The sequence below is a fragment of the Mytilus trossulus genome, chromosome 14 (assembly GCF_036588685.1).
Source record: "Mytilus trossulus isolate FHL-02 chromosome 14, PNRI_Mtr1.1.1.hap1, whole genome shotgun sequence".
NCBI classification, from domain to species: domain Eukaryota; kingdom Metazoa; phylum Mollusca; class Bivalvia; order Mytilida; family Mytilidae; genus Mytilus; species Mytilus trossulus.
The window spans coordinates 1,940,613-2,012,701 of record NC_086386.1 but is presented as its reverse complement, the minus strand read 5'-3'; the positions used below and the strand labels follow the sequence as shown (position 1 = coordinate 2,012,701).

Here is a 72,089-nt window from a genome sequence, read left to right as displayed (position 1 = left end):
GTAGGCATTATCTACAAATGAGCTTCACAGGTGTAGGCATTATCTACAAGTGAGGTTTACAGTTGTAGGCATTATCTACAGGTGAGCTTCACAGTTGTAGGCATTATCTACAGGTGAGCTTCACAGTTTTAGGCATTATCTACAGATGAGCTTTACAGTTGTAGGCATTATCTACAGGTGAGGTTTACAGTTGTAGGCATTATCTACAGATTAGCTTTACAGTTGTAGGCATTATCTACAGATGAGCTTTACAGTTGTAGGCATTATCTATAGGTTAAGTTTACAGTTGTAGGCATTATCTACAGATGAGCTTCACAGTTGTAGGCATTATCTACAGATGAGCTTCACAGTTGTAGGCATTATCTACAGTTGAGGTTTACAGTTGTTGGCATTATCTACAAATGAGCTTCACAGTTGTAGGCATTATCTACAGGTGAGCTTTACAGTTGTAGGCATTATCTACAGATGAGCTTCACAGTTGTAGGCATTATCTACAGATGAGCTTCACAGTTGTAGGCATTATCTACAGATGAGCTTCACAGTTGTAGGCATTATCTAAAGATGAGCTTCACAGTTGTAGGCATTATCTACAGATGAGCTTTACAGTTGTAGGCATTATCTACAGGTGAGGTTTACAGTTGTAGGCATTATCTACAGATGACCTTCACAGTTGTAGGCATTATCTACAGGTGAGCTTTACAGTTGTAGGCATTATCTACAGGTGAGCTTTACAGTTGTAGGCATTATCTACAGATGAGCTTTACAGTTGTAGGCATTATCTACAGGTGAGCTTTACAGTTGTAGGCATTATCTACAAGTGAGGTTTACAGTTGTATTCATTATCTACAAGTGAGGTTTACAGTTGTAGGCATTATCTACAGGTTAGCTTTACAGTTGTAGGCATTATCTACAGGTGAGCTTCACAGTTGTAGGCATTCTCTACAGATGATCTTCACAGTTGTAGGCATTATCTACAGGTGAGCTTCACAGTTTTAGGCATTATCTACAGATGAGCTTTACAGTTGTAGGCATTATCTACAGGTGAGGTTTACAGTTGTAGGCATTATCTACAGATTAGCTTTACAGTTGTAGGCATTATCTACAGATGAGCTTTACAGTTGTAGGCATTATCTATAGGTGAAGTTTACAGTTGTAGGCATTATCTACAGAAGAGCTTCACAGTTGTAGGCATTATCTACAGATGAGGTTTACAGTTGTAGGCATTATCTACAGATTAGGTTTACAGTTGTAAGCATTATCTACAGATGAGCTATACAGTTGTAGGCATTATCTACAGATGAGCTTGACAGTTGTAGACATTATCTACAGGTGAGGTTTACAGTTGTAGGCATTATCTACAGATGAGCTATACAGTTGTAGGCATTATCTACAGATGAGGTTTACAGTTGTAGGCATTATCTACAGATGAGCTTCACAGTTGTAGGCATTATCTACAGATGAGCTTCACAGTTGTAGGCATTATCAACAGATTAGCGTCACAGTTGTAGGCATTATCTACAGATATGCTTTACAGTTGTAGGCATTATCTACAGATGAGCTTCACAGTTGTAGGCATTATCTACAGATGGGCTTCACAGTTGTAGGCATTATCTACAGTTGAGGTTTACAGTTGTTGGCATTATCTACAAATGAGCTTTACAGTTGTAGGCATTATCTACAGGTGAGCTTTACAGTTGTAGGCATTATCTACAGATGAGGTTCAAAGTTGTAGGCATTATCTACAGGTGAGGTTCACAGTTGTAGGCATTATCTACAGGTTAGGTTTACAGTTGTAGGCATTATCTACAGATGAGCTATACAGTTGTAGGCATTATCTACAGATGAGCTTTACAGTTGTAGGCATTATCTACAGGTGAAGTTTACAGTTGTAGGCATTATCTACAGATGAGCTTCACAGTTGTAGGCATTATCTACAGATGAGCTTTACAAATTTAGGCATTATCTACAGGTGAGGTACTCAGTTGTAGGCATTATCTACAGGTGAGGTTCACAGTTGTAGGCATTATCTACAGGTTAGGTTTACAGTTTTAGGCATTATCTACAGATGAGCTATACAGTTGTAGGCATTATCTACAGATGAGCTTTACAGTTGTAGGCATTATCTACAGATGAGCTTCACAGTTGTAGGCATTATCTACAGGTGAGCTTTACAGTTGTAGGCATTATCTACAAATGAGCTTCACAGTTGTAGGCATTATCTACAGATGAGGTTTACAGTTGTAGGCATTATCTACAGGTGAGGTTTACAGTTGTAGGCATTATCTAGAGATGAGCTTCACAGTTTAGGCATTATCTACAGGTGAGGTTTACAGTTGTAGGCATTATCTACAGATTAGCTTTACAGTTGTAGGCATTATCTACAGATGAGCTTTACAGTTGTACGCATTATCTACAGGTGAGATTTACAGTTGTAGGCATTATCTACAGGTGAGCTTCACAGTTGTAGGCATTATCTACAGGTAAGCTTTACAGTTGTAGGCATTATCTACAGATGAGCTTTACAGTTGTAGGCATTATCTACAGGTGAGCTTCACAGTTGTAGGCATTATCTACAGGTGAGTTTTCACAGTTGTAGGCATTATCTACAGGTGAGCTTTACAGATGTAGGCATTATCTACAGGTGAGCTTTGCAGCTGTAGGCATTATCTACAAGTGAGGTTTACAGTTGTAGGCATTATCTACAGGTGAGCTTCACAGTTGTAGGCATTATCTACAAGTGAGGTTTACAGTTATAGGCATTATCTACAGATGAGCTTTAGAGTTGTAGGCATTATCTACAAGTGAGGTTTACAGTTGTAGGCATTATCTACAGGTGAGCTTCACAGTTGTAGGCATTATCTACAGATGAGCTTCACAGTTGTTGGCATTATCTACAGATGAGCTTCACAGTTGTAGGCATTATCTACAGATGAGCTTCACAGTTGTAGGCATTATCTACAGATGAGCTTCACAGTTGTAGGCATTATCTACAGTTGAGGTTTACAGTTGTTGGCATTATCTACAAATGAGCTTCACAGTTGTAGGCATTATCTACAGGTGAGCTTTACAGTTGTAGGCATTATCTATAGATGAGCTTCACAGTTGTAGGCATTATCTACAGATGAGCTTCACAGTTGTAGGCATTATCTACAGATGAGCTTCACAGTTGTAGGCATTATCTAAAGATGAGCTTCACAGTTGTAGGCATTATCTACAGATGAGCTTTACAGCTGTAGGCATTATCTACAGGTGAGGTTTACAGTTGTAGGCATTATCTACAGATGACCTTCACAGTTGTAGGCATTATCTACAGGTGAGCTTTACAGTTGTAGGCATTATCTACAGGTGAGCTTTACAGTTGTAGGCATTATCTACAGATGAGCTTTACAGTTGTAGGCATTATCTACAGGTGAGCTTTACAGTTGTAGGCATTATCTACAAGTGAGGTTTACAGTTGTATTCATTATCTACAAGTGAGGTTTACAGTTGTAGGCATTATCTACAGGTTAGCTTTACAGTTGTAGGCATTATCTACAGGTGAGCTTCACAGTTGTAGGCGTTCTCTACAGATGATCTTCACAGTTGTAGGCATTATCTACAGGTGAGCTTCACAGTTTTAGGCATTATCTACAGATGAGCTTTACAGTTGTAGGCATTATCTACAGGTGATGTTTACAGTTGTAGGCATTATCTACAGATTAGCTTTACAGTTGTAGGCATTATCTACAGATGAGCTATACAGTTGTAGGCATTATCTACAGATGAGCTTGACAGTTGTAGACATTATCTACAGGTGAGGTTTACAGTTGTAGTCATTATCTACAAGTGAGGTTTACAGTTGTAGGCATTATCTACAGATGAGGTTTACAGTTGTAGGCATTATCTACAGATTAGGTTTACAGTTGTAGGCATTATCTACAGATGAGCTATACAGTTGTAGGCATTATCTACAGATGAGCTTGACAGTTGTAGACATTATCTACAGGTGAGGTTTACAGTTGTAGGCATTATCTACAAGTGAGGTTTACAGTTGTAGGCATTATCTACAGGTTAGCTTTACAGTTGTAGGCATTATCTAAAGATGAGCTTCACAGTTGTAGGCATTATCTACAGATGAGCTTTACAGTTGTAGGCATTATCTACAGGTGAGGTTTACAGTTGTAGGCATTATCTACAGATGACCTTCACAGTTGTAGGCATTATCTACAGGTGAGCTTTACAGTTGTAGGCATTATCTACAGGTGAGCTTTACAGTTGTAGGCATTATCTACAGATGAGCTTTACAGTTGTAGGCATTATCTACAGGTGAGCTTTACAGTTGTAGGCATTATCTACAAGTGAGGTTTACAGTTGTATTCATTATCTACAAGTGAGGTTTACAGTTGTAGGCATTATCTACAGGTTAGCTTTACAGTTGTAGGCATTATCTACAGGTGAGCTTCACAGTTGTAGGCATTCTCTACAGATGATCTTCACAGTTGTAGGCATTATCTACAGGTGAGCTTCACAGTTTTAGGCATTATCTACAGATGAGCTTTACAGTTGTAGGCATTATCTACAGGTGAGGTTTACAGTTGTAGGCATTATCTACAGACTAGCTTTACAGTTGTAGGCATTATCTACAGATGAGCTTTACAGTTGTAGGCATTATCTATAGGTGAAGTTTACAGTTGTAGGCATTATCTACAGATGAGCTTCACAGTTGTAGGCATTATCTACATATGAGGTTTACAGTTGTAGGCATTATCTACAGATGAGGTTTACAGTTGTAGGCATTATCTACAGGTGAGGTTTACAGTTGTAGGCATTATCTACAGATGAGCTTCACAGTTTAGGCATTATCTACAGGTGAGGTTTACAGTTGTAGGCATTATCTACAGATCAGCTTTACAGTTGTAGGCATTATCTACAGATGAGCTTTACAGTTGTAGGCATTATCTACAGGTGAGCTTTACAGTTGTAGGCATTATCTACAAGTGAGGTTTACAGTTGTAGGCATTATCTACAGATGAGGTTTACAGTTGTAGGCATTATCTACAGGTGAGCTTCACAGTTGTAGGCATTATCTACAAGTGAGGTTTACAGTTGTAGGCAGTATCTACAGATGAGCTTTACAGTTGTAGGCATTATCTACAGGTGAGGTTTACAGTTGTAGGCATTATCTACAGATGGGATTTACAGTTGTAGGCATTATCTACAGGTGAGCTTCACAGTTGTAGGCATTATCTACAAGTGAGGTTTACAGTTGTAGGCAGTATCTACAGATGAGCTTTACAGTTGTAGGCATTATCTACAGATTAGCTATACAGTTGTAGGCATTATCTACAGATGAGCTTCACAGTTGTAGGCATTATCTACAGGTGAGGTTTACAGTTGTAGGCATTATCTACAGATGAGCTTTACAGTTGTAGGCATTATCTACAGATGAGCTTCACAGTTGTAGGCATTATCTACAGGTGAGCTTTACAGTTGTAGGCATTATCTTCAGGTGAGGTTTACAGTTGTAGGCATTATCTACAGATTAGCTATACAGTTGTAGGCATTATCTACAGATGAGCTTCACAGTTGTAGGCATTATCTACAGGTGAGGTTTACAGTTGTAGGCATTATCTACAGATGAGCTTCAGTTGTAGGCATTATCTACAGGTGAGGTTTACAGTTGTAGGCATTATCTACAGGTGAGCTTTACAGTTGTAGGCATTATCTACAAGTGAGGTTTACAGTTGTAGGCATTACCTACAGATTAGCCTTACAGTTGTAGGCATTATCTACAGATGAGCTTCACAGTTGTAGGCATTATCTACAGGTGAGGTTTACAGTTGTAGGCATTATCTACAGGTGAGCTTTACAGTTGTAGGCATTATCTACAGGTGAGCTTTACAGTTGTAGGCATTATCTACAGACTAGCTTTACAGTTGTAGGCATTATCTACAGATGAGCTTTACAGTTGTAGGCATTATCTATAGGTGAAGTTTACAGTTGTAGGCATCATCTACAGATGAGCTTCACAGTTGTAGGCATTATCTACAGATGAGGTTTACAGTTGTAGGCATTATCTACAGATTAGATTTACAGTTGTAGGCAATATCTACAGATGAGCTATACAGTTGTAGGCATTATCTACAAATGAGCTTTACAGTTGTAGGCATTATCTACAGGTGAGGTTTACAGTTGTAGGCATTATCTACAGATGAGCTATACAGTTGTAGGCATTATCTACAGATGAGGTTTACAGTTGTAGGCATTATCTACAGATTAGCTTTACAGTTGTAGGCATTATCTACAGATGAGCTTTACAGTTGTAGGCATTATCTACAGATGAGCTTTACAGTTGTAGGCATTATCTACAGGTGAGCTTTACAGTTGTAGGCATTATCTACAAGTGAGGTTTACAGTTGTAGGCATTATCTACAGGTGAGCTTTACAGTTGTAGGCATTATCTACAAGTGAGGTTTACAGTTGTAGGCATTATCTACAGGTGAGCTTCACAGTTGTAGGCATTATCTACAGGTGAGCTTTACAGTTGTAGGCATTATCTACAGGTTAGCTTTACAGTTGTAGGCATTATCTACAGATGAGCTTTATAGTTGTAGGCATTATCTACAGATGAGCTTTACAGTTGTAGGCATTATCTACAGGTGAGCTTCACAGTTGTAGGCATTATCTACAGGTGAGCTTTACAATTGTAGGCATTATCTACAGGTTAGCTTTACAGTTGTAGGCATTATCTACAGATGAGCTTTATAGTTGTAGGCATTATCTACAGATGAGCTTTACAGTTGTAGGCATTATCTACAGGTGAGCTTCACAGTTGTAGGCATTATCTACAGGTGAGCTTTACAGTTTAGGCATTATCTACAAGTGAGGTTTACAGTTGTAGGCATTATCTACAGGTGAGCTTCACAGTTGTAGGCATTATCTACAGATGAGCTTCACAGTTTAGGCATTATCTACAAGTGAGGTTTACAGTTGTAGGCAGTATCTACAGGTTAGCTTTACAGTTGTAGGCATTATCTACAGGTGAACTTCACGGTTGTAGGCATTATCTACAGATGAGCTTCACAGTTGTAGGCATTATCTACAGGTGAGCTTTACAGTTGTAGGCATTATCTTCAGGTGAGGTTTACAGTTGTTAGCATTATCTACAGATTAGCTATACAGTTGTAGGCATTATCTGTAGATGAGCTTCACAGTTTAGGCATTATCTACAGGTGAGGTTTACAGTTGTAGGCATTATCTACAGATTAGCTTTACAGTTGTAGGCATTATCTACAGGTGAGCTTTACAGTTGTAGGCATTATCTACAGATGAGCTTTACAGTTGTAGGCATTATCTACAGGTGAGCTTTACAGTTGTAGGCATTATCTACAGGTGAGGTTTACAGTTGTAGGCATTATCTACAGATGAGCTTTACAGTTGTAGGCATTATCTACAGGTTAGCTTTACAGTTGTAGGCATTATCTACATGTGAGCTTCACAGTTGTAGGCATTATCTACAGGTGAGCTTTACAGTTGTAGGCAGTATCTACAAGTGAGGTTTACAGTTGTAGGCATTATCTACAGGTGAGCTTTACAGTTGTAGGCATTATCTACAGGTGAGCTTCACAGTTGTTGGCATTATCTACAGATGAGCTTCACAGTTGTAGGCATTATCTACAAGTGAGGTTTACAGTTGTAGGCATTATCTACAGGTGAGCTTTACAGTTGTAGGCATTATCTACAGGTGAACTTCACGGTTGTAGGCATTATCTACAGATGAGCTTCACAGTTGTAGGCATTATCTACAGGTGAGGTTTACAGTTGTAGGCAGTATCTACAGGTGAGCTTTACAGTTGTAGGCATTATCTACAGGTGAGCTTCACAGTTGTTGGCATTATCTACAGATGAGCTTCACAGTTGTAGGCATTATCTACAAGTGAGGTTTACAGTTGTAGGCATTATCTACAGGTGAGCTTTACAGTTGTAGGCATTATCTACAGGTGAACTTCACGGTTGTAGGCATTATCTACAGATGAGCTTCACAGTTGTAGGCATTATCTACAGGTGAGCTTTACAGTTGTAGGCATTATCTTCAGGTGAGGTTTACAGTTGTAGGCATTATCTACAGATTAGCTTTACAGTTGTAGGCATTATCTACAGGTGAGCTTCACAGTTGTAGGCATTCTCTACAGATGATCTTCACAGTTGTAGGCATTATCTACAGGTGAGCTTCACAGTTTTAGGCATTATCTACAGATGAGCTTTACAGTTGTAGGCATTATCTACAGGTGAGGTTTACAGTTGTAGGCATTATCTACAGATTAGCTTTACAGTTGTAGGCATTATCTACAGATGAGCTATACAGTTGTAGGCATTATCTACAGATGAGCTTGACAGTTGAAGACATTATCTACAGGTGAGGTTTACAGTTGTAGGCATTATCTACAAGTGAGGTTTACAATTGTAGGCATTATCTACAGATGAGGTTTACAGTTGTAGGCATTATCTACAGATTAGGTTTACAGTTGTAGGCATTATCTACAGATGAGCTATACAGTTGTAGGCATTATCTACAGATGAGCTTGACAGTTGTAGACATTATCTACAGGTGAGGTTTACAGTTGTAGGCATTATCTACAAGTGAGGTTTACAGTTGTAGGCATTATCTACAGGTTAGCTTTACAGTTGTAGGCATTATCTAAAGATGAGCTTCACAGTTGTAGGCATTATCTACAGATGAGCTTTACAGTTGTAGGCATTATCTACAGGTGAGGTTTACAGTTGTAGGCATTATCTACAGATGACCTTCACAGTTGTAGGCATTATCTACAGGTGAGCTTTACAGTTGTAGGCATTATCTACAGGTGAGCTTTACAGTTGTAGGCATTATCTACAGATGAGCTTTACAATTGTAGGCATTATCTACAGGTTAGCTTTACAGTTGTAGGCATTATCTACAGATGAGCTTTATAGTTGTAGGCATTATCTACAGATGAGCTTTACAGTTGTAGGCATTATCTACAGGTGAGCTTCACAGTTGTAGGCATTATCTACAAGTGAGGTTTACAGTTGTAGGCAGTATCTACAGGTTAGCTTTACAGTTGTAGGCATTATCTACAGGTGAACTTCACGGTTGTAGGCATTATCTACAGATGAGCTTCACAGTTGTAGGCATTATCTACAGGTGAGCTTTACAGTTGTAGGCATTATCTTCAGGTGAGGTTTACAGTTGTAGGCATTATCTACAGATTAGCTATACAGTTGTAGGCATTATCTATAGATGAGCTTCACAGTTTAGGCATTATCTACAGGTGAGGTTTACAGTTGTAGGCATTATCTACAGATAAGCTTTACAGTTGTAGGCATTATCTACAGGTGAGCTTTACAGTTGTAGGCATTATCTACAGATGAGCTTTACAGTTGTAGGCATTATCTACAGGTGAGCTTTACAGTTGTAGGCATTATCTACAGGTGAGCTTTACAGTTGTAGGCATTATCTACTGATGAGCTTCACAGTTGTAGGCATTATCTACAGATGAGCTTCACAGTTGTAGGCATTCTCTACAGAGGATCTTCACAGTTGTAGGCATTATCTACAGGTGAGCTTCACAGTTTTAGGCATTATCTACAGATGAGCTTTACAGTTGTAGGCATTATCTACAGGTGAGGTTTACAGTTGTAGGCATTATCTACAGATTAGCTTTACAGTTGTAGGCATTATCTACAGATGAGCTATACAGTTGTAGGCATTATCTACAGATGAGCTTGACAGTTGAAGACATTATCTACAGGTGAGGTTTACAGTTGTAGGCATTATCTACAAGTGAGGTTTACAGTTGTAGGCATTATCTACAGATGAGGTTTACAGTTGTAGGCATTATCTACAGATTAGGTTTACAGTTGTAGGCATTATCTACAGATGAGCTATACAGTTGTAGGCATTATCTACAGATGAGCTTGACAGTTGTAGACATTATCTACAGGTGAGGTTTACAGTTGTAGGCATTATCTACAAGTGAGGTTTACAGTTGTAGGCATTATCTACAGGTTAGCTTTACAGTTGTAGGCATTATCTAAAGATGAGCTTCACAGTTGTAGGCATTATCTACAGATGAGCTTTACAGTTGTAGGCATTATCTACAGGTGAGGTTTACAGTTGTAGGCATTATCTACAGATGACCTTCACAGTTGTAGGCATTATCTACAGGTGAGCTTTACAGTTGTAGGCATTATCTACAGGTGAGCTTTACAGTTGTAGGCATTATCTACAGATGAGCTTTACAGTTGTAGGCATTATCTACAGGTGAGCTTTACAGTTGTAGGCATTATCTACAAGTGAGGTTTACAGTTGTATTCATTATCTACAAGTGAGGTTTACAGTTGTAGGCATTATCTACAGGTTAGCTTTACAGTTGTAGGCATTATCTACAGGTGAGCTTCACAGTTGTAGGCATTCTCTACAGATGATCTTCACAGTTGTAGGCATTATCTACAGGTGAGCTTCACAGTTTTAGGCATTATCTACAGATGAGCTTTACAGTTGTAGGCATTATCTACAGGTGAGGTTTACAGTTGTAGGCATTATCTACAGACTAGCTTTACAGTTGTAGGCATTATCTACAGATGAGCTTTACAGTTGTAGGCATTATCTATAGGTGAAGTTTACAGTTGTAGGCATTATCTACAGATGAGCTTCACAGTTGTAGGCATTATCTACAAGATGAGGTTTACAGTTGTAGGCATTATCTACAGATTAGGTTTACAGTTGTAGGCAATATCTACAGATGAGCTATACAGTTGTAGGCATTATCTACAGATGAGCTTTACAGTTGTAGGCATTATCTACAGGTGAGGTTTACAGTTGTAGGCATTATCTACAGATGAGCTATACAGTTGTAGGCATTATCTACAGATGAGGTTTACAGTTGTAGGCATTATCTACAGGTGAGGTTTACAGTTGTAGGCATTATCTACAGATGAGCTTCACAGTTTAGGCATTATCTACAGGTGAGGTTTACAGTTGTAGGCATTATCTACAGATTAGCTTTACAGTTGTAGGCATTATCTACAGATGAGCTTTACAATTGTAGGCATTATCTACAGGTTAGCTTTACAGTTGTAGGCATTATCTACAGATGAGCTTTATAGTTGTAGGCATTATCTACAGATGAGCTTTACAGTTGTAGGCATTATCTACAGGTGAGCTTCACAGTTGTAGGCATTATCTACAGGTGAGCTTTACAGTTTAGGCATTATCTACAAGTGAGGTTTACAGTTGTAGGCATTATCTACAGGTGAGCTTCACAGTTGTAGGCATTATCTACAGATGAGCTTCACAGTTTAGGCATTATCTACAAGTGAGGTTTACAGTTGTAGGCAGTATCTACAGGTTAGCTTTACAGTTGTAGGCATTATCTACAGGTGAACTTCACGGTTGTAGGCATTATCTACAGATGAGCTTCACAGTTGTAGGCATTATCTACAGGTGAGCTTTACAGTTGTAGGCATTATCTTCAGGTGAGGTTTACAGTTGTTAGCATTATCTACAGATTAGCTATACAGTTGTAGGCATTATCTGTAGATGAGCTTCACAGTTTAGGCATTATCTACAGGTGAGGTTTACAGTTGTAGGCATTATCTACAGATTAGCTTTACAGTTGTAGGCATTATCTACAGGTGAGCTTTACAGTTGTAGGCATTATCTACAGATGAGCTTTACAGTTGTAGGCATTATCTACAGGTGAGCTTTACAGTTGTAGGCATTATCTACAGGTGAGGTTTACAGTTGTAGGCATTATCTACAGATGAGCTTTACAGTTGTAGGCATTATCTACAGGTTAGCTTTACAGTTGTAGGCATTATCTACATGTGAGCTTCACAGTTGTAGGCATTATCTACAGGTGAGCTTTACAGTTGTAGGCAGTATCTACAAGTGAGGTTTACAGTTGTAGGCATTATCTACAGGTGAGCTTTACAGTTGTAGGCATTATCTACAGGTGAGGTTTACAGTTGTAGGCAGTATCTACAGGTGAGCTTTACAGTTGTAGGCATTATCTACAGGTGAGCTTCACAGTTGTTGGCATTATCTACAGATGAGCTTCACAGTTGTAGGCATTATCTACAAGTGAGGTTTACAGTTGTAGGCATTATCTACAGGTGAGCTTTACAGTTGTAGGCATTATCTACAGGTGAACTTCACGGTTGTAGGCATTATCTACAGATGAGCTTCACAGTTGTAGGCATTATCTACAGGTGAGCTTTACAGTTGTAGGCATTATCTTCAGGTGAGGTTTACAGTTGTAGGCATTATCTACAGATTAGCTTTACAGTTGTAGGCATTATCTACAGGTGAGCTTCACAGTTGTAGGCATTCTCTACAGATGATCTTCACAGTTGTAGGCATTATCTACAGGTGAGCTTCACAGTTTTAGGCATTATCTACAGATGAGCTTTACAGTTGTAGGCATTATCTACAGGTGAGGTTTACAGTTGTAGGCATTATCTACAGATTAGCTTTACAGTTGTAGGCATTATCTACAGATGAGCTATACAGTTGTAGGCATTATCTACAGATGAGCTTGACAGTTGAAGACATTATCTACAGGTGAGGTTTACAGTTGTAGGCATTATCTACAAGTGAGGTTTACAATTGTAGGCATTATCTACAGATGAGGTTTACAGTTGTAGGCATTATCTACAGATTAGGTTTACAGTTGTAGGCATTATCTACAGATGAGCTATACAGTTGTAGGCATTATCTACAGATGAGCTTGACAGTTGTAGACATTATCTACAGGTGAGGTTTACAGTTGTAGGCATTATCTACAAGTGAGGTTTACAGTTGTAGGCATTATCTACAGGTTAGCTTTACAGTTGTAGGCATTATCTAAAGATGAGCTTCACAGTTGTAGGCATTATCTACAGATGAGCTTTACAGTTGTAGGCATTATCTACAGGTGAGGTTTACAGTTGTAGGCATTATCTACAGATGACCTTCACAGTTGTAGGCATTATCTACAGGTGAGCTTTACAGTTGTAGGCATTATCTACAGGTGAGCTTTACAGTTGTAGGCATTATCTACAGATGAGCTTTACAATTGTAGGCATTATCTACAGGTTAGCTTTACAGTTGTAGGCATTATCTACAGATGAGCTTTATAGTTGTAGGCATTATCTACAGATGAGCTTTACAGTTGTAGGCATTATCTACAGGTGAGCTTCACAGTTGTAGGCATTATCTACAAGTGAGGTTTACAGTTGTAGGCAGTATCTACAGGTTAGCTTTACAGTTGTAGGCATTATCTACAGGTGAACTTCACGGTTGTAGGCATTATCTACAGATGAGCTTCACAGTTGTAGGCATTATCTACAGGTGAGCTTTACAGTTGTAGGCATTATCTTCAGGTGAGGTTTACAGTTGTAGGCATTATCTACAGATTAGCTATACAGTTGTAGGCATTATCTATAGATGAGCTTCACAGTTTAGGCATTATCTACAGGTGAGGTTTACAGTTGTAGGCATTATCTACAGATAAGCTTTACAGTTGTAGGCATTATCTACAGGTGAGCTTTACAGTTGTAGGCATTATCTACAGATGAGCTTTACAGTTGTAGGCATTATCTACAGGTGAGCTTTACAGTTGTAGGCATTATCTACAGGTGAGCTTTACAGTTGTAGGCATTATCTACTGATGAGCTTCACAGTTGTAGGCATTATCTACAGATGAGCTTCACAGTTGTAGGCATTCTCTACAGATGATCTTCACAGTTGTAGGCATTATCTACAGGTGAGCTTCACAGTTTTAGGCATTATCTACAGATGAGCTTTACAGTTGTAGGCATTATCTACAGGTGAGGTTTACAGTTGTAGGCATTATCTACAGATTAGCTTTACAGTTGTAGGCATTATCTACAGATGAGCTATACAGTTGTAGGCATTATCTACAGATGAGCTTGACAGTTGAAGACATTATCTACAGGTGAGGTTTACAGTTGTAGGCATTATCTACAAGTGAGGTTTACAGTTGTAGGCATTATCTACAGATGAGGTTTACAGTTGTAGGCATTATCTACAGATTAGGTTTACAGTTGTAGGCATTATCTACAGATGAGCTATACAGTTGTAGGCATTATCTACAGATGAGCTTGACAGTTGTAGACATTATCTACAGGTGAGGTTTACAGTTGTAGGCATTATCTACAAGTGAGGTTTACAGTTGTAGGCATTATCTACAGGTTAGCTTTACAGTTGTAGGCATTATCTAAAGATGAGCTTCACAGTTGTAGGCATTATCTACAGATGAGCTTTACAGTTGTAGGCATTATCTACAGGTGAGGTTTACAGTTGTAGGCATTATCTACAGATGACCTTCACAGTTGTAGGCATTATCTACAGGTGAGCTTTACAGTTGTAGGCATTATCTACAGGTGAGCTTTACAGTTGTAGGCATTATCTACAGATGAGCTTTACAGTTGTAGGCATTATCTACAGGTGAGCTTTACAGTTGTAGGCATTATCTACAAGTGAGGTTTACAGTTGTATTCATTATCTACAAGTGAGGTTTACAGTTGGAGGCATTATCTACAGGTTAGCTTTACAGTTGTAGGCATTATCTACAGGTGAGCTTCACAGTTGTAGGCATTCTCTACAGATGATCTTCACAGTTGTAGGCATTATCTACAGGTGAGCTTCACAGTTTTAGGCATTATCTACAGATGAGCTTTACAGTTGTAGGCATTATCTACAGGTGAGGTTTACAGTTGTAGGCATTATCTACAGACTAGCTTTACAGTTGTAGGCATTATCTACAGATGAGCTTTACAGTTGTAGGCATTATCTATAGGTGAAGTTTACAGTTGTAGGCATTATCTACAGATGAGCTTCACAGTTGTAGGCATTATCTACAAGATGAGGTTTACAGTTGTAGGCATTATCTACAGATTAGGTTTACAGTTGTAGGCAATATCTACAGATGAGCTATACAGTTGTAGGCATTATCTACAGATGAGCTTTACAGTTGTAGGCATTATCTACAGGTGAGGTTTACAGTTGTAGGCATTATCTACAGATGAGCTATACAGTTGTAGGCATTATCTACAGATGAGGTTTACAGTTGTAGGCATTATCTACAGGTGAGGTTTACAGTTGTAGGCATTATCTACAGATGAGCTTCACAGTTTAGGCATTATCTACAGGTGAGGTTTACAGTTGTAGGCATTATCTACAGATTAGCTTTACAGTTGTAGGCATTATCTACAGATGAGCTTTACAGTTGTAGGCATTATCTACAGGTGAGCTTTACAGTTGTAGGCATTATCTACAGGTGAACTTCACGGTTGTAGGCATTATCTACAGATGAGCTTCACAGTTTAGGCATTATCTACAGGTGAGGTTTACAGTTGTAGGCATTATCTACAGATTAGCTTTACAGTTGTAGGCATTATCTACAGATGAGCTTTACAGTTGTAGGCATTATCTACAGGTGAGCTTTACAGTTGTAGGCATTATCTACAGGTGAGCTTTACAGTTGTAGGCATTATCTACAGATGAGCTTCACAGTTTAGGCATTATCTACAGGTGAGGTTTACAGTTGTAGGCATTATCTACAGATTAGCTTTACAGTTGTAGGCATTATCTACAAGTGAGGTTTACAGTTGTAGGCAGTATCTACAGGTGAGGTTTACAGTTGTAGGCATTATCTACAGGTGAACTTCACGGTTGTAGGCATTATCTACAGATGAGCTTCACAGTTGTAGGCATTATCTACAGGTGAGCTTTACAGTTGTAGGCATTATCTTCAGGTGAGGTTTACAGTTGTAGGCATTATCTACAGATTAGCTATACAGTTGTAGGCATTATCTACAGATGAGCTTCACAGTTGTAGGCATTATCTACAGGTGAGGTTTACAGTTGTAGGCATTATCTACAGATGAGCTTCAGTTGTAGGCATTATCTACAGGTGAGGTTTACAGTTGTAGGCATTATCTACAGGTGAGCTTTACAGTTGTAGGCATTATCTACAAGTGAGGTTTACAGTTGTAGGCATTACCTACAGATTAGCCTTACAGTTGTAGGCATTATCTACAGATGAGCTTCACAGTTGTAGGCATTATCTACAGGTGAGGTTTACAGTTGTAGGCATTATCTACAGGTGAGCTTTACAGTTGTAGGCATTATCTACAGGTGAGCTTTACAGTTGTAGGCATTATCTACAGGTGAGGTTTACAGATGTAGGCATTATCAGTGTGAAGCTCTCAGTTAAGATTTACTTTTTAGAAACACCCATATCTTACATAAGTTATAATATACTGTATCAGTCCAATGTCTGAGCCATTTTTGCCAGGTACTGGTTATTCATGTTATGACATCTTAATTTATATCCATGGTACATTTGTTGGCTATCTTTTTTAAAACACCCGAAGTTGATAGAGATATTGGGTCCTTATACAGAGAATGATGATACACTAAATCGAATAAACTGTTCTGAGATTAAAGTGTTGACCTTATTAGTGATTTGTTTTTATTTTACCAATTAAAACAGTTATTTAAGAGTTCCAAAGAAGTTGTGGAAAACAAATAACATATTTTAAAAATTAGAAATGATACTAAACTGTTTTAACCCAGACATTGTATAATACAGTTAAAAGGTTACAAGCTGTAGATGCTATTGAAGTTTCACTTTTTAGAATTGTTTTATAGTGATTATGATTTACACAAAGATGACATTTCACAATATCAAATATTTAAGAAGAAAAAAAACTTAAGTTAAGAGAACAGAAACTAAAATAAATCGTCTATTTTTCCACTTGTAAAGGGGCATAACCCTAGAATGGTAATCAATGTGTTTGTAATCACTGAATGGTAAAGATTGCTTTAATTTATCAGTTGGTAGTAAAGTGAATATTGCATTGTATATGGCATTGATTTAAGTTGATTCAACTTCCATTCTGGACAAAGAAAGATAACTCTAATTTTCAAAGAAGATTATATATAGCATTGGTTTTAGGTGATTCAACAACCATTCTGAACAAAGAAAGATAACTCCAAATTATTGACTTGAAACCACAAAAAGTTTATTTTGGCCTCTTCATTCCTAAACTATTTCCCCAATAACCCTTAAAATATATCTCAACCTTCTACTTAAGGTATTAAACATTTTGGTACAATTTCAGAACAATTGAAATACTTATACACAACTTATTGTTCTGACACTAGATACATGCTACTTTTGGTCCAATTCCTAAACCTTAGGGACCTTTACCCCCAAAAACTATCCAAAGCTACTTTATGTGGTTATAAAGACTGTGTTAAAATTTTATTGATTTCTGTTTACTTATACTAAAAATACTTAAGTTATTATCCAGAAACCATCCGTCTTCGGACGACGCTGACGACGTAATACCAATATATGAGCGCAAATTTTTGGTAGTATAAAAAGTATATGACGTGGGAGTACGATCAGAACAGCCCAACCAATATATTCATATTTTACCACGGTCGGTTACAATGGCGTTTAAAGGACGTCATGTTTGAATGTGAATCAAATTGTGTCCTCAGTGGGGGATATATACAAAGGAAACCTGATTATCTATTTATCGTTCTGTTACTGGCTTTCTCACCTCCCTAACTTGCATTGGCCTATGACATTTTTTACAGACCAAAGCAAGCTTGAAAACTGCTCCTCACACACATGTATAGATTATCAGCTTTTTCTACACATGAATATCACAAAATATTTGCCAGTGAACCGTAATGAACATTTTTAGCGAGTGAGCCCAGCTTATGAGCTAAAATGAATCAAATTGGGTACTCATTCAGAGTTGATGATATTTTAAGGTACATTGTATCTTTACAACGAAAACCTGCAAATCTTAGTGGCGGATCCAGAACTTTTCATAAAGGGATAAGGGGCTCTGACTGACCAGAGGGTTGCCCACTCCCGTCATACTTCGATGATTTCATATCTTATCAACTAATTTTTTTCCACACTCTGGATCTGTCTTTGCATCTGTTTGTCGTTCTGCGTAATAGTACTAATACTGGCTTTTTCCCCTATCTTACTTTGCCCTAGACAATTGCTTATCTGTTCATTGTTCTATCACTGGCTTTTTCAGACTAGAGATTTCATGTGTACAAACCTGACCTTAAACACCTGTTCTAGTGAGGAGTTAGCTTTTGTACATATAAGCCAGTGAGCCGCGATGAACTTTAAGGCGAGTGGGTCAGCTAATGAGCTAATGTGAATCAAATTGTGTCCTCATTGGGGGATATTTTAAGGGAACTATACAAAGACAACCTGATTATCTGTTTATCGTTCTGTTACTGGCCTTTTCACCTCCCTAACTTGGCATATGACCAAAGCAAGCTTGATAACTGCTCCTCACACACATGTATAGATTATCAGCTTTTCTACACATGAATATCATAAAATATTTGCCAGTGAACTGTAATGAAAATTTTTCGCGAGTGAGCCTAGCTTAAGAGCTAAAATGAATCAAATTGTGTACTCAGTCAGAGTTGGTGATATTTAAAGGTACATTGTATCTTTACAAAGAAAAAACCTGCAAATTTCAGTTGCGGATCCAGAACTTTTCTTAAAGGGGTAGGGGACTCTGACTGACCAGAGGGTTGCCAACTCCCGTCATGCTTTGATGATTTCATATATAATCAACTAATTTTTCCCACCCCCTGGGTCTTTCTATGCATCTGTTTATCGTTCTGCGTAATAGTACTAATACTGGCTTTTTAATTCCCACTCCCTTACTTGATCCTAGACTGTTGCTTATCTGTTTATCGTTCTATCACTGGCTTTTTTTAGACTAGAGACTCCGATTCCCCTCTTAAATAATGACTTATTTAGACTTGCCTTCTAATTCTATATGGTGGGTGTTATTGGGGGGTTCTGATCCCGGATCCCGCTTACTGTTTTGAAAGATTCCCGTATCCCGCTTACACTTTATAATTCAGCAATTCTCATTTTTTTGTAATTTCCCGTGTCCCGCTAGGATTCATTTCACGTTTTCACGGCACAATCATTTTACTTCCACGTGGCAAGCTTATACAAACATCGGCATATATAAGATTCGCGCCAGTCTCGGTTAATATCAACAATCTCCCTGACAAGTTCTAAAATGGTGGACAATCAACTTTTTTAAAGAGTTATTCCCCTTGGAAATAGCCTCTAGCCTTTGTTAGTCTTGTATGATATTTTAATTTTAGTTTCTTGTGTACACTTTGGAGAGTAATATGTCGTTAAGGGGCCAGCTGAAAGATGTCTTTTTAGCAGACTTAAGAGTAAAACAAACAATTCTTAAGGTGTTTTCATATCTTTTATCAAGCAATAAACTTAATTTCATAATACACCTAATCGCTATTTATTCCATTCCGGATAAGTTCTAAAATTACACAACTTTTTCATCCAGTCGGGCTATCTGGGACCCTGTTTAAACAATTCACCATGCATGATACTTTTTAATGAGACCTGTTTAAACTACCGTAAATACTTCAAACAGAATATTTTTTTACTTCAATTTTAATTTCGAAAAAAGTGGATCATACTATATCAAAATTTCTTGATGATCACTTTCTAAAGTTTTTACTCCCTGAGCTCACTGCTGATGACCTCCATTTTTGGCCCGCGTGACCTAAACAGGAAGTTGTATAAATGACTGTTTTTCCAGAAATGGACTAAATAGCGATAAGGTGTATTCATTGGTTGACCCTTTTTTGAATATTTCAACATGTCAAAGTAAAGAATCTCAAATTTAATCAAAATAATAAAGCATGTTTTCTTCTTTTTTGTGGTTTAAAGTTTCTTTAGATTAGTAAGTTGCTGATAAAATATAATATACAGATGTAAACAATACCAAATTGTCACATTACTTTTTCTAAATTGTCACAAAGCTTCAAATTAGCAATTTTTTAAATGAAATATGCACGAAAAAAATAAAACTACCCATAACACTTTTTTTGTACATTTCATGAGCAGAAGATTATATAATTTAGTCGAATACAAACCTATAACCCCATTTAAGTTTCATACTTTACATAAATTTCAAGAAAAACAACCAAAATCTGACCCCAAAAAAAGACTTTTTTTTTGCAAGAGTTATCTCCCCTTATAATGTGCTGATTTTGAGTTTCTCTCAAGCTGGGAACAGTATATCTAATATAACATATTATATAACATGTTCCTGCCTCAAGTTAGATTTTATGGGACTTTTTTCTGTGTACATATATATAGGGCATAATGCTATAGAATTATAACTAAAACATTTTCTGTTGCAATTAGATTTCTTAGATTGACTGGACTATTCGAAATATACAAATATTAACAAATATTGTCAACAATTTCAATAACGGCCGGGAAACAGACTAACATCTCAGTCTGGTAAGGCTAGTATTTTATTTTTTTCTGGAACGCCTCGCCTCCCATAGACACATTTTCTTATTTTATTAGAGGAGTGCGGACTGTCTACGAGTGCAGCTAAAACAAAAAATGATTATCATTTACACCCATTACTCTTTGGCCTTCTTCCATCTTCATCGTCATTACCAGTCTGTCCGATTTTGTTGTTCATCTACTCTTGACTCTTGCTGATCCAAGTCATCCGACATGCTGTAATGGTTGTAGAAATTATTTTTGTAGAAATATTCGAAGCAGCTCAGGAAAGGGATGCTAGCCTAGTTCCGGAACAAATCACCTGTTTACTTAGTCTGTTGGAATAAGCTAATAGCATACTGTACCATACTCTACCGTACATACAGTATACGTTGTTACAATCTCTAAAAGACAAATAAAACTAATAACTTTCTTATTGATAAAGCAAATAGTTTTTGGATGGGGTGGTTGGTCACATGACTATGTCAACCTGTCCAAATAACTAGATGGAAAAAATATTTTCACGGCTTCTACTAGACCAAATCCTTATGTACTTGGTCTGCAGCTTGGTAATAACGTAGCCAGTAAAAGGTACACCCGCCGTGAATATTTGTTAACACTGTATCCGTATCACAAGGTTTCAAAGATATTTTGTTTATTAACTATGTTGCCCGCTGTCTCGATAATATATATATTTCATAAGAAAAAGCACTGTGTTAGCCTGTACCCAATCGTTTATATATATATAGTAGACCACACGAGTGAAGTTTAGGTGGTCGTGTGGTCTAGTGGGACGGCTGCAGTGCAGGCGATTTGGTGTCACGATATCTCAGTAGGATGGCTTCGAATCCCCGGTGAGGGAAGAACAAAAAATTTGCGAAAGCAAATTTACAAATTTACAGATTTAACATTGTTGGGTTGATGTTTAGACGAGATGTATAAACATAATGTACACAGCCATGTATCACCATCATTGCTGGTGATCCGATGGATACATCTGTTGTAGAAGTTGTCACTGACTCAGACGTACTTATATTACATATCTTATAATAGGAAATAGCCTCCTGTATCCCTCCACTACAATAATTTCGATTAAAAAAATGGAATAATACATTCTAGGAGGAAATAAACAATCTTTATACCCTTAAAGGTTTATTTAGAGCACCGTGTCTGTCTGTATTTCCGTTTGAACGGTATTTTTTCAATACAAAAGAATCATGTTTCAATGATTTGGAAAAATATATACATGTATATAGCTATGCGACACCTGCATCACGTTTGTTTCAATCATTTTAAACATGTAATTGCAGTTACTTGTATGACTCGAGGGTAATCTATTTACTTATCGGTCCTTTAATAGACTTTAAGTACTTTCGTCTGTACTATTATTTTTGTCTGTTTGTCTTTTAATTTTAGCCATGGCGATGTCAGTTTATTTTTAATCTATGAGTTTGACGAGGTTCTTTGACTCTCCCTCTGGTATCTTTCGTACCTCTTTCATACCTCTTTCATACTATACATGTAAAACAAGTATACAAACAGATATCATAAAAGAACCAGACGCAATACATACAGACTGTATATGATAACAATACTTACAGACTCTATATATATCAGAACCATACACAATACTTATCGACTGTATCTAAGAAACACAGGCAATACTTACAGACTGTTACTAAAAACACAGACAATACTTACAGACTATAACTAAGAACCAAATAAAATACTTACAGACTATAACTAAGAACCAAATACAATACTTACAGACTATAACTAAGAACCAAATAAAATACTTACAGACTATAACTAAGAACCAAATACAATACTTACAGACTATAACTAAGAACCAAATACAATACTTACAGACTATAACTAAGAACCAAATACATTACTTACAGACTATAACTAAGAACCACAGACAATACTAACAGACTATAACTAAGAACCAAATACAATACTTACAGACTATAACTAAGAACCAAATACAATACTTACAGACTATAACTAAGAACCAAATACAATACTTACAGACTATAACTAAGAACCACAGGCAATACTTACAGACTATAACTAAGAACCACAGACAATACTTACAGACTATAACTAAGAACCAAATACAATGCTTACAGACTATAACTAAGAACCAAATACAATACTTACAGACTTACTAAGAACCGCAGACAATACGTACAGACTATAACTAAGAACCAAATACAATACTTACAGACTATAACTAAGAACCAAATACAATACTTACAGACTATAACTAAGAACCAAATACAATACTTACAGACTATAACTAAGAACCAAATACAATACTTACAGACTATAACTAAGAACCAAATACAATACTTACAGACTAACTAAGAACCGCAGACAATACGTACAGACTGTAACACAGAACCAAATACAATACTTACAGACTGTTACTAAGAACCAAATACAATACTTACAGACTGTTACTAAGAACCACAGACAATACTTACAGACTGTATCTAAGAACCCCAGACAATAATCATAGACTGTATCTAAGAACCATAGGCAATACTTACAGACTGTATCTAAGAACCACAGACAACACTTACGGACTGTATCTATAAACCACAGTAAATACTTACGGCATGTATCTAAGAATCACAGACAATACTTACGGACTGTATCTAAGAACCACAGACACTTCTTACAGACTTTAACTAAGAACCACGGGCAATAATTACAGACTGTATCTACGAACCACAGACAATACTTACGGACTGTATCTAAGAACTACAGACAATACTTAAGGCATGTATCTAAGAACCAAAGACAATACTTACAGACTGTATATAAGAACCTCAGGCAATACTTACGACATGTATCTAAGAACCACAGACAATACGTACAGACTGTTTCTAAGAACCTCAGGCAATACTTATGGCATGTTTCAAGAATAATAGACAATACTTACAGACTGTATCTAAGAACCATAGACAATACTTACATACTGTATCTAAGAACCACAGACACTACTTACGGCATGTATCTAAGGACCACAGTCAATACTTAAGTCATGTATTAAGAACCAAAAACAATACTTACAGACTGTATCTAAAATCCACTGACACAACTTACAGACTTCATCCAAAAACCTCAGGCAATACTTACAAACTGTATCTAAGAACCACTTGCAATACTTACGGCATGTATCTAAGAACCACAGACAATACTTACGGACTGTATCTAAGAACTACAGACAATACTTAAGGCATGTATCTAAGAACCAAAGACAATACTTACAGACTGTATCTAAGAACCACAGGCAATACTTACGGCATGTATCTAAGAATCACAGACAATAATTACGGACTGTATCTAAGAACCATAGACAATACTTACATACTGTATCTAAGAACCACAGACACTACTTACAGACTTTATCTAAGAACCACAGGCAATACTTACAGACTATCTAAGAACCACAGACAATACTTACAGACTGTATCTAAGAACTTAATGCAATACTTACGTCATGTATCTAAGAACCACAGACAATACTTACAGACTGTATCTTAGAACCACAGACAATTACGGCATGTATCTAAGAACCACAGGCAATACTTACGGCATGTATCTAAGAACCACAGACAATACTTACGGACTGTATCTCAAAACCACAGGCAATACTTACGGCATATATATAAGAACCACATACAATACTTACGGCATGTATCTAAGAACCACAGGCAATACTTACGGCATGTATCTAAGAACCACAGACAATCTTACGGACTGTATCTAAGAACCATAGACAATACATACGGCATGTATCTAAGGACCACAGACAATACTTACGGACTGTATCTCAGAACCACAGGCAATACTTACGGCATATATATAAGAACCACATACAATACTTACGGCATGTATCTAAGAACCACATATAATACTTACGGCATGCATCTGAGAACCTCAGGTAATACTTACTGCATGTATCTAAGAACCACAGATAATACTCACATACTGTATCTAAGAACCACAGGCAATACTTATGGCATGTATCTAAGAATAATAGACAATACTTACAGACTGTATCTAAGAATAACATACCATTCTTACGGACTGTATCTTAGAACCACATACAATACTTACGGCATGTATCTAAGAACCACAGACACTGAATACTTACGGACTGTATCTAAGAACCTCAGGCAATACTTATGGCATGTATCTAAGAACCACAGACAATACGTACAGAATGTATCTAAGATGAACCACAGGCTAAACTTATGACATGTATCTAAGAATAATAGACAATACTTACATACTGTATCTTAGAACCACAGACACTACTTACAGACTTTATCTAAGAACCACCGACAATAATTACGGACTGTATAGATTTAAGAACCCCAGGCAATAATTACGGACTGTATCTAAGAACCACAGGCAATACTTAAGGCATGTATCTAAGAACCAAAGACAATACTTACAGACTGTATCTAAGAACCTCAGGCAATACTTAAGGCATGTTTCTAAGAACCACAGACAATACTTACAGACTGTATCTAAGAACCAAAGACACTACTTACAGACTTTATCTAAGAACCGCAGGCAATACTTACAGACTGTATCTAAGAACCACATGCAATATATACGGCATGTATCTAAGAACCATAGACAATACTTATGGACTGTATCTAAGAACCACAGACAATACATAGCACAATATTTTAGCCTTGGCAATGTCAGTTTCTTTTCAATCAATAAGTCTGACTCTTCCTCTGGTATCTTTTGTCTCTCTTTCATATTATACATGTAAAACAAGTGTACATGCAGACTGCATAAAAGAATCAGAGTCAATGCATACAGACTGTTACTTTATAATAACCATATACAATACTTACAGACTGTTACTTAGAACCACATTCACTACTTACAGACTGTATCTGAGAACCAGACAAAACTTAGACTGTATCTAAGAACCAAATACAATAATTACAGACTGTTACTAAGAACCACAGACAATACTTACAGACTGTATCTAAGAACCACAGACAATACTTACAGACTGTATCTAAGAACCACAGACAATACTTACAGACTGTAGCTAAGAACCATATGCAATACTTACAGACTGTATCTAAGAACCACAGACAATATACTACTTACAAATTTTATATCATAACAAACAAAACAAACAGGCAAACAAACCATATTTGACTTCTAAAAACACACAACAGTACACAAACTGAAAGGTCTCACCTGCTTTACAGACCAATGATCTTAGGAGTCTTGAAGATTTAAGTTTCACTACAAGTATCACAGACAATTCACATTTCAGATAAATCCTGCCAGACACACACACACCTTACAAAAATTATATACACACCATATAGTTGACCTACTGCTTCAAGTATTTGAGGAATGAAACTTAACATACAACTTTAAACATAAAATGAGGTCAAGCACAGATGAACCCTGTCTGATGGTCATATAGACATTGCAAGGAACCCATATACCAAATATAGTTATCCTATTACTTATATTATGTATGTAATTCAAATGACAATAATTTTTTACTTAGTGAAAAATATTGTAGTCTTCTTTTAATCAAATATAATTTCACACATGCTTAGCTGCAATACAGTCCATTATTGGCTTTATATTAGACTTACTTCCTGCTTTGTACAGGAAATAGGACTTTGAATATGACCCTGTGTAAGAAATTTTCTCTCTTCTTCTCTTTTTTTTTTTTTATATATGATGACAGTTATATTTTCAGACACCAACTTTCCTTTAAATATACATATTGGATTAAAAAATATCAATCAAAACATATCTAATCAATTTTGTTCTTTTATTATAAATCTTCTAATTTTCTAAATTTGCATATAGGTAATTGAATAAATTATCAGTAATACCTAAATAAAGTTTATAAAATATAAAAGAAAACAAGCATTCTGAGTGTGAGTATTGCATGGCAATAGTCCCTATATAGTCACCTAGTGTTAAATATTCACTGTATTGGAACAAAATTCTAACTTGATCTATAACATGTCATGGTGTAAACAAACATCAAGTCATTATCTTCAAACATGATTAAAAAAATTTTGATAACTGATTATCTATGTGAATTTTCTAAGTTCAAGGAATATAACTCTGCAGAAAAATCATCAGACCAAAACAAAATTCAATCTTGATCTGTAACCTGTGATGATAAAAATAAAAACCAATTATCATATCAATATTTTCTAGCACGACAAAAGAGTGCGGAAAACTAATTATTTTATTGATATTTCTAAGTTCAAGAGCCATAACTCTGTACAAATCAGAACAAAATTAAAACTTGAACTGTAACTTGTCATGATAAAACTATAAACTAATCATCAAATAAATATCTTCAAAAATGACAAAAAAAAAGTGTGGAAAATTGATTATTTGAAAAAGTCTAAATCGAAAGATAACTCAAAAAAAAAAAAAACCAGATCAGAACAAAATATGATCCTGATATGTAGCTTGTCATGATAAGACAATCTACCAAATATCAAATCAATATCTTCAATCATGAAGAAAAATAGTGTGGAAAACTGATTTGCAGGACTGACAGATAGACAGAGTACAAACCTAAAGTATACATCGACTTTATCAGTAGGGGACTAATTATCCATACATATGTGATATGCATCATGTAAAATTCATACTTATCATGCATAATATTATGGTATAAAAGAAGTAGACAAAAAAGTCACTAATTACAAAAAAAGAGTAAGAGGTCACAATGTATTTTTGAGAGAATTCTTTTTGAATAGGAAGACTAATACAGACATTTTTTTTAATATATTCTAATCTATTATAAACCAAACAAATTCATTAACCAATTTACCATTTTCAAAAATTAATAAAGCATAAGCAATTTATCTTAGAAAAAGACAATATTTGAAGCATTTTCATTTATACATTTAAATAATTGTAAATGAATTATTTGTGACTCTTTGACTTTCTGTCTGGTTACTCTAGGTCCTTTGAATACTTTTAGTTTTTTTCAACATAAAAGGCAACAATCAAGGGTCATAACATATAAATAGTCAATTCAGTTTAAATATTCATCATAATTAAAAGTAAAATTATGTGTTATAATGAAGTATTAGCATATCATAATCATTATGTATGTTTTTCTGTATTTACAACAAATATATATACAAATCACATTGCGGGGAATAGTAAACTAGATGATAAATGCACTCTCTATACAATGAAGAAAATCCCCAATAAAAAAATAGATTTAAAAAAAGAATCACTGGTGTGACACTTTCCAAAGTTTCTTCGTACGTATGATGTCATGTTAAGTCTTCATAATCTAATGTCTTTTAGAAATTATGTATTTATTTATGCCAAGGTTCTCTAAGTTTTATTTAGATAGGCATTTATATTGGTATGGTATAAATGATGAAATTATATGTTTTTTCAAAATTAAATGCAATTGGGGGTAAAAGATTAATACTACACATATCAAGTAAAAAACAACACAGTTCATACCTACAAGGTACTAGTATTCAAGAATAACATCTTAATCTTATAAAATAAAAATCCAAAACAAAGTAACGGTACTTAAAACTTTAAATAGTTGTCAATGATACTCAAGAAGGAAAATGATTATAAACATCTATACAACATTTTCAAAATGAGTAATTACCAAAACAGATATATTAGAACAATACATTACATGAATTTTACACAACTCTGTCATAGTCATAAAATATAAAGCAAAACTAAATATTAAGTGCATAAAACAAGTCTTCTTTGTTTTTTAAAGTCATTCTTGTCCTGCAATCTTTGACACTTGTATTGCAAGCACTAAGGATCACTAAGATATATTGGTGAACCTAAAATAACATTGATTCATGTAAGTGCACAAAATATAGTTCAATTAATAGAATAAGCATTGATGTTAAAATGAAAAAGAAATAAGTTTGAACTGATCTGATAGCATCTGCACTAGATGACTGACTTTTACAATGATGTGTTCAAAACTTAAGTTGAAGCTGTGTCTTTCTCTGATCTTCCTGCTTGGGCATGTTGCCAAAAATACCTTTTTTGGTTTAAAAATATTTTACCAAGTTTAATTTGATATATGACTTAAACATCTTTTATAGCTTGACAGTAAAATAATAAAATCTTAAGTGTGATTAAGGTGGTACCCAACACTTTCACTAAAATTAATTTGGATCGTTTAATTTTCATAAAATTTTGTCAAAATATTTACTTTGACCCTTTAACAAAAATATAAAAATTTTAAAAATTTTGAACCAACTGTTTTGTAAAAAAAAATACACTGGTTATATAGTAGTTTGACAAACTCCATTTTTGATCATTGAGAAGCTTAATATTCGCTTTACAACACAACGTAATTAAAACGTTATGCTGATTTTACAGAGTTATCTCCCTGTAGTGCTAGGTACCACCTTAAGCGTCTCTTAATGTTTAAATCCTTTTTTAAATCAAGGGCTGTGCAGATAATTACATTGATTATGTAGGACACTTTGTGTTTTGTTTTTATCTTTAAGGCTAGCCCACTGGATTTTAATTTGATATTTATACATATGTTCCAGACCAAAGGAGTATTTGGGCTGTACGTGTACAGTTTGGACCATTTGATAGATATACATAGTGGTGCATATATAGAGTTGAGATTAATAAACAAAGTGGTGATAGATATAGAGTTAAGGTTAATGTATAAGTGGTGATTAATATATAAAGTGATGATAGATATAGACTTGAGATAAATTAATAAAGTGGGTATAGATTTAGAGAGTTGAGATAAATATATATAGTGGTGATAGATATAGACTTGAGATAAATGTACAAAGTGGTGAACAATATACATATTGGTGCTAGATATAGAGTTGAGATAAATATACTAGATGGGGATAGATATAGAGTTGAGATAAATATACAAAATAGGGTTATATATACATAGTGGTGATAGAGAGAGTTGAGATAAATATACATAGTGGTGATAGATATAGAGTTCAGATAAACTTACAATTGGCGAACAATATACATAGTGTGTTAGATATAGAGAGTTGAGATAAACATACAAAGTGGAGATAGAAATAGAGTTGAGATAAATATACAAGTCTACAAAAGACTCATTAGTGTTGCTCGAATCCAAAAAAGTTATAAAAACAAAATGCCAAATAAAGTACGAAGTTGAAGAGCATTGAGATCCAAAATTCCTAAAAGTTTTGCCAAATACAAAGATATTCAAGGTGGTGAAATATAATTTAAATGTGAAACATATACAAAGTGGTGACAGATATAAAAGGAGGGAAACCTATATAGTGATGGGACAGATATATATACATAGTGGTGATAGATTTACAAAGAAGTGACAAATATAGATAGGGGTTGTAGATATATAGAGTAGTGATAGAAACACATAATTTTAGTAAAAAAAAGAAGAGGTTATAGATAAACAGAAGAGTGATTGATATACCTATAAATATTCTATACCATTTATTCCTGAAGGAACATGTACTGTAATATTTATTCCTGTGGAAATAATATTCCAGAATAATTTTTCCATTTGGAACTTGTATTATGAAGGAACTTAAATTCCATGACAGTGATAGATATAGAGGTGAGATAAATAAACAATAAACAAAGTAGTGACACATATACATAGTGGTGTTAGATATAAAGTTGAGATACATATACAAGTCTAAATAGATATACATAGTAGTGATAGATATAGAGTTGAGATAAATAAACAAAGTGGTGATAGATATACATATTGGTGATAGTTAAAGAGAGTTGAGATAAAAATACAAAATGTGGATATATAAACATAGTGGTGATAGATATAGAGTTGAGATAACTCTAAAAGTTGTGATAGATACATATAGTGGTGATAAATATACACTGTGGTGATAGATATAGAGTTGAGATAAATAAGCAAGTGGTGATAGATATACATAGTGGTGTAAGATAAAGAGTTAAGATAAATAAATAAAATGGGGATAGCAATAAGAGTTGAGATAAATAAACAAAACAGGGATAGATATAGACTTGAGATAAATACACAAAATGGGGATATATACACATAGTGATGTTAGATAAAGAGTTGAGATAAATAAACAAAATGAGGACAGATATATATACAAAGTGGTTATAGATATAGGGTTGAGATAAAAAAAAAAAACAAAGTGGTGAAAGTGGTCCTGGACCCGATTGATTTTAACACCGAGTTTACTAGCTCTGAATTACTCTAACATTATGCACATAGGAAATTGATTTAAAAACAAAGGATTATGATAAGATATACTGGATTGGTCCTTGACCCGATTGATTTTAACACCGAGTTTACTAGCTCTGAATTACTCTAACTATATGCACATAGGAAATTGATTTAAAAACAAAGGATTATGATAAGATATACTGGATTGGTCCTGGACCCGATTGATTTTAACATGATATTTGGAGCCTCGCTCTATCCGTGGTCTAACCTGAGTATTGTCTTAAAGACAATCTCCATATACGCTTATTATAACCCTTTGTCGAATTGCTTATCAAAACCATGATAAGGGACAAAAAACTGAAATATAGATTTGAAAACTATATAAAACAACTCTAAGCCAGAGGAAGAGACATTGCAACTATATCAAAGAATTAAGCTTGAGAAGTAAAATGGAGCATCAATAACTTTATACAATGAAGTAACAAATAGTTCCCAGCAGGCACTCAACGTTGATTCAACGTTGAAACAAGGTTGTTTCTCAACGTTGAAACAATGTCAAATTTATGTTTGATTTTGAAAATTGGAATTAACGTTGTCATTTCAACGTTGAAGTTTCAACATCCATTCAACGTTGATTGAAGGTTGAATAGTAGTTGAAAGTATATTGATAAAATTTATTATAAAGCTACATACACCACATTTTTACCTGCTTTCCAAATTTTTGCTGTTGTTAGATGGTAGACAGGCAGTGTGGGTGTACAAGTTTTTGTCTCACCAATGCAAACATGACCAAAAAAAGATAAGCTAAATGGAAGACATCTAAATAAATACATCAACTGTTACTTAAGCAACATTTGGTGCTTGTACAGTCAAAATCTTAGACCATAAATGTCACATCTTAAAATCCTGTTGGCAGAAGGAATAGCTGAATTGATTGTGCCTGTCCACTTGTATTTAACGATAACTATATATAATTATATATTTCAATATATAAGTGGACACCTATCATTTCTGATATATTCTTACTTGTAGTTTTTCTTGTTGTAAATAGCTATTAAAAAAAACAAATCATTCAATGAATTTGATTACACTGCACAACTATTATGACGTATCTTTATTCCCTGACACCACAGAAAGGATCTCAAAACAGAAAGGAAAGAAGATGTAGAATAGTTCTAAACAATTCTCACAAGTTCAAAGTAATTTATATTAAACAACCAACTAATGTTAATAGTCCGGCGGCTACAAGCATATTTCAGACGAATTGTGCACACCCTGTTACAAGCATGAAATTTGGCATAGACCTTCCTCAACTATTACTCTTTTATTTCAAATAGGGAGGCATTTGAAAAAAATGTCTCACTTCCGGTAAAATCCAAAATGGCGGAGGTCATACTTAAATCTGCCCAATATCGAAGTCTAGCGTGTAAAAATGTGTTATTATCATGCTACTATCATAATATTTGGTACAGACCTTTGTTTTTTTAACTTTTGGATAGATTAAATAGATAAGATGTCTTCAGAAACCCCACTTCCGGCTTAAATCCAATATGGCTGACATTGTACTTAAATAAGCTTATTTTTTAGGGAAGGTAACTGAAATGTGTTTTAACGTATTGCTACTATAATTACATTGTGTATGAACCTTTCTTTGGTGTTTCTGATGGATACAATGCATAAGACATATGTCTTAAAAACCCTTACTTCCGGTAATATCCAAAATGGCGGACATAGAAATATCATTTTTGTATTAAAATTTTCATTTTTTTCAAAATGTAAAGAAAATGATTTTATTTTGTGCTGGTCATTAAACTGTTGGCTTAAAGTTATCCTCAAAACCACTTATTCTAGCATGTTGTAAATATTTAGATATAAAGTTGACACTTCCGGTTAAAATATGACGTAAATTTCAAAGATGAGTCCTCAATCTATTTCTTCGATGTAGAGTTTTGGATAGATTGATTAAAACAAAATAAAATCACTATAGTACTAAAAATGATTTAAAATTATTACTATTTGACCAAGAATACATGTTTATTCACAGTCACCATGACATGCACACATCGCAGAGCACGGGATACCCGATTTTCCACATTAAAAATGACCACGTATCCTTTCTTACATCCACAATGTATAAGCTTTTGACAAAATGAGTTTTTCAAAAGTTATCCTCTTTGTCCCCGCCTGGAGTGGGTAGCATAAGAGCCAATCCCAAGCTCGTCTCCCTAAACACCTACCTAAGTATATTGCATGATTTACATGCTGGAAAAGACTAAACCAAGTTCAGGGAATAGCCTCAAACAGCCGTCCCTGTTGCGCAAATAGTTATTTTCTTGCTTCGTTAACCATGTTATACCCAGCTGTTAAGTTTGTGCGATCTTACAGTAAAACCCCGGTGATTTAGTCTGATTAATCATCATTCTTTTTGTTAAAGTCACATCTTTAAATGCAATCAATGTCCCCCACATAGTCTTTTTCCCCCTTTCAAGCAAAGAGAACCATATCACAACAGGTAAAGACATGGATAACAATAAGTGTTTTAGATCACTCAGATCACTCATTGCCTAGTGCATTTGAAAGGCCATTGATAGATATTATTCCAAAGTCTTCTGCCCTCCAAAACACAATCCAAAGTTCGTCTACCCCTATGTCACGGAATAGCAAAACAGTAGTGACAGCATCATCATTAACGACTGTTCGAATCATGACTCGTTTAAGTGCGTTTTTCACTGCATCAGACACATGCACCATGATTTTAGTGTCTCTCAATGTGAACTTGATGCCGAACTTGAAATACATTACGTGGTGGATAAAATAGAATATCTTGACCATTTGTTGCTATAACTACCATACGCATCCAAGACTTCATCTCCTCGTATTTCAGTTTCAAGGTATTTTATTTAGGTAAGGACATAATACCCAATCAGCATACTCAGTAGGTCGCAATTCACAATCGGAGAGCTGATTTCCAACATTTACAAAGACTGTGGTATTGTTTCTCACATCCAGAAATTCTGCAAAAACATATATTTTCTTGCCTTGTTAACCTAATCTGTCTCTTTTTTTTTCGATCTTCCAACAAAACCACGTATCGTTTCAATGACATTAAACATCAAATCCATATGGTGATGTTGGCTGGTCAATCATCATTCTAAATGCTATAGTCACATCTTCAAACTCCTTTAATGTCACCAACGCAGTTCCTTTTCCAGCAAACGTGTTATCTTTTAATGCCTAATGCATTTGAAAGGTCATTGCTTGATATATATCTTATACTTTCCCCCTTCCAAATGCAAACCAAAGTTTGTCTGCCCCTATGTCATGGAATAGCGTAACAGAAATGACATCAGTATCGACTGTTTGAGTCATGACTCAGTTAAGTCTATGTTTCACTGCATCAGACACATCTATCTTGATTCTAGTGTCAGTCTCTTCGTGTAAACATGGTGCTAAACTTGAAACATCATCAAGTGGTGGATAACACTGAACATCCTGAGCATTTGTTGCTTCAACTACCTTGTACTCAAAATTGTATTGAGCAAGCTCCTGTGAATGAAAACTTAAAAGTTCTTTCTTACTGTCGTCATCTCTCAGAAAACTTTCCCAATTTTGAGGATGTTTTTAATCCTGGGTTCGTCTGTGTATTCCCTTTCCCCTAAATGTTGCCCTTGCTTCTTTTAGCAGCTTTCAAACTACCAGTATTTTCTATGTTCACATCCAACACCACATCCACTGTTGTTACAGTTTCAAGGTGTTTTCTTACGAGTATGATGATTGGGTATTATGTCCTTACCTTAATAAAATACCTTGAGACTGTAACAAGAGTGGATGAAGTCTTTGATGAGTATGGTAGTTGTAGCAACAAATGCTCAGGATATTCTATCTTTTTCACCATGTGATGTATTTTAAATGTAGCACCATATTAACATAAAGAGACTGGCACTTAAATAATGGTGCATGTGTCTGATGCAGTGAAACACGCACTTAAACGAGTCATGATTAACAGTCACTGATGATGCTGTCAATACTATTTCGCTATTCCGTGACATAGGGGCAGACGAACTATGGATTGTATTTGGGGAGGCAAAAATTAATCTCTTTCAATGGTCTTTCAAATGCACTAGGCAATGAGTGATCACACACTTTTATTTCTGACCCATACCTTATGAAGGGTTGTGATACTGTTCTCTCTTTGCTTGAAAAGGAAAAAAAGACTGCGTAGGAGACATTGATGGCATTTGAAGATGTGACTTTAACATAAAGAATGATGATTGATCAGCCTAAATCACCGGGGTTGTATTGTACAAACTTATCAGATCTAACATGATTAACAAAGCAAGAAAGTCAATTTTTGCACAAAAAGAAAACTCATTTTAAGTGAGGCTATTCCCACGACTTGTTCTAGTCTTTTCAAGCATGTAAAACGTGTAATATACTAATGCAGGTGTTTAGTGAGACGAGCTTTATATTGACTCTTATGCTACCTAGTCTTGTCACTAATGGATTGCGAAGGGACAAAAAGGGTCCCTTTTAAAAAAAATCTTTCTGAGACCTCATCATTTTTTCAGAAGCTTGTACATTATGGATGTAAGAAAGGATGCCGTGGTTATTTTTAATGTGTAAAATCGGGTCTCCCGTGCACTGCCTTGTGTGCATGTGGTGGTGACTGTGAATAAACATGTATTCTTGGCCAAATAGTAGTAATTTTAAATATTTTTTAGTACTATAGTGATTTTTTTTGGTTTAAATCAATCTATCCAAAACTCTACATCGAAGAAATAGATTGAGGACTCATCTTTGAAATTTACGTCATATTTTTACCGGAAGTGTCAACTTTATATCTAAACATTTACAACATGCTAGAATAAGTTGTTTTGGGGGTAACTTAAAGCCAAAAGTTTAATGACCAGCACAAAATAAAATCATTTTCTTTACATTTTGAAAAAATTAGAAAATTTGAATAAAAAATTGATATTTCTCTGTCCGCCATTTTGGATACTTTCGGAGGTAAGGGTTTTTAAGACATATGTTTCATACATTGTCTCCATCAGAAGCACCAAAGAAAGGTTTATACACATTGTAATTATAGCAGCAATACGTTAAAACACATTTCAATTACCCACCCTAAAAAATAAGCTTATTTAAGTACAATGTCCGCCATATTGGATTTTAAGCGGAAGTGGGGTTTCTGAAGACATCTAATCTATTTAATTTATGAAAAAGTAGTAAAACACAAGGTCTGTACCAAATATTATGATAGCAGCATGATAATGGGACATTTTTACACGCTAGCCTTCGATATTGGGCTGAATTAAGTATGACGTCCGCCATTTTGGATTTTACCGGAAGTGATACATTTTTTTCAAATGCCTCCCTATCTGAAATAAAAGAGTTATAGTTGAGGAAGGTCTATGCCAAATTTCATGCTTGTAACAGGATGTGCACAATTTTTCTCAAAGCCGCCGGACTATAAGCCCTTCTGAAAAGAATTATATCCCAGGAAGAGTGAAGACATTATTAGATCCAACATGTGTTCAGGATAATCGCAATATTTATGAAAATAAGAACATGCTGCACCACTGCTAACCAGACAAATCTCCACAAAAAACAAAGATCCTTGATTATATAAATATATTACCCTCATAAACCATTAAATTAATACTTATTTCCTAACGAATAATATCAAAAATAGTAATACAATCATATTTCTTTTGACAAAAGATTTATTTTATAAATTCATTTGTTATATTTGTCTCTTTTTGTCCTTATTGCATGTCATCATTCTTCCATCACCTCTGGATCTTTCTGCAGTAAACTTTAAGCTGGAGTGGTCTTTATCAGATATGTATTTCCAAGTGACATCATTTTACTCTAGCAGTATATTTAAACTCTGGAAAAAATCAGATTATAATAAATATAAATTGTATGTCATGAAAAGATATTTTAAATTTGAGCCACTTTCAATTTGTTTTTAGAAGCATTGAAAACAAATAAAACCATAACGATGAAGCACATATTGTAATAAGATAATTATTAATAAAGATGTATACATGAATGTTTACTATTACTAGTTTTTTGTTAATGAAGAAGCTTCAACCTGAGTTTTGTAAGACTGCAGGTTTCATTATATTTTTGAAAACAATGAAAACACTTTACCTAAAATGTTTTTTTTTTTTATAAGAGCTCTTATACAAGAATAGCTTAGATATAATAACAAACATAAAATGGTTTGTAAGGTAACCAAAATTAAAATAAACAATAGATTAATCTTTGAATACAAATGGTATATAGTTATACAGACAAAAAACCTACCTTTGATGATTTTAAAGACTGGAATTCCCAAAACTGACTTTTAATTTAGCTCCACTTGATGCGTTTCAACAATTGATCTGTCAAGCTTCTGTAAAATAAATAATACATGTTCATGATATCAGATAATGGATTGCTATAACATTCAAAACTAGGTTATGTACACATTAATGTAAACAGGCTTTTCTCGTATTACACAGTCAGATTTCACCTGAAGATCAGATAAGGGTCAGACCGACTTGTTTTTGTAAAAATAAGACAATTAAAGTATCAATTTTCTTTCACATGAATGATAGTTCAAATTTAATACTTTTTTGTCCAGTTGAAATTCATTCTTTGACTTTATAATCGTCAAAAAGTATGTGGTTTACCAAGCCGCCAAGTTAAACTATAGTCGCCGTCACGTAAAATTGGCACCATGATTTTTGTCAAAATTTTCTTAAATATCGACCGCGTTTACTCGAGATCATGTTTTTCAATTAGCGGAATAAAAATCCAATCCAAATATATACTACTGTCCTACCTTTTATTGTGTTTGCACTGTATAATCCTGACCTTCACAAAATCTAGGATTATTTTGTATGGTGGAATCCGACATTGTTATTACCGGAAGTGTTGCCGTGGAGTCCACGTGCTCTAAATTTTCTTGTGTCTCTCGGAGCTGTGCGTCATCTTTATGTAAAAAGCGCGGGAAATCGTATCATCAATGACAATGATATTGCCAGAGAGTAACCAATGTTATGTAGTAAGGGATCCTCATAGAAACCAAGATGGCGGTTTTACAATGAAAACAATCTTGAAAAATGTGAAGGTCAGGATTATACAGTGCAAACACAATAAAAGGTAGGACAGTAGTATATATTTGGATTGGATTTTTATTCCGCTAATTGAAAAACATGATCTCGAGTAAACGCGATTGATATTTAAGAAAATTTTGACAAAAATCATGGTGCCAATTTTACGTGACGGCGACTATAAACGAATTGCATATACAATGTATATAGCAGTGGCGGATCCAGAACTTTTCCTAAGGGTGGGCCTGCTGACTGAACTAAGGGGGACCCGCTCCAGTCATGCGTCAGTGATTCCGTATTTAATCAAACAAATTGTTCATACGAAAGGGGCCCCCTTCCTGGATCCGCCTATGTATAGTATAAGGTAAACATGTTGGGAAATTTATCTAACCAAAATATTGTAAACACTTGCTTATCCCCCTTTTTTTCTTATTTGAACCTTTAGCATAATAAATGTACCAATCTTTACCTTAAAACTTTAAAACGAAACTAAATATGCTTTCCACATTAAATGCTCTTAGAAATAGGAGGATATTATATATGATGGCCCTTCCATGTGTTCTGATCTGTTTTCTGTAGTACAATGTTGACGTTATATTTTTCTCTAATTGTGCAATTGATACCAATTCAGAGTTTCTAAACACAATTCTTAAATACGACAAACCGTGATCGCCACATGCAAACATCTACATACCATAAATATACGTGATAAACGGAAAGTTTCTCTTCGACACTTCGTCCTTTGTTGTTCTTTTTGAAATACAGGAAAGGTGCGTGTTTAAATAATGCGCATGTGCAATCTAACTTCCGGTTCAAATCCCGCGAAAATATGAATGAAAGAAATCGCGATCATTATTGATAATCATCAGCTTACTATTTCAAATTCCTTTACATGTTATCTTTATGTTCAAATTAAAATTATGTAAAATAAAATTAATAAATTATATTTCTTATTCCCGAGAAATTCAGTATCAAACGACTTACCCCTCCCCCTTTTTCTCATACTGTGACACAAAACTCAAGTTGAAATAGTTATCAATAGAATATAGTACTATACTGTTTTGTGAAAACCAAAACTCTATTTCATTCTTTTCTTTTTTGTAAATATAATATACTTCTTCGGTTATGCATGTATATTGCCTTAGATAATTAAATGATTTTTTTTTATATAGGCCTACAATGAAATAAATTAACGTTGATTCAATGTGGAATCAACGTTCCAATTTCAACGTTGAAAAGATCAACGTTAATTCAACGTTGAATGTTTGTTTATTCCTCAACGTTGAAAATGTAACGTTGTTTCAACGTTGAATATACGTTAATCACATTTCAACCTCATTTCAACGTTTATTCAATGTTGAGTGCCTGCTGGGTTATGTCCTGTTATGTCCGATATAAATGTGCCACATGAAAAGAATAAAGGAAGTACTTAACAGGATATGTCAATTAAAGTGAAATGATAAGAAATATTAATTGCATCAACAGAATGTTATAAAGTTCTTCACTTAAATATACATACAAGTCACTAGTTCAGATTTGATTCTCATGGGGATTCACCACCTGTATATACAAATATTACAATAATTATTTGTGCAACCGCTGACAAATAATTGTTCTTTTTCAAAAAGAAAAATGCTAATTGACTTTAACTACCAAACTATAATTATTTAGCTGACCAATAATACATCTATTATTTTAATAGAGATACGATGTATATATATCATGTATATAGAATACATGTTACGGATTTTCTATTTATTTTCATCATTAATATCGATCCAGAAGAAGAAAATAATACATGTTTATGTGTATCTGTTATGGACACTCCTGAACTATTTTAAGATACAGTTTAGGTCATGTGATGTCAAAACACACGTGCATGCATCTGTGACGTATATAGAATCAACCAATCAATATACGCGATCTTGTAATCACGTGGAAGCAATTAGATAGAAATATTTGACTGATAAAATACTCATACTTATCTATCACACAGAACATGATCTATGTTTATGCTATAACATCGGAAGTGAATGACTATTGTGTCTTGTGTTTTTAAAAACAACTAGTAATAATCATCTCTCAAATAGAGTTTGATATTACACGTTATTCTCAAATAGAAAAGCAACATATAATAATCTCTCAAAAAGATAAATTAAGAGAATAGCAAAAATAAAGTAATCTCTCAAATAGAGACTGCGTTTTTGTTTTTGGAAAAAAAACCAGTAATAATCATCTCTCAAATAGAGATTGATTAAACAGTAATAATCATCTCACAAATAGAGATTTTTAAAACAGTAATAATCATCTCTAAAATAGGGATTGATATTCGGAATATTGATAATACAAGTTATTTTCAAAAAGACACATAACGATCTCTCAAATAGAGAATGCTATTAATAGAATAGCAAAAAAAAAATAATCTCTCAAATAGAGACTGCTTTAATAACTAAATTGTTCTGAAATAGAATAACAAAATAAGATATTTAATCTCTCAAATAGAGTATTAAAAGCATGAGAAAACGTTGTACATACAAAGAGACCTAATAATCTAAAAGAGTATTTAACTAATTCAAAGAAGGAAAAATTATATAACCACGAAATCAATAAAGAAAAAATATAAAGAACAATAAACTAACTGAAGAGTTTATTGATAAAAAAGAAGAAAAATACCAAATAAATAGAAAGAAGAAAAAGATAAAAAAAACGAAGATATCAACAGGTGTCGTATCCCCATAAGAGAAATCAAATTTGAACTATTCTACATATTACAAAGGAAGAAACATATAGGCTAGGGATACCTGATGAGGATAAGCCTAGGTCTACATGACCATAACCGAAACACCATTTTCTTAATATACACAGAACAATTCTACTACAATCATGCAATTGTGAATTTCTAGAAAAATATGGAAATAAATGCAGACGAATGTATTCAATAACCGGAAATATTTACCATACACTAAGTTTACTAGCTCTGAATTACCCTAACTATATGCACATAGAAAATTGATTTAAAAACAAAGGATTAGGATAAGATATACTGGATTGGTCCTGGACCCGATTGATTTTAACACCGAGTTTACTAGCTCTGAATTACTCTAACTATATGCACATAGGAAATTGATTTAAAAACAAAGGATTATGATAAGATATACTGGATTGGTCCTGGACCCGATTGATTTTAACAGTATCCCCATAAGAGAAATCAAATTTGAACTCTTCTACATATTACAAAGGAAGAAACATATAGGCTAGGGATACCTGATAGGAAAAGCCTAGGTCTACATGACCATAACCGAAACACCATTTTCTTAATATACACAGAACAATTCTACTACAGTCATGCAATTGTGAATTTCTAGAAAAATATGGAAATAAATGCAGACGAATGTATTCAATAACCGGAAATATTTACCATACACTAAGTTTACTAGCTCTGAATTACCCTAACTATATGCACATAGGAAATTGATTTAAAAACAAAGGATTATGATAAGATATACTGGATGGGTCCTGGACCCGATTGATTTTAACACCGAGTTTACTATCTCTGAATTACTCTAACTATATGCACATAGGAAATTGATTTAAAAACAAAGGATTATGATAAGATATACTGGATTGGTCCTGGACCCGATTGATTTTAACAAGTGGTGATAGATATACATAGTGGTGTAAGATAAAGAGTTAAGATAAATAAATAAAATGGGGATAAAAATAAGAGTTGAGATAAATAAACAAAACAGGGATAGATATAGACTTGAGATAAATACACAAAATGGGGATATATACACATAGTGATGTTAGATAAAGAGTTGAGATAAATAAACAAAATGAGGACAGATATATATACAAAGTGGTTATAAATATAGGGTTGAGATAAAAAAAACAAAGTGGTGAAAATATACATATTGGTGATAGATATAGAGAGTTGGAGCTAAAAATACAAAATGGGGATATATAAACATAGTGGTGATAGATATAGAGTTGAGATAAAAATTCAAAATGTGGATATATATAAACATAGTGGTTATAGATATACTAGGGTTAAGATAAATATACATATTGGTGATGGATATGGAGAGTTGAGCTAAATATAAAAAATGAGGATATATAAACATAGTGGTTATAGATATAGAGACATAGTGGTGAAAAATATAGAAGTGAGATAAATAAACATAATGGGGATAGGTATAGAGTGGAAATAAATAAACAAAAATGGGGATATGTATACATATTGGTAATAGATATAGAGTTGAGATAAATTTACAATTGTTGAAAGATATACACAGTTATGATAGAGCGAGTTAAGATAAATATACATAGTGGTGATAGATATAGATACACAGTATGGTGAAATTATACAATGTGGTGATTAGTTTTCAAAGTGTTGATAAATTTACAGATTGGTGATATACAGAATGGTGTTCAATATATACAGTGTTGGTATAGATACACAAAGTAGTGATATGTATATGTAGAGTGTTGTGAAAGACACACAGGCTAGCAAACACCTTTATCCATACAGTGTAAATTCATTCATTTTTTACGAAACCATTTTTTTATCTAACAGGATTTAAAAAAAAATACAGCTGTAAATTAACCTTTTGCAATGACTTGAGAATTCTTTATTTTCCTTGGTAAATTCTTCCACCAAACAAGTCCTCATTTTTAATCCAGCATGTTATCTGCAAAATATAATGTATGTTTATACTACATGCAAGTACAGTAAAACTAATATCCTGGAAGTTCAAATAAGTAATTTTTTATTTGAAGTGAAAAGTCCTAATATAAAAAGGTCTTCAAAATGTAGGGTAATGAAAAAAGTGGTATAACCCTGATGGTGTTATACCTTAAAGTTAATATACCATCTACGATATTTTTTGGGGGAATGATAGCTTAACTGCGTATAGAAATAAGGTGAGGTATCTGAAGGATTGTTCATTAAACCAACAATGGTAGGTAAAAATGATTAACCACAATTTTCTACAGGATCAACCATTATAAAACAAGCTATAAATTTGATCAACCATTAGTTTCCATTGGATCAGCCTTTATAAAACTAGCAATATAGTTGACAGTGAAAAACTTCTATTTAATACTAGATCAATCTAAAAAAACAAGAAACTTAACATGCTTAAGAGAGATTGATAACCAGCTATCTCAGACTACATATATATCTACAATACAAGCAATATAGGAAGGAATGATAAACCTCCATTTTATACAGTATCAGCCTTGAAACCTGAAACATAGATAAGGCTGATACATGTAATTTCCCATTTTATAATTGATATACCGTTTATAAAACAGGCATATACTAGGTAAGGTTGATAAGCTAGTTTTTAACATGGTCAGCCTTCATAAAACAAGTAATATATTTAGTAATATATAAAGGAGAGGATGATGAACCACAAATTAATTTCAACCTGGATAAGCCTTTCGCAAAATAAGAATATAAGTAAAGTTGAAGTACGTCCATTAAAACCTGGATTAGCATTCATCAAACATGGTCAAAATAACAATATAGTTGCTTGAGGCTGTTAAACTGTTATCTTTACTTGATCAGCCTTCAGAAAACAAGTAATAAAGGTGAGGTTGATGTAACACTATTTAAAACTGGATCAGCCTTCACTGAAAAAGAAATATTGGTGGAGTTTATATGATATATTTAGAATACATTGGTGGATAAACAGCTATGGTTTTTAAAACAATGGGAGGGAGAGTCAAGTTGCTGAATAAGTTAGTAAATTATTTACAATTTCAACATTTCAATTAAAAGCCTGTCAACATTCAGATTATGAGTTTGCAATAGTATGTGGCAGCATGGCCAACTGTATTAAATTCCAATTTTAATTGACTAGAATTGATATTTTCCTGTTGAACAATATCTATGGGGCAACTCAAAATATTTTTCTTAAATTTTCAGGGTAGTTATAATGTTTTTTGAGATATTAGCAATAAAGTGCAGGTTTGGTAAAACAGATTTCTTGTGCCTTCATAAAGCGTTATTGATACTGGCACAAAAGTTGACGGAACATCATCTTAAAAACTTTAAAGACATTGAAACATTAATTGTGACTCTTTTGTTAATCAATACAAAAATAGTTGGTTTTTTTATTTAAAAAATGGATAAAAGCCTTAAACTCAAAATGTTAACCTTTATCGTGCAGAAATAATTTCCATCTTTATAGGCACAAATACTTTTTCCTTTTTAAGAGGAAATATTTTCCACCTCTTTAGGTTGAATATTTTCAAGTGCTATATTTCCCTGTTATAGAACAGATTTTTTCCTTCCAAGATAGGCGGATAAATTTGCATATTTTGGCTCTATTCCTACTTGAATATGTCTGGAACCCATGTTTGAAAGTTTCTAGGCGTAAAGGGGGACCTCAAACAGATTCCCTGTGTTGAAGGCCGTTCATTGACCTATAATGGTTTACTTTTGTTAAAATTGTTATTTGGATGGAGAGTTGTCTCATTGGCACTCACACCACATCTCCCTATATCTATTTTCCCTGAAATATTGCAAAAATGACATATTCTGACCGAATTGAATCTCAAAAACACATTTATGAAATAGGGATATAAGACTGTTAGTTTTCCCATTTCAATGGTTTTACACTAGTAATTTGGGGGCCCTTTATAGCTTGTTGTTTTATAAATGGTTATTTGGATGGAGAGTTGTCTTGTTGGCACTCACACCACATCTTCCTATTTCGATATATCCTGATATTATACCCTGATGCAGAGCAACTATACTCAGTGTTCTGAATTTTTATCCTTATATAATATATTTGACTATAAATAGGAAAACTTAATTGTTTCTAACTTTAATGCCAAATTAGATTTTTTACCCAATTTAACATTCCATTGACATGGAAAATGATAGTGCGAGTGGGGCATCCTTGTACTTTGAACACATTCTTGTTATCATTCAATGGGTCCACAGTCATGACAGTATATTCTATCATGATGCTGTGCGATTCGGATTTAAAATTATTTTTTGCTAAAATCCCAGTAGATCATATGATCCGAAAACTTCATTTAACCCCATGTTCTATAATTTCTAACAGTGACAGCCAGGTTTGTTGATGGATTAAAACTTGGCAATTTTTTTTTCTTTCTGTTTTTGTTTTCAACTTTAAATTGAGTTTAATTAAAAGTAGGGTATAGAGATTATACACAATACTTATTACAACAAAGCACAGATCAAGTTAAAAATTGGATGGCTTCACTTTAACCTTTCAGGAGTTGTGCCCCTGATTTTAACATAAATTTCTGATCTTTTAGTTTCTGCCATTTAACTATAGTTTGCCTCCTCCAAATTTCATGAAACTCCATACACTATGCAGAATATATAACCAGAAACACAGATCAAGTTTGACATTAGAAGGTTTCACTCAAACTGTTTGCCCCTTTATAAATTTATATGGAAAACTGTATAAAAATCGCTCATACAGTTGCTCGGTAATAATTTATTGAAAAGTATTGATTTTAGTTGAAATGATAGGACAATTTTTTAGTGGGTTCTCACTTTTGTCCAACGACTTTTGTATTTGGACCAGTATAGGTTGGTCCCTTCCGTAAAACATCCAGTATGCCTTCTACTCCAGTCAATCTAGCATAAATTTGACCCTAACCCTAAAGTAATTGCACCAGAAGATTTTTTAGTTTTAATCTTTGGCATTATACCCCAAATATACACAGAAATAAGTCCCATAAAATCTAACTTGAGGAAGACTAAAAAATTCACTATTTAAAATTTCTATGGCCTTGAAAAAGAAGATAACTCTTGCAAACTAGAGGCTCTAAAGAGCCTGTGTCGCTCACCTTGGTCTATGTGAATATTAAACAAAGGACGCAGATGGATTCATGACAAAATTGTGTTTTGGTGATAATGATGTGTTTGTACATCTTAATTAACTGAACATTCTAGCTGCTTACAATTATCTCTATCTATAATTTACTTGGCCCAGTAGTTTCAGAGAAGATTTTTGTAAAAGATTACCAAGATTTACTAAAAAATGGTTAAAACATGACTATAAAGGGCAATAACTCCTAAAGGAGTCAACTGACAATTTTGGTCATGTTGATATAGGAAGATGTGGTGTGAGTGCCAATGAGACAACTCTCCATCCAAATAACAATTTAAAAAGTAATTTAAACCATTATAGGTTAAAGTACGGCCTTCAACTTGGAGCCTTGGCTAACACCGAACAACAAGCTAAAAAAGGGCCCAAAAAATTTCTACCTATTTGTAGATCTTACTTTGCCAACATGTATTGTTTTTTACAGTTTATCTCTATCTATAATAATATTCAAGATAATAACGAAAAACAGCAAAATTTCCCTAAAATTAACAGTTCAGGGGCAGCTCCCCACAACAGGTTGTCCGATTCATTTGAAAATTTCAGGGCAGATAGATTTTGACCTGATAAATAATTTTACTACTTGTCAGATTTGCTTTAAATGCTTTGGTTTTTGAGTTATAAGCCCCAATGTTCTATTTTTAACAGTGGCAGCCATCTTGGTTGGTTGACCGGGTCACGCCACAGTTTTTAAACTAGATACCCAAACAATGATTGTGGCCAAGTTTGGTTTAATTTGGCCCCGTAGTATCAGAGAAGAAGATTTTTGTAAAAGATTACGAAGATTTACGAAAAATAGTTAAAAATTTACTATATAAAAGGGCAATAACTCCAAAAGATCATTATTGCTGTTTACAGTTTATCTCTATCTATAATAATATTCAAGATATAACCAAAAACAGCAAAATTTCCTTAAAATTACCAATTCAGGGGCAGCAACCCAACAACCGGTTGTCCGATTCATGTGAAAATTAGAAAAGAACTTGACCAGTTGAACAATATTTTTTTCAGTCAGATTTGCTCTAAATGCTTTGCCTTTGGTTTTTGAGTTATAAGCCAAAAACTGCATTTTACCCCTATGTTCTATTTTTAGCTGTGGCGGCCATCTTGGTTGGTTGGCTGGGTCACCGGACACATTTTTTAAACAATATACCCCAATGATGATTGTGGCCAGGAGAGCTAAAAAGGCAGAAATTTGAATAAAAATTGATAGAAAGTTATTACTTTACTGCTTCTGTTCATCAGAATGTATTGATTCTTGATTTTTTAGCAGACTTAAGAGTAAAACAAACAATTCTGAAGGTGTTTTCATATCTTTTATCAAGCAATAAACTTAATTTCATAATACACCTAATCGCTATTTATTCCATTCCGGATAAGTTCTAAAATTACACAACTTTTTCATCCAGTCGGGCTATCTGGGACCCTGTTTAAACAATTCACCATGCATGATACTTTTTAATGAGACCTGTTTAAACTACCGTAAATACTTCAAACAGAATATTTTTTTACTTCAATTTTAATTTCGAAAAAAGTGGATCATACTATATCAAAATTTCTTGATGATCACTTTCTAAAGTTTTTACTCCCCGAGCTCACTGCTGATGACCTCCATTTTTGGCCCGCGTGACCTAAACAGGAAGTTGTATAAATGACTGTTTTTCCAGAAATGGACTAAATAGCGATAAGGTGTATTCATTGGTTGACCCTTTTTTGAATATTTCAACATGTCAAAGTAAAGAATCTCAAATTTAATCAAAATAATAAAGCATGTTTTCTTCTTTTTTGTGGTTTAAAGTTTCTTTAGATTAGTAAGTTGCTGATAAAATATAATATACAGATGTAAACAATACCAAATTGTCACATTACTTTTTCTAAATTGTCACAAAGCTTCAAATTAGCAATTTTTTAAATGAAATATGCACGAAAAAAATAAAACTACCCATAACACTTTTTTTGTACATTTCATGAGCAGAAGATTATATAATTTAGTCGAATACAAACCTATAACCCCATTTAAGTTTCATACTTTACATAAATTTCAAGAAAAACAACCAAAATCTGACCCCAAAAAAAGACTTTTTTTTTGCAAGAGTTATCTCCCCTTATAATGTGCTGATTTTGAGTTTCTCTCAAGCTGGGAACAGTATATCTAATATAACATATTATATAACATGTTCCTGCCTCAAGTTAGATTTTATGGGACTTTTTTCTGTGTACATATATATAGGGCATAATGCTATAGAATTATAACTAAAACATTTTCTGTTGCAATTAGATTTCTTAGATTGACTGGACTATTCGAAATATACAAATATTAACAAATATTGTCAACAATTTCAATAACGGCCGGGAAACAGACTAACATCTCAGTCTGGTAAGGCTAGTATTTTATTTTTTTCTGGAACGCCTCGCCTCCCATAGACACATTTTCTTATTTTATTATAGGAGTGCGGACTGTCTACGAGTGCAGCTAAAACAAAAAATGATTATCATTTACACCCATTACTCTTTGGCCTTCTTCCATCTTCATCGTCATTACCAGTCTGTCCGATTTTGTTGTTCATCTACTCTTGACTCTTGCTGATCCAAGTCATCCGACATGCTGTAATGGCTGTAGAAATTATTTTTGTAGAAATATTCGAAGCAGCTCAGGAAAGGGATGCTAGCCTAGTTCCGGAACAAATCACCTGTTTACTTAGTCTGTTGTAATAAGCTAATAGCATACTGTACCATACTCTACCGTACATACAGTATACGTTGTTACAATCTCTAAAAGACAAATAAAACTAATAACTTTCTTATTGATAAAGCAAATAGTTTTTGGATGGGGTGAAAAATCACAACTCAGAACAGGACAAATGAAACTAAGTATAATTTACTTCGACTACTGATCAGCTGATATGCAAACATAAAAACAGACACAAAAATAACATAAAATAGTGAATGAAAGATTGATTGCACTTTGAATGAATAATTCAGACACGTGTTTGTTTACAAATATTTATGTCACGTGAAGGCGCAATGAAGTCACAATTTGCATCGATCTTGCAATACACTAGTTCACTCATACATAATCTAATATCATGCAACGTAAATGTGATTGGTTATCAAATAAAACAGAAATAATGCATGTACAGTTTTCAAAGAATTTGTTCATCAAATAGATTAGATTTTAACTTTTGACACGAATAGGTCGGGTTGACATTTCTGTCATTGGCGATAATATTGAGATAAATGGGATTAAACTAACCGTCAAAAATGTCTAGAGAAGCACATCTAGAGAACCTTATAATTAATAAGCCATACTTACCAAAATTACTCTATATCAATAAATCCTATGTAAGTGAAATTTCACAATGATAACGATAAATGAATAATTTTGGTGATGGCGATGAAGCTGGTTAAATTGGCGCTTAAAATATTCTTACTCCTATTGCTTTACGAAATAATTAACTTTGTATAGAATTAAATTTGACTAAAGTTCAGCATAAAAAAAGTGAATATGCAGAAGCATGACAATATACTACTGATAAAGTGTGTATATGTTCCGGACCATATGAGTATTTGGACCATACGCGTATGGTCATGACCATATGCGTATACTCATATGGTCCGACCATACGCGTATGGTCCGACCGTACGCGTATGGTCGGACCATATAAGTATAATACTCGTTTGGTTATTAACGGGCCGGACCATATGAGTATTTGGACCATATAGGTATATATATTTTTTTCAAATTACATTATAAACGTTTCAATAATACAAAAACTTTATCTAAAAAAAAAGTGATGGTTTAAAACATGACATTTTTTGTAATTTTATAATAAAAAAAAAATACGTAAAATTTAATATTGAAGCCATAGTTAGTTTTCATCGCTAGTTACATTCCTGCATTTAGGTTTGGATGACATTCACTTCCACACGGTATCATAGCTTTTTTGCATTTGCAAGAAATTTGTGCACGATCTTTGTCATTTACACATTTTGTTTGCGAGTGAAAAACAAGCCTTTTTTGCAGCTGCGTTAAAAGTAAAATTAAGTAACTATGTGAAACTTTTTATTATTATTTAGCTTTATCTTTTTATTATAATATAATGATAAAATTACCTTTATGATAGCGTATTTTGAATGAACGGTCATACCATATGAAGAGTTTAGAAGTATTAAAAGTAAACTGTAACAGAGTGTTAATTACCCCGACCATACGCGTATGGTCCGACCATACGCGTATGGTCGGACCATATGAGTATATACCCATATGGTCACGACCATACGCGTATGGTCCAAATACTCATATGGTCCGGAACATATATATATTAGTGTAAACGAAGTTGCCTGTATACTTCACTAAGCTTTATAAGGATTACATTGAGCGCAAGGAGATCTCTATTTGTGAATCGGTTTATTAACCCTTTTGAACCCAGGGTCGAAGTTCAAGATGTTAACATATTAACGGATTTTTCTAGCGTTGCTTTTACCATTGAGGCCATTTATTTTTATTGCGGGGTTTCAAATATTTGAATCGGAATTATAGAAAAAATGGAAGGTTGTTAGCAGAATCAAAACGATGAACACTTGATTATTTTCAGAAATACATAAATTGGATTGATGGTCTGTGTATTCACATTATTTGTAAAACTCTCCTTATTTCTGTGAAGCGTGTGCTTTACATCGAGGCTTGCTATACTTTACATCGGTGCCACAGTCCTTCAACCAATCAGGGAAGGTTTATTTGGGGCATTCGACCTATTTTAACTCAGATTTTGTTACATTTTAATCGAAATTTTCCAGAAAAATGGAATATTGTTAGTACATATAAAATAGAAAAAGATGAATACTTTTAGCTAAAGATGATTTGGATGGGGGTTCTGTGTATTCACATTATTTGTACAACTCTCCTTACTGATGCCATATTTTGGAATTTCCGTGATCTAAATGGTTCGTGAAAATTAATATTTTTATACATAGTATAGTAACTATCTCATAACAGGTAAAATAGTCCAAAGATGTGATTATTATTTTAGTCATAAATAAGTCCAATATATGCATAGTATGTAGCACAGTAACTCCTAAGTACAAAACGTCCTCCATAGTAGTCATAGTACTTATTATTTTTATCATAAATTTAGTATAACAAACTAAGACGTGTGCTTGTTTGCAGATTTTTTTGTAATGTTTTGTTTTCTTTTTAAATTAGTTGATTATGCGTTGCACAATCATAATAAGTTTATTTATTATTCCTTTTTTTCACACATTGTTGTCTAAGAATGTTATACGACATACAAGGAGCACGTTTATATCTATAAAACCAGGCTCAATCTACCATTTCTACATAACTACATAAGGAAATATCTGTACCAATTCAGGATTATGGTAGCTTTTTCCATTTTTTGTTGTGTTTGCACTTTTGATTTTGCTGGGGAGGTTTACGTTTTTAATTGTCTTTGTAGTGCAGATTTTTTTTTTTATTTTGCTGTGTAATTTTTTGTCAGTAAGATGGATTAGAAATGAACTAAATCCGAACAAATACTGTGTTTTTTAAGTCTCAAGTCAAATAAACAACTCGTACGGATCATTTTACAGATAACAATATAATTATGTACGCCATTGCATTTACAGGTAAACCGGTAGATACCGGTTAAAAAGGAATTTTACAATCAAAGAGGTTAGTAACGTAGTATAATCTAACATTTCGGTAAGATTTAATATTTGAATTTAAATCTATACTAATGATAATGTACTACATTCAAACGCTATTTTTCAGTGGGTGTGACGCCACTGGATATTGATTTTTTAATTCAATTTGTATTTACACGATTTCTTTAATTTTAACCTTTGCTGTGTACGTACTTGTGTTATGCATATTTGTCTTTTATCCTTTGGTTAGGATTTCATCATACTGACATTTATCCAATATGTCCATGTATATTTATTTTTTCACTGTTCAAGAGATCTATCGATGGAATTCACAAGGCGTCCATTTGGGCTACTTTCGTTTTCATTACAACCGCTAGTAAAGAAATAAAGAAAAAAGTAGGATTGTTTGTCGATAAGTAAACACAAAAGCTAGTCGAAAATTAGGACTCCGACATGACAAAATGGAAATTCAAAGCAGAAATTCACATTGAAAAGTTACATCTGAAAAAGTGCAATTAAATACGGAATTATGCAACAATATAAATAAGATTTTCTGTGTGCAGGTATGATCATATAAACAACTTCCTCTATCTTTTACACATTGTTTGATATTGCATTGGAGAGTTTTCTCAGGTGTCATTAAAATTATTTTGAACTTTGTTTTATTGTAGATGATTCTCTGCACGAAACGTAGTTTTGAAAATGATACAAAAAATATACTTAAATGCTTTTATGATTTGAAGCATTAGGTGAGTAGACACATGGCCTTACAAATTTTAACCAGAAGTGACTTTTTGTATACCGGAAGTAGCAATTTATCTCCTCTATTTAAAACAAAAATTATATATTTTTATAATCAGAGTAAGGTTATCTATAATTAATTTGACACCGGAAGGGAATTGTTTAAACCGGAAACTAATCAATAAAAACAGGTACAACACACCATATTTTCTAAAAATGTCCTGTACCAAGTCAGGAATATGACAATTGTTATCAAATAGTTCATTTTTATGTATGCTGCATTGGCGTTTGTTTTTGATGCACTTATGTGTGTCTGTTGGTCCGTTGTTTTCCTCTACTAGTTGATGTGTTTTTCGCGGTTTTAGTTTCCACCCCTTTTTTTTTCTCAACCGATTTATGACTTTTGAACAGCGGAATAATACTGTTGCCTTCATTTAAGTAACCTAAAATACATAACATATAACGTCATCGGAATGAATATATACAATTTGGTTATTATCAGTGACAGCATCAATCGCGTATTCCATTTAAATATACTGTTGATGTTTGTAAGTTTTAGTTGTTATTATATTGTTGAATAATATTTCTTATATAACTTATTTATATTTCTAGCTACACGAAATGCAGGAATGAATAGGAATAATGATGCATATGATTAACGTTCAGGTAATTAATATTAAATTTTAATGCAGCTTTCTTTTTTTCATACCCAACTATATCAGTCCTATTCAGGACCGATAACTCTGTCGATAGATATTATAGGGTATACAATATTGTTAAAACCAGATCAATTGTATTATACGTCTCTGCTGGAATGTATACAATAACTCTCTTTTTTTTTTACACAATTTAAACTTTATATCGATTCATTGCCTGGATTTATTTTTAAATATTGAATTAAAAAATAAATAACAATAAAATCATATTCAATGATCGAAATTCATTTAAATTAAAATTTAAATCAGAATATTTCGTTGAAATAATTATAGAAACATATAAATATTTGAATGCCTTTTAAGCAAAAAATATTTTTTAAAGACATTTTTATAATATTAATATTCTCCTAAAGTTTATTATGAACCATATTTCTTCTGATTTGACACGGGATGGAGAAGATATTTATTTGTACATTTATGAAAACTTTTGTATATTACAAAATTTAAACTCTGGTAATACATGTATACACACTCACAGGATGTTGAATGTCACCTGGTTGCTTTTGGTTTGCACGTCTACCTGACAATTTATTATGATGTAACATTTAACTCAAGTTAGATTTCACCTGTTCGGTCAAGGAATGTAAAGGTATAGAATATTTATCCATTATAATTGGACATCGTTTTTTTTCTCTCTTAGGATGATTTTTTTTTTTGTTCTAAAAGGAATGTATAATATATTTCTAAAGAAAAAGAAAATATACAGAAAACTTAAAAACATTTAAAAAAAAAAAGAAGAGATTTTTTTTATTATAGATATTGTAAACTATTTTCTGGTAATAGTATCTCCTGGATGAATATCTGTCAAAATAAATGTTCCCGTGTCACACCAAGGATTTGTACAAATTACAAATCCTTGGTCACACTTAAAATATTTTTTTTATTAAGAAATTTTGGAATCAATGAATATCGAAATATCACTAAAGGAAAATAACAGAAACATCAGAGATTCTCTATAAAAAATTAGATATAACCTAGGAAAGTTTTACTATAGAAATCATTGACATGTGATTTGATGCGACATTTCCATATGATACATCAGCCGCCATTTTGAAAAATCTCGGAAAATTCCCTTTTTTAAATCGATGTTTGACCGAATTTGCCCTTAAATTAAACTGTTTTAAGTAGTATTTTTCGCCAGCTATATATTCAATATATATATTGATTTGCAAAGTTTTTGTTTTATTTACAGAATTTCTTTATTTGTTTTACAAGTAGACATGGGTATCAGTAATTTAGCATTGAGTCAACGGAGAAATAAAGAGAAAAAGTGCATGTTTTACGATGTCGATTTGACCGAATTTAATTAAAAATTAAACTGTTAGGACCAACATTGTTTGGTAGAAATATGTTTGAATATCAAGGATTGATTTGCAAAAGTAAGAAAACGGATCAGGGTTATGAGAAAATTAAACTTTATTGAAGCATATATGCATTTTATATGGGAAAATATAATACAAAATGGCGGCTATTATACGTCACAAAAGTCACGTGATGTCTAACTTAGTCGGATATGTCAGTTTAAAAGATACCAGGAATATGATTTTAACCCCTCCAAGTTACATTGTTTTTTGTTTGTGTATTGATAAATAGTTTTTTACAACAATAGCAAAGATTTACTAGTTTGAAAATTCGAAGCAATTATAGAATGCGTCAATGTGTGCTGTAAATTTTCGCGGTTTTACAAAACAACGCAGCCACCCAGACCATTCAAAAAGATAGGCACACTCTACATCAAAACATAATTATATACAGACGAACAATCAGACATATTCGATATTACAACATTCAAATAAACATATTTCAGATACTGGAATGATCATTATCTTATTCAGGTCACTGCCATCACCGCTTTTATTAATGATATATTACTATTTATACCGTTTGAACACATATAGGGTAATTCAGAGCCCACATACATACAGTTTTGAGTACGTTCAAGTGCTGTGAAAATTGATATACATACAATTTCAAATCAAATTTAGATGTAATTTTTACATAATTGTTTTTGATCAAAATAAAGTTTTAGAATCATGCTCCCATTTGAAAACTTCGGATATTTTTTTTCAAGATAGAACTTTTTTTTGTTTTTGGGGAAGACGGCTTCAAGCCGTCAATCCCCAATGGGGTTGACCAGAGTGACATTCCCTCACATCATTCATTTTGTTTTTATAGTGTGGAAAACCCCCAACAAATCTTACTGAGAATGATGAGATGGGGAGACACAAATGAATAAATTGACTTTAAACACTTTTTTACACATTTCCTTTCTGTTTCTCTCGAAATTATCGTATATTGAGCTCTCCTTTACACTATTTACGTTTCTTTTACAATCCGGAAAAATCAGTATGACGAGATATTCTAAATATATCCAACCTACATTAAATTTTATAATGACGTCATTGTTGGAATGCCACACTACGCATAAGCACGGATATCCTTCACTGGTTATTTAAATCATGCACTTATTAAAAAATAGTATTTGTTAAATTTAAACCTAATGATGTTTGCTGTAGATGATTCAAACATCAACATGCAATACTTTAATTTGTAGGTCAACAACTTTCAAAGTAAACAGGAAGTCCGAGGGGCTACATGAGATCGGGGAGAGAAACGATATTTTCCATTTTTTTTCTGTAAAACTCTGTTTTGAGAATCTTCCTCCAATTCGGGAGCACCTCAATTTATGAGCTAATTATCCACTAAAATAAATACTAAAATGTGACATTTAGTACAAATATTTCAAAATGTAGGATTTGGAAACAAGCTTCACACAGTTTACATCAATCATATTGTTATTAGTACCTGTATCCCTGTGATGAGAGATGTAACTTTCTTAAGATAAATATTAAAAATCTTAAGAGTACTGTCACAACAAATGAAAATGGCCCTAGCCTGCAGTTCAGTCGTACACTATTAAGATTTCAAAAATAATTGTAGTTGTTGTTAAATGAAAGAATTCAACTAGTTGAATTTTAGATAATTAACTATCAACCTTAATTGAATGTTTAGATTTAGAAGATGCAGATCTCTTCCATTGGTCTAAATTGAATCCTAAACTAAAGAAACGAAATTACATTAAACAACAATTGATTCCAATAGTGTCAACCTTCTACATGTTCTAGCTGTTCTTTTTTTTCATCCTTTATATGAAGACTATCAAAAGATACCCTCCCCCCAATGAAATAGAAACAAGGGCCGTCTTTCCCCTCAGAGCTATTCAGCTCTTTGATTATCTTCAATCAATAAATTTATAGTCAGGACAAGGCATAGACTAACTCCATTTCTGTTTGAAACTTGTGAAATAAAGCTATCTATGTTTGCGCCTTTTTTGTTAATCTTGATTAAGAAAATAAGAATATGGTACCGAATTTTCTGTAAGTATCAGATACGCTTTTCACTGAAACTCTTTATTCGTATTTATGAGTGGGGACTATATGCATTGCTTCATATCATTTTTCGCATACACTTTTCTTTCGAATGAAATCTTGTCTGAAATACATCTTCAGTATATATTTTTTTTACTTTATTTATCGACTACATATTTCAGATTTTTTTATTTGGATTCCTATTTACAATCAATGGGTTTGATCTACAATGTCAACATCCATCACAAAGGGTTAACCGTATTCAGGTGGTATGTAATGGTAATTCTAGTGCATACACCTGCTTATACGACACAAGGAAGAAAGGCTACATTGAATTTTGTGCTAACAGAAAAGACAACTTTATCAGAGCAGGTATGAATTTATTTATGACTTTATATTTTGATTTTTTTTTATCGTATATTTTCTTTGCCGTTTAAAGGACGTGTACATGAATACCATACTCCGTTTCTCTAATGCATGACGTATACCCTTTATATTCTTATCTCGACACTTTATACAAAAAGAAGATGTAGTTAAAGCTAGAAACTTAAGCTCTCTGTGCCACCTTCATTATTGCGCAAAACACATGCGCAAAACAAGATATAAACGGCCGCAAAAAATACAAATGTAAAACAATTCAAACAGAAAATTAACGGTCTGATTTATGTTCAAAACAATAACGAAAAACAAAAATGACATGCAGGTACTCATCATGATAACTACTGAATTACAGGCTTATGACTTGTGACAGACACAAAATGTGACTGGGCTAAACATGTTAATCCATAACAAAAAAAAACCAACCACACAGTACAGAAATGCAAGTACTCGCAGATTCTAAAATCTAGTTCAATGCCAAAAAATAACTTCATACACACATCATGTATCCAAGATTACAATATCAATCAGTACAGAAGCGCATTCAAAATGTACGATGTAGGATACGTATACTGGTAAAATATCTTTCCATACACTGGACACCTATTCTAAACAAGAACCATTATAAAGTGCTTACCACCATTTTACATAAAATAAATAATGACCTTTACAATCCTTTCAATTCTTTAGCAATACCAAAACATTTTATGTATCTACGTTGTAAAATATTTATTCCCATGCTCAATTGAAAGATAGACTGATCGACATAAAAAAGTTTAATTTATTAAAGAAAACTTAGCCGCAGAAGACTGTGTAACAGGACTAGTGTCAAGCTATCCAGCAATTCCCATCCTGCAATTCTCTTGCGATAAAGCTATCCTGCAGTTCCTCATCCTGCAATTGCGTTCGAAAAAACGACTTGGGTGACAATTTTATTTTTATTCAAAATCTTGGTTTTTGACCTGTTTTGTTTTAAAAAAAAAAAGATGAAAATAAATATAAAGTTTTTTACGTCCAATTCGCATCTCTTACTTTAGTTTACAAATTTCTAACTCATCTTCAATGTTTTATAACTAGAATTTACAATTAGAAAAATCGTGCATTTCACATAGAGTTATATATTTGTACAGTCCCAGATATGATTCGTATTTATGCATGTTAAACAATTCCTTGGGTAAGCTTTCTTAAAGGCCCAGAATTTCGTTCGAAACTCGTGTAAAAAAACAAATTCTATAAAATTAGCATTGGGGTACTTACTTTTCGACCCCGGCATGTTTTTGTAGTTCTTTATATTTTTTTATTGCTAGGGATTAGAAACTCTGCTCGAATAGGGAGGCACTGGATTGTACTACAACGGGAGGGTAAAGATTGTCTTGGGTAAGCATTCTTAAAGGCCGAACATTTCGTCCGAAACTTGGAAATAAAGCCAAATTGTATAAAATACGTCTCTGGGGTCACTTACTTTCCGACCAATTGTCTGTGTAGTTCTTTATGGCTAGGGATTTTAGACTCTTATTTAATGCTTTTATTATATATAGTAAGACATCGGGATAGTAAATAATTTCTGGGGTAAAGTATCATAAAGGCCCATAATTTCGTTTGCAACACCAAAAAAGCCAAATTCTAAAAAAATACAAAGGGTTCCCACTTTCCGACTCTTTTGTTTCGGTAGTTCTTTATGGCTAAGGATTATAGACTGTGCGCATATATATAGCCGTTGGATAGTACTACACCGGGAGGGTAAATTATTTCACGGAATTAAAGCCAAATTCAATAAAATACGCTTTAGGGTCACCCATTTCCAGCCAATTGTCTTGGTAGTTCTTAATGGCTAGGGATTATTAATAGCTACTAGAACACACCCGTGATATCGCGGGTTCGTGACTGAATTAAGGTACATAACTATGCGCAAGCCTTATTTTAGTATTAGTATTGTCATCTGATAAAGTCATGCCGATTATAAGATACACAGTTTTTCTCTGCTTTCAAATCTTTCTGTTTGAACCCATCGAACTGGAACTTATCAATTTTCGGTAATATTAATTATTTGGAAAACACAAGGTCCTGGCATGGAGTATTTTTTAATCAACAACATTGTCCTATATTAGTTATAAATAAAGATGAATTCTTTGATTCGTTGTTTTACGTCATGTATGCCCACTAACAAATTGAAAACTGTTCCTCATTTTTAGTCTTGTTATCTTAGAAAGTCTTACTGATTAAAATACTACAATAGGTAGCTATTTGACAATTTAGTAGTGTCAACCCTGTGATTATGACCCGTGTATATAGCATATTAACCCTGAATACACCGTTTGGTGGTGCGCCTGTCAGATGCGGAACGTACAGATTAGGTAATAGGAAACAGGTGAATATACTATTGGTATCGGTATCGGACTCGACCCGGAACTTCTTAATTATTGGCAATATTAATTACGTGGAAAACAAAAGGGCCTGGAGTGGTGTAATTTTCAATCTACACCTTTGTACTATATTAGTGATATATAAAGTTGAATTCTTTGATTCGTCGTTTTTACGTGAGGACGGCTGAAAAATTGGACTTCGTAATTTTAGTATTATAGATTCTATAGTAAAACATCGTGTTGGTAAATTATTTCTGGGGTAAGTTTTGTTTAAGGCCCAAATATCGTTCGAAACACGGAATTAAAGGCAAATTCAATAAAATACGCTTTAGGGTCACCCACTTTCCAACCAATTCCCTTTATCTCTAGTTCGGTGGGATAGAGGCGTTCAACATAATCAATAAAGTTGGAATTATTTAGTGAGAGAACATTTATATAGCTAATAGTAAAGTAAATGGCCTTTCTTCTTTCCTTAGAAGTTCCTGTATAAAATAAGACTCATAATGACTAAATATGACAATGTTAACATAGGTCAGCTTAAAAAATAGTAATATTTTCAGGTTAACTCAGGTCACCACTGTTTTACTGTACATGGGAAGGTTACCTCAGGTCACCACTACATTACTGTACATGATCATGTTAAAAAAGAGAGGGGAAACTATTTTACTGTACATGGTCAGGTTACCTGAGATCAGCACACCTCAGGTCAGCACTGCAATACTGTGCATGGTCATATGTTAATGTATGTCAGCTTAACAAAACAGAAATAATTCCAGGTTACCTTAGGTCATCTCTTTATTACTGTACATGGCCAAATACATCAGGTCGCCACTACAATACTATACGTGGTCATGTGACCCCATGACAGATTAACAAAACACTCATATTTTCTGGTTACCTCAGGTCTCTACTGTATTGCTGTACATGGTCAGGTTACCTCTGATCACCATTGCAATACTGTACATAGTCATGTTACCCCAAGTCACTTTTACAATACACTTGTATATTCAGATAACCTGATATCAATACTGCAAAACATACATTTGCATGGTCAGGTTACCTAATGTCACTGAAATACAATATTTGATCGTGTTACCAAATTAACTTTTGCAATGCAAAATTAGACCAGGTTCCTAAATGTCACCTTTACAATATCATTGCTATTAGGATTACCACAGTCCTAATTTGCATTTACAGTACATAGTCAGTTTATTCAAAGGTCACCTTTTAGTACAAAAACAGCTTTAAAAAACACAAATATTTCTAGGTTACCTCAGGTCACCATTAGAATACTGTACATGGTTAGGTAACCTCAGGTCAACACTGTATTACGTTACATAAGCATATACTACTCTAGGCAAGCTTTACAAAACACAAGTATTTTCAGGTTATCTTAGGTCAGCATTGTAATACGTCTATGCATGGTCAGGTTACCTAAGTTCACACATTGGTCGATCTAGCCCAAATCCCTTTCGTGGGATAATTTATGTTGATTTTAGCGGAAATCACTTAAGCATGACTGTAGCGGGTCTATTAAGGCAATCAGTAGACCCCCCTTTTAAAAAAAGTTCTGGATCAGCCACTGTCACCACTTTTTACTGTACATGGTCAGGTTACCTCAGGTCACCATTGCATAACCTATACGGTCAGGTCATTTTTACAATTTAATTTTTCTGAAAATTCCGTTTAATTTTACCATCCAACCCCAGTCAACACGCACACATAAGATAAATGATTGTTGCAATAGGTATGAAAATAATTAAATCACCTGGTTAACATCTTTGGTATTTAGCCACATTAAAATTGTAATTAAGATTGAACAAAATAGGGAACTATATTTTCGTGCGAATTAATCGATGACAAATTCCCCACATTACCTAAGGGCATATATTACCTGATGTCATAATTCAACGGACCTTTTATCCATCTGCATTTAAAAAGAAAGAATTTATTAAAGATAAAAACAAATCTGAATATTAATATAAAGTTTCAACTTCATATGTGAATTACTAAATAAACAACTTTAAGCTATTTAAAAGAGGAAAGTATTTATTTTAAAATGAAGAACACATATCATACATACAGTACCAACATTTTGCACTATTTATTGTTTCGTTGACAGCATACAAATTATACCGATCCTGCGTCCCATATCACTTAGACTACTTCAATGTCATATAAATTGCTAGATCGTCATGAAACACATATTAAATTTCAAAGATTCGAATGTTCGCATCCGATAATATCAAAATGTAGTGTCAATAAATAAATTTTTCACTTATACATTTTGGCACTCATACTGTGAAATGGCCCGCCATACTCTCGGCATCCTGTAAAGTAGTTCCTAACCAATAAGAATATACCTATGTTACATGAATAACTGATATTATCTGTATAATAGCAAAAAACTTGTAAAACAAAGCAGGAAAAGTGTTAGACGCATTTTTCGCGCAACTTAATTGCGTTTGAATTTTATAAGACGGTGGGTTTATTTTTTGTAATCAATGTATGGCAAGCAAAGAAAAAATAAAATTAATTTAACATTATCCCGTTCTAGTTGTAAAGAATTACCGAGACAATGGGTCGGAAAGTGGGCTCCCTCAATGCCTATTTTATCGAATTAGGGCTTATTTCCATCTTTCGGACGCAATTTTTGTCCTCTAGGAATGCTTACCCCAAAAATTCTTTACCCCTTCGTTGTAGTACTACCCAATAGCTATTTATTAGTGCAGAGTCTTTAATCCCTAGCCATACAGAATAACCGGGGCAATGGTTTTGAACGATTTGGGTGACCCCAGTGCATATATAAATATCAAATTTGACTTTTTTTTCGTGTAACAGACGAAATTTTCGGCCTTTAAGAATGCTTACCCCAGAAATTCTTTACCCTCACGTTGTAGTACTGTTCAATAGCTATTTATTAGAGCAGAGTCTTTAATCCCTAGCCATACAGAATAGTCGGGGCAATGGGCTTGAACAAGTTGGGTGACCCTGATTTAAAAAGAAGTTGTGTTGTGGGTACTAGAATATCATGACAAATTTATTTTACATCAAATTCTATTTTTGTTTGTTAATATGAGTTTTGAAAATCGCAAATGCGGATTAAACATGCGTTTATCACATCCTGGACTTAATAGATAATACTTTGTTTGAATCGTCTTCACGATATTGTTGTAAATGCTAATTACAAAACCGTAAATATGAGTTACAAATTTGCAAACTGAATTCAAAATTTTGTTAATGGGATATAAGAAAAAACATTTTGATTTTCTATGTAAATCTTGTTGTCGGACAAAAGTGAAAAACTAGGATTTTGAAGAAAAATAAAATTGTGGCTCAAGTAGTTTACCAAACGCAATTGCAGGATGACGAATTGCAGGATAGATTTTTATAAACAGAATTGCAGGATGAGAATTGCTGGATAGCCTGTCACTAGTGGTGACAGGAGCATATTATACACAATAATAATTACAACATATTTAATTATACAAACAGAATACAATTTTAAATTATACATCTTCAGAAATAAGTTTGTGTTTATTACAGTTTTAAATTAGACAAGCATCTTTTCTACCTTTTGAATAAAAATTGACAGCTTAGACAGCACATTCTTATTACCATATTTGAGCATGCCAAATACTTTTTTTTTCATTTTGATATTCTAAATAATATGGAGGTCTGAACTTCCCCCTTATATCATTAACTTCACAATTGGTACATTTACATATATAGTGGTATACATCTCCAAGACCAGCTTTACAAAGAGGACAAATTCTCTCATTTCGTGGTACATTTCTCCATCTTCCTGTTTCGATGGGAAACTTTGTATTAAATACCCCAAATTTACATGTGTTTACTCTATGACCACGCCTTAATTTTATATGATATGGTTCCAAGCAAAACTCTTCTTTAAAGTGTAGATTAAATTCCCCCCTTGATGAGTTGTGTATATCTGAGAACCATTTTTGAATAAACTGGTCCTGAAGACGCTGCCTTACATTGATTTTAATATATTTATAAGCAACTTGCTCCGCAAAATTATATAGTTGACAAAAACCACAGATTTTACATAGTTAAACCACTTAAAATTAAAACCCTCATGCTCATTCATGTACCAAAGTAACTTATAAAGTATATCCGATAGTTTTTTATCATTTGTTGCTAGCTTGTGTCAAAAACATAATCATTTTTAACTTGATCTGCAATTCAAGTGGAAATCTTCCAAGTTCCCAATATACCATAAAATTTGGCGTAGATGATCGCACACCCAAACTGCGCTTACAATACTGTAGATGTAACTTTTCAGCATTATTTTTATTTTCAAACCCCCATATTTCCTTGGAATAGGTCAAAATAGGAACCACTAATGCATCAAATATTTTTAGCTGTAGATAAATCGGAAGTGAGATATTTTGTATCTTCCTGTAAAGAGCATAAAGTGCTTTTTGAGCTTGGTCTACCATTTTCTTACGAGCTTGAACGAAATTTCCATTGTAATTAAACAGCAGACTAGTATAGCATATGAATCTTTAATTTCAATAGTTTCATTACGTAGTTTAAAAGTAATATTCTTATACTCTTATTTTCTTTGAAAAAAATACAATCTTTGTTTTTGTTACATTTACAGTGAGTTTCCACTCAAAACAATATTGCTCAAAAACATCCAGAGCCTTGTGTAACCCTTATGCCGACTTAAACAGGGGCTATATTTACAAAAATAGAAAAAAGTAGATACGATTTTCTTGTTTAGATGATGAAAAATCTTAATTTGTGAAAACGCACTCTGATTCCCACTACATAAATATACCGCAGATCATCAAGTTACCAATTGTTGAGTTTATAATCCTGGTACCTTTGATAACTATTTGTAAATTAATATGTCAGCAGACAATCGGTATTCCAATGCGTACGAATTGCGCACCACTATTGGTCAATAAGTTTGTGAACACATATGAAAAAAGAGTAGCATAACAAAAATATCGAACTCCGATGAGAATTTTTCATGGAAAGCCCTTTATTAAATAACAAAAAGCAAAAGTTCAAACACATTAAACGAATGGATAACAATTTGGTACAGGCATGAAACAGAATTCACACAGAACCTCTAAGACACATATTATTTGACGTTTGTATATATTGTTGATGTACTGTAACTCCAAAACCAATATGTGTAATGCTAACATGCTATATTTAGTGAACATGAAAATAAGGATACTACAAGCACTTCAACTTGACTATTGAACCGTGTCTAAGCTGTACAAAGAAAAAGATTCATCAAGAGGCAAAAGATACCCGAGGGACATCAAACTTATAAGTCGAAAATAAACTGACAATACCATTGCTCAAATAGACAAAGACCAACAGAAAAACAATAGAAAACAAAGCAAAACATAGAAAAAAAAATTGAGCAACACGAACCCCACCAACAACTGGTGATCTTTATTTCGACGAATAAACCTTGCCTGATGGACATGTAAGCTTTTAATTGTTTCAATAATATGAGGCAGGCATAACCTGTGAATGGGGACGAAGTCTGTATGTACTATTTTTTTAATTCAAACATGTTAATAAAAGAAACCTAAATACCGTACGTAACGTTCTCGATTTTGGTTCTGCTGTTAGGGATTCAGCTGTGACGTTCTTTAAGTTATGACGTCATATTCGATGTAAACAAAAGAAACGCTTTCATCAGGTAACGTTTTTTTTCATATCAAACAATTATTAAAATTGAATTTGTATTCAATCTTATATTTTACTAGACTGATAAATATTATTTTTTTCAAAGTTTCATGCAAACAAGACAGATATCTGCGCAAATGCTGGGAAAACCGGAACAGGAAGTCGATCTAAAAAAAAAAGTTAACGATTTTGAGTTCATTAGTAGGATGAAAAATTTGGGAAATTTTTCCGATTTTTTTTTTTTATTGATTTTTTTACCGTAATTTGGGACTTCGTCCCCATAATATGAGGCAGGCATAACCTGTAAATGGGGACGAAGTCTGTATGTATTTTTTTTTATCATGTTGAAAAAAGAAACCGAAATACCGTACGTAACGTTCCCGATTTTGGTTCTGTTGTTAGGGAATTAGCTGTGACGTTCTTTAAGTTATGACGTCATATTCGATGTAAACAAAAGAAACGCATTCATCAGGTAACGTTTATATCATATCAAACAATTATTAAATTTGAATTTGTATTGAGATCCAATCTTATATTTTACTAGACTGATAAATATAATTTTTATTTCAAGGTCTCATGCAAACAATAAGCGAGTTCTGTAATGCGCAGGTGCGAAAAAATTCAAGGGAGATCACCCACTAAGGACAAAAGGTCATTGCAGATAAACAAACGGGATAAACACAACGGATATCGTGCATATGCTTTAAAACGTTAGTAATCGTTGCGCAGGTAGAAAAATATTTATTGTTACGCAACAAACGGTAGTATTGAATGATGAACATAAGGTTTTCAAATGAGTTTCACGGAAAAAATTTCTAGAAAAATAAAAAACTAAGATACATTTGTACTGGACGGTCATGTCAGTACCGTCTACCGATGGCAATAATGCATCTTGTAAAGCTTTTTTCTATATATATTTTCATGACAAGTGTCAACTGTAAACGGAATGCATTTATTTGTCTTCCATGTTGAATGATTCTACGCAAGTAATTGTTGGGTCCGGTTATGGCCTTCATCAGTCATACATGTATAACCTGAGACTACTATAAGTTATAGTAGTCTCAGGTATAACTTAGTCATAGCTTGCTGTGACGGTGTGATGGCTTATTTCAAATCAAAGTTTCAAAGGCGCTGTAGGCAGTTAAGTAAAAAAAGCCGAGGCAAACTTGGCAGAAGCTAAGACGAATATTGTGGAAAAATTGGTCAAAATATTTATCTCTGCTATTTCTCAATTATTGAATAATGTTTGTACCCAAAAGTTTTCACTATCTAATCCTGCCACTTTCAAAAGTTATGTCCAATTATTTTTTTATTATTTTTTTTAAATATTCAATATCTGTGATCATGCACAAACATGTGCTGTACACTGTCCCATGTAAGGGGAGAGTTTGTGCATGTCCATATTGAGGACAATATTGCTGTATATCATATCCATTTTTGAATCTTCATTTGAATTTTGTTGGATATATATATATATATAGTTGTCTCATAATGATGCATTGGCTATCATTCCACACCTTCTTATCTTTATAATAATTGTACATGTCTTATCTATAATCAGCTGTTAATGCAGAGACATGTTTTGCCTATTTGTTATTTTGATAATGCAAATAATACAATTAAAATAGAAATCCATTAAGTTAAACATGTAAAATATATTCAAAGACAATGATCCATGACTGATTGTACAGGGCTGAACAATCCCTATAGAAATAAGCTTAAGATGTGCCAACACTTATACAACTGCTTACCAATGCAAATATCATTAACTTTTCATAAGTTGTCTCCTTTAAACAAACCTTAACACATATTTAATTTCTATGTTAATCAATGAACAATAATGAGAGGGTGGGGTTATATAATATCCATGGAAATTAAACTTTTAAATACGTTTGCATACCAAATGGCTTTGACTTATAAAGATTACTGGTATCTTAAACTGACATAATTATGATAATAACAAACTAATTCAAGTAAACCAGTTAGGCAGCAACCATTTGATTTTCTGGGGGGGGGCTATGTTTTTTTTCTTCTGTACAAACTTTTTTTTCCGCCTGTGGCGAAAAACAATCTATATTTTTCGCGACAAGTCGAAAACAATTTTTTTCTTTCAATTTTAGCATTACATATAGTGGCAGCTGAGAGTGTATCAAACAATTTTTTTTTCAGAATTCAAAACAAATTATTATTTTCTCCAAAAACTGGAAACAAACTTTTTTTCCAAAAAAAAACATAGCCCCCCCCCCCCCCCCCCAGAAAATCAAATGGTTGCTTCCTTAAAAGTTCTAAGTCAATAGATCATGCATATGACTGAGGGGTAAGGACCAAATATCCTCTATAGAACTGAGATGTACTAATGTTTCTTCACTGGCATGGCAATCATCATTGACTTACGACGATTGGTTTCGATTCCCTCATAGTAAAATAATCAAAAGCTATATGAAATTTCAAAGAAACATAAGTTTCCCAGTAAAAAGAGAATAATTGAGGGGGCAGGGCCAAATATCCTCAATAGAAATTGAAAGTTTTATACAACTGCACACCAAAATATCATTGACCATTCACTAGTGGTTCCCAAATAACTGACCTAATCAAAAACTAATACATGTTAACATGGTAAACTAAGTTTCAGAGTCAATAGACAATGACAAAGGGGGTGGGGATAAATATTCTTGTAATGATATACCTATGCTAACACAACTGCTGACCAAATATCATAGACCTCCCATAAACTAGACAAAATCACAAACTATATTTGTATAATACATAGTTGATGCTGCCAAAACAACACACCTTTATATATATATATATGCCTCTCTTTTTGACTGCCATCTTTGGCAAGAAAAAAATTCAAACAGATTTAATACAAATATTTTGTCCATCTTTTTTTTAATATTTCTATATTCTCAATTTCTTAAATAATTAATGCTACATATGCATGGTATGCATTTACACATAATTTTATATGAATTTGAATATTTAACATGTTTAATGTCTACTCCAATACACGTCAAAATCACTTCACTGTCCAAATGAGTTTAATTTTTAACTCAATTAACAATATTCATTTGTTGTAGCTGCTGGCAAGTTTATAAATAATTCCCGTCAGAAAGCTGAATCAAATCTTGTTGTACTAGTCGACATGATTACCTTGGCATAAACAATCTTCAAAATTGTTCATATATGTAGATGAACTTGTAGGTATATGTAAATGTAAATGACTTCCTATCATCCTACATGTAGTAGTCTAGAGTTTCATTGTTGTTGTGAAACTACATTTATAGGGGTGAATAGACAATCCAATTGCTACAGAGAATCATGTATTGTACATATACACGTATGCCTTGCCTCTTCTTGTATAAGCCATTGCCAAAGATTGGAATCAAGCTGAAATAAAAACAAATACAAATGCATGTAGGTATAATATTATTGCTTTAAAATTTTAACATATGCAATGCAGCAAAAGGGCTTCATGTCTAAAATATTTATAGTTTTGTCCATGTTCATTGAGGCCCTTATTCAGAAGAATATAGCTACAGAGTGTCAGATCATTAACATATTTGAATATATTTTTTTTATTAACTTCCTTACTTTAGTTATCATGGTTATAGTCTTACTACATGTAGATTTACCATATTTTGTTTTAGGGTGAAATTTTCGATGTGTATGTAACTGCGTTTTTGCTTACAGGTTGCTATGAAAGCCAAAAAAGTGTCCCATGAAATTGTGTCTTCTTGAACTATATTTCACAGTTCATCTGTGAAATTTCATTCACGGGACATAATATCACATTTTTAAACTATAAAATAGTGTCTCCTTTTGTGAAATATTGTCCCTAGTACTTTGACATAACTTCATGGATATTTTATATAAATATGACCAAGGGACAATTTTTCATAGTGTAGCTATTTTTTTCTGTCCCTAAAGAAGGAAAATAATTTAGCAATCATTGAAATGTTTTAATCAATTAGTTAAATCATAATTGACATTTAAATCAAGACAACACAGGTGTAAACAAAAAAAAAGTGGTGAATATAAACATCTATATGACTTTTTGTGTTATGGTCAATACCCTCTAGAGTTTAATAATAATGAAAGAAGATCATTTAGAAGGAAGGCCAAGCAATTTGAAATTAAAAACAATGAAATGTTTTATATACATGTAGACAACAAAAAAAACACAGTAGAAAATATTAAAACTTGTTATTCATAAGGAAATACTGAATGTTTATGAATATTATTCATGTCAGACATAAATATTATTGATCTTGCTAAAAATGGCAATCCAAAGATGTTAAAACAAATCATTTATTCCTACTGTATATTTAAAAACAAATATAGATTTAGATTTATTATTTTTTGTAAATTAAATTATTTGGTATTAGACAAGACTTTTATGCAATTTGGACATGATTTCACTTTGAAAAAATATCTAACAAAGGTCAAAATGGAATAACTTATCAAGGGACACTTTTACACAGAACAGAGGTGGACAATATTTATAATAAAATTCTGTCCTGGACAAAATTTTACATGTCAACCATGAAATTTTGTCCATGGGACATCATTTTATGGGGGCACTATTTAATCCTTCAGCTACGCTGCTACGCCTGGTCCCAAATCAGGATAGTCTGGCCTTTGTTAGTCTTGTATGATTTTCAATTATAGATTCTTGTGTATAATTCTAACTTCAGTTTAGTATGAATATGAAGTCCATAATCACTGAACTAGTAACTTATGTTTAGGGGTCAATTGAAGCAAGCCCCCATGTATGAGAGTTTATCGCTACATTGAAGACCATTTGGTGGCCTTCAGCTGTTGTCAGCTCTTTGGTCGGGTTGTTGTCTTTTTAGCACATTCCCCATTTTCATATGAAATTGTTAGTGAAATATCTTGATCACAGATTCGCTGTCATCCATTGCCAATGTTATAATAAAATAATATATCTGTTCTTTAAATAATACCTATGAAGAAGATTTTCATGATTGTTTAAATGATTTAATTTAAATTTATTCATAACACTGTAAAGCTATTTTTTGCTACATGTACTTCCATAGGATAAACTATTTTCAAATACTAGTAGATAGGGTTATAGTTCAAGCTTCTGGCAGTAGATAATTGATTATGTAGGAGTTTTAAAATAATGTCCCAGGCCCATGAAATAATGTCAAGCAGGCATAATTTTGTAATAAATACTGTCCATGGACAATATATTTACTTATTCAAATGTGTCCAGGACACAATTTCCTATAAAAATATGTCCTCAGGAATGAAAGTGTCCATGAAAATATGGACATAGAAGTAATTCAAGTAAATATTTGTGTTATTTTATTCTATTATCATCTGTCATCCACCCAAGTTTTGTTTTTAATAAGCGGGCTGAGGGGGATGAAGGATCTGCATCTATAATTAATCTTGCTGCCCTTTTTAAGAGTTTTAAAATACTTGTTATCCCTTCATTTTTACATTCATCCCAAATAATACAGAGGTAGTCAATAAGCATTTAGGGCAGAATATACCCATTGTGATATATGCTTCCCTTGCATTTTATATATCGACAGTCGACAAAACAAAAATACCCCTCTATAGAAGGATTATCCCTCTACACATGTATAATCACCATATATAGAGGGTTTGTTCCCAACCTGGTATACATGGTATAGGCTGTCTGTATATCTTATATTTTTTTATTTGAGCTATGGGTATTTTGCAAAGTAAATGTATTTTTATAAATGTAACCTTTTGGTGCCTTCAATTTGTCACAGTACTGATCGGATCGGCTTTCGGTTTTCTCTCTTCGGCGGGTGTTAGCCGGGACTGGCTTAATCTTCAACAAATCAGCGGAATAAACCAGTGCTTCAAGTTCTTCCTTCTTCCCAGATGTTCTCAAACCACGTATCCGCAGACAATTTTGCAGCACTTGTACCGTCCACCGTTTAAAAGTATCAATCGAGGTGTCATTTTCAGACATCTCGATAAAAACAAACTCTCTCTCCTCAAAATGTAACCGCCGACATGCTTTGTTTATCTTCCGTCCGATCCCACAATGCAAAGCGGCAAATCTCCTATGTACCGGAAGTAATCGAAACTCCGAACTCGCTTATAGTTATCAAAAGTACCAGGATTATAATTTCATACGCCAGACGCACGTTTCGTCTACATAAGACTCATCAGTGACGCTCAGATCAAAATAGTGAAAAAGCCAAAACATATACAAAGTTGAAGAGCATTGAGGACCAAAAATTCCAAAAAGTTGTGCCAAATACGGCTAAGGTAATCTACTCCTGGGGTAAGAAAATCCTTAGTTTTTCGAAAAGACAGATATATATATATATATGCGCAATTGCGGGGAAAACCGGAACAGGAAGTAGATCTGAAAAAAAAAGTTAACGATTTTGAGTTCATTAGTACAATGAAAAATTCGGGAAAATTTCCCGATTTTTTTTTATTTTTTTTTTATTGATTTTTCTACCGTAATTGGGGACTTCTTCCCCATATAACAACTCCATAATTTGTTTTCCTACTCATAGTATATTGGAAATTAAGATGTAGATGTAGGAATATGTATTATGTTTAAGAAGTCATCTACTTAAAAATTAGGTCAAAGACGAAAACTGAAAAAAATGAGGCGTTAATTGGACCATAATGTCTTTTTATATACCAAATACATATTATACAGCTATTCATTCGGATGAAATATCCAGCTTTATTCAAAACACTTATTTCTCTGCGAAGGCCGTTGTTGCGTTTTGTGATGTTTGAAGTAAACCATACAGCAGCCTTTTAGGTCACTTTATAAGATTAAAGAATATATAGTCGATGGACAATATCAAGAGGTTTTTTTGTTGGTTTTTTTTTGTCTTCAAGTTGCTTTCTTTTTTAAGCACACCTCAGCAAGATATGGGCCAATTTGGATTTTTTTAATAACGGTATTATCCATATATTTTAAGCCTTATTTTCTTTTTTCGTTGCAGGGCTTAAATATGTCATATCCGGGACATTTAGAAATATCAGATGTTCTTATGGACGATATCAACCTATGCGATTCTGGTCAAACTTAAACAGTGTTTGTATAAATATAAAGTCACAGTGTATTGATTTTGGACAAATTTTATACGACAATAGTTCAACAATCGATGATGCCACTTGTAGATGTGATTACACCAGGGGGTATGCCTTTGTCTCTGAGCCACGGAATAAGTGTTTCTGTATTCCGTCTGAAGAAGATTGTTCCTGCTACAATAAACAATGTCCAACGAATTCTTCATTATCCTCTAGTAAGTGTACATTTTATGGATTCTAATATGTTTTAACTGTCTGTGAGAAAAGACTAAGTGTATGTTGATTTTTCTACTTTTTACCAAACATACTATTTTTCCAGTTTACAAATGATGAAACATATGGTCATTCATTTTCAAAATTCCAAAAGTTGACGAATGTAACAACTACAAAGAAAATCAATATAATGTCATTTAATTCCATATTGTATAACACATTCTTGTTTTCCTTTTCTATACGTGTGCGAATGTCAGGAGCGGACTATACTCAGAATAAAATTAGCTCATGTGCTCTTACATATGTATCTTACAGCTAAAAATCACATTTATATTTTTAACTCATCCTGTCGATTTTAAAAAGATACAAT

The 72,089-nt window shown here is 33.6% G+C and overlaps 1 long non-coding RNA gene across 3 annotated transcripts; it reads right to left on the bottom strand.

The window, feature by feature from the left end:
• Positions 1-27,631: 27,631 nt before the first annotated feature.
• Positions 27,632-48,384, bottom strand: LOC134696157 (uncharacterized). Of its 3 annotated transcripts, none has more exons than XR_010102905.1 (4): positions 48,057-48,384; positions 43,162-43,319; positions 42,290-42,373; positions 27,632-28,225 (listed from the first exon to the last, which is right to left on the bottom strand). It is a non-coding gene; the product is annotated as an uncharacterized LOC134696157 (long non-coding RNA). The 3 variants fall into 3 exon arrangements; XR_010102904.1 differs by having other exon boundaries at positions 43,174-43,319; XR_010102903.1 differs by having other exon boundaries at positions 43,209-43,319.
• Between the last annotated feature and the right edge of the window lie 23,705 nt (positions 48,385-72,089).